Source organism: Ostrea edulis, chromosome 3 (genome assembly GCF_947568905.1).
Source record: "Ostrea edulis chromosome 3, xbOstEdul1.1, whole genome shotgun sequence".
NCBI lineage: Eukaryota > Metazoa > Mollusca > Bivalvia > Ostreida > Ostreidae > Ostrea > Ostrea edulis.
Window position 1 is genome coordinate 40,162,345 of NC_079166.1, and position 72,089 is coordinate 40,234,433.

Sequence of the window (72,089 nt, forward strand, 5' to 3'; positions counted from 1 at the left end):
TTATCTCTATGTTGTATACTACATGTAGTAGTTTAAACGATATGGTCAATGATAAGGTTGCTAACAGACAAACAAACGGACCGAAAACAGCATGCTGCTCGCTTTTTGATCAAGACGGCATTTAACACGCACTTTTTGAGACGCTGTACCAAGCATAGCTATGGCAATGTAAATTCTTGACCGTTGTACGTCATGCAGCTTCTATCTTGACCTTTCACTCCAACAATCAGAAGTATTTTGTAAAGTTAAAAAAAATTCTGAACAAGAATGGGTTGTCAAGGGGCAAACAGATAAAAGTACCACTCGGCGTGTCTTTAATCTTGGAGTCAGAAATATGATTCTAGTGGTCTATAGCGCGAACAGCATGAACCATAATGAATGCCGAAGACTTTGTCAAATCAGAGGTCTGTTTCATTTCGAATCATTTTCAAATGGACGAAATTACAATAAGCTTTAGGGTTCAATGCAGCGGAGTCGCGTATCTTATGGAACTCTGGGCCTCATATTTTGATGCAATTATTTACTCAAGTGATCGACGGAAATTTACGAGAAGTTGCAGGTCTTTTATGATAAAAGGTCATAGGTCTCATAGCATCACCCATTCATTCATTTCTATCGTTCCAATCTATGTTTCAATTAAACCTCATTGAAAGTCTCTAAGATGTACTACAAGTTAAACGTCAAATTAAGGAAATCCGATCCGATTACTGCTAATTGATTTCAGGCTTTCGATTCTACGCAACCATATTTTCTGAATATACAATTTATCAAATGAATTTTACCTCAGGTAGATCAACTGTCGAAAGCGTTATTCAGAGAAGCTTTAAATTCCGGCGGACAATGGGTCGATCCGACTTTAGGGTTTGGTCATGTGATTACCGAACTCTTTTCTTTAGTGAAATATATTTGATGTTTCTCTTCAATATCCATTTAAACTATGATTTATACTTTCATTAATATTCAGAACTAATTATGGGTATTATTAATCAGTAACCCCGGTACCATACAAGATGGTTCGTGTGACGTAGAGAATCTTGGACGTGGTTATATATAAATTTCGGATATTCAAAACAATGTTCTGGAAGAAACAACAAAGTACTTTTGAAAGGTGAAAATGAGCATACGATTTAAATGATTGATCATGTTGAGGTATGTTGTTTGATTAATCTAATCATTATTTTAATCAATGGAAACTAGGTATAGATTTTAATAAAATTCGAAATTAGAATTCCAGAAGGATATGAAACGCTAATTAACGCGCAACATCGCCTTATATAATGTTTTGCAAATGCATAAACAATATTTGAATCTTTATTTTTAATTAGTATATGTAAATATTAATTTTTTTCTTAATTATTTGAAAACGTGCCTGTTTTAGAATTTTAGAGTGAGAGAAAGAGAAACTTCTGATCTTTCCACGATTTCTGGTTATAAGTGTTCATGTTTTAATTACGTGTGCTATGTTCGAGTAAATATTTCTGAATAAATGCTGACGAGCAATCTCCCAAAGAAAATAATAAATGTTTACTCTCATTCGTATAGTTCGATTATTTCAAAAATGCGACAATAAATGTTCACACAACAGATCAGAAACCGGAGTAGTGATGCCTGACTATACAAATGACATGCATAATCCAAACTGGCTAAAGTCAAAAGTAAAACTTACTTTACGCGATCATTTCAAACACAAATGGAATTCTGACATTAACGATGTCAAAAACTACGAGCTATAGAATGTACAAGGTTGAACTAAAATTCGAAGAAAAATATTTCAGTATCCTACCTAGAAAAGATGCTAGAATGTTTAGTACTTATCAAATTACATATGAAGTATTATTTTGCCTTGGGCAAGAATCTCCCTCTTTCTTTAGATAAAACACTTCACATGATTACCTGCTATATTTCAATAGACGGTCAGTAGCAAAGATAAAGACAGCAGATTTGTAAGAAATCATAAATTGTGTGTTTTGGTATAGTCCCCTACAAAAGAAAAATGTTATTGGGTTTGTTACCGATTGTCGACAGCAAAAAAAAATATCGGGTTAATCAAACCCCATAAACGGCCAAACAAAGACGAGGCTTGATCAACCCGATATATATTGTATTTCTCTAGACGGTCGGTATCAAAATCAATGATTAAAATATCTTAATTTTAGAGCCTCACTTACAAATGCAATCTTTAACCTGAATTTATTTACATGTAAAAAATTACAGATTTGTATTTACTTTTATTTGCATATGTTTACAAATACTGACCAATTGTCATATATGTGCAAAAATATATCTCTATAAATATTGTGCATAGATTTAAGTAATTTTCATATCTTGTTACATGATTTAAAGTATCAAATAGAATTGCACCTATCTTTTCAGGTTACAAGGATTGACTTTAAACGGTGGTTCCTCAACAGAGATTGGAAAGCACTTAAGCGCCAGCGAGAGAGCTCTGTTGGAATCAAATGACGAGGCCGAGAAATTAAGGGCCAGTTTCGCTAATCTTACAACCACCTCACTGGGACCTCATACCTCGCAACAGTTTAATGATGTCCGGTTCTTCGCCGAGTTAGTGAAACCTATGCAATACAGACTCAAATTGAATAAAAGGAAAGAAAAAGTTATCTTCCCTTCGAAATACGGTTATCACCCTCGTTCGTATTCGCCGACATTCAAGCGACTGATACAAGCCACTGAAAAACTAGAAATTATTGCAAAGGAAGAGGCAGAAGAGGAACTCAGAATAAAAGGTGAACTAGAACGTCGTCATACAATTCATTCTTCACAAGGTTTTGAAAGTACTGCAAAACGTGAAGTGAGAAGGTATGGTACTTATAAACTAAGTGTGCACGAACCTTTCAGTAGGACCAACGTCAGTGAAGTATCTACTCCCAAAGTAGAACCGATGTTTCAACCAATCACAAAAGGACTACAAATTCCTCAGGAATATCCGCCAAAGGAGTCTATCATGGAGGAAGGGATAGAAGAGGACGAACAGGATGAGGAAGAGGATTATAATTCAGAGGATGAAAACACCTCCGAGGCGTACTTCAAAGTGGACTTTCGGGTGAACGATGACGCACAAGCGCAACTTCATCTGTTTTTGCCAAAAATCAACGATGTTGACAACGAATCAAGGATCGCTCGGTATGGATCAGGATCGGTGAAAAATGACGTGAAAAAGTCAGGAAAGCTACCGAACATATCAAACTCTCAAACATCCGGCTCAAACAGGAACGTCAATGTGCGCAGAAGCAGAAGACCAGATGCTACACGGAAAAAGAAACGGAAGTTGGAAAGGATCCGGTCCGCCGCGGACAATGACCATCGACGAGTCAGAGATCATTTGAACGATGTTGCTACGATGATGTCAATTGAACGAGACTTTCACAGCAAAAAGCATGATCATGATTCCTTATGTGCATTTGAGAACTGCCCCTATCATATGATACAGAACAATGATATACCAGTCAGCTGATAGTTTACATGTATGTGCATGGCAAAGATACAATATGTTTCGTAATATCCACTATATATATTTGAAATGTAATTTATTTAATAAATAACGTCAAGTATTATTACGCAAATAATATCAAATCATTGTGAGAGGCATTTGCTTTCACTTTTGCGTTCATGATAATTGTCAAGTGTTAAATTGTTAAAATTTCTTTATACTCAGTTTTACGAATGTCAAATATTAATGTATTATGCAAAACAATCTGAAAAATATTATCATATCATACCGGTCGACATGGAATGCTTACTTCTCCTAGGCACCTGATCCCACCTTTGGTATATCCAGGGACCGTGTTTGCCAAACTCTCTATTTTGTATTGCTTATAGGAGTTATGAGATTGATCATTGTTCGTTATCTTCAACTTTCATCAAAAGTAAGGGAAAAGAAATAAAAATTAAATCATTCTTGTGTTTGAAATGCAACAAATACAACAAAAATATTTCTTAGATCTATTATAAACAAGGACTAGATCTTGCTTATTACACTTAGTGCACTAGTCCCGAGTTCACACTCATTCTAGATTACATTTCTAAGAAACAACAATGATTTAGCATGATAGGGAAATCCCTGATAAATGTATGAACATGATTTCATGGAATATCCGCAAAAACGACACACCTGAGACATACGTAACTACAAAACGCAATGAACGATATCCCCACGGTCGAGGTAGCTCAGTGGTAGAGCGTCCCCTTCGTAGCCGGGAGGTCGTGAGTACGAGCCCAACTCGTGCTATTATTATTATTATTTATTTATATTAGAATTCCTAGTAAATTTGTATTGAAATATGGATTATTGTGTGATAGATGGGTTTATAAATACAGCACTTCTTTTATATTCATATGTCGATTCGATATATCTTGGTGAAGTCGAAATAAAAGACACCACAGAGTCGTCCACTTCTGTTTCATACTTAGATATTCTGTTGAAAGTAGATATTGACGGCAAATCAACAACTCAGCTTTATGGCAGACGGGATGATTTCAGCTTCTCCATCGTCAACTTCCCATATCTATGTAGCAATATTCCATTATCACCTGCGTATGGTGTTTATATCTCTCAACTGAGCTTGTTCTGCGTATGGTCAGTTTTTGAATCGAGACAGGCTACTGACAAATACGTTGATGGTGCAGGGGTTCCAACGGTCTCGTTTAAAGTCAGCATTTTGCACATTCTATGGTCGTTATAACGATCTAGTTCGTCAATACAACCTCGCATTGGGTCAAATGCTGTCTGACGTGTTTCATACCGATTTGTTAGGCCGTTCTTGGCACACTGATTTTGACTACGGATAACTCCGTTTACCTGATCTTTTGAATCCAACATACATTTGTATGAGGCTTTTGTTTTTTATCACACTCGGTATCCTAGCGAATATTGACTTCGAATTTTTCAAATGTAAGAAACAAAAACAGCTGGAAAAATAAAAACTGGCGCCGACTATGATGGTCGTTTGAAGATGGACTCCTGTTCTACGGTCGGTGTAGCAGTCAAGAAATCAATTTTGATATTGTAGTTTGAATGGAGGACTACCCGACTAGCAGTGTCATCGATGTAGGTGGCTTTGCATGACAAAAACCAGTGATTCACTGGTCTATATTTAGCCATTGTATCATAGTTTGGCGTGCTTTCTTTTGTTAAAAGTGTGGGTTATCTGTACATAACCCACACTTTTCTTCAAACCCCGCCCACAACAACAACATCACTGTTCACTGTATGAAGTTCCTCCAGATCAAAACTGCACATATCAAACACAGAAACTGACTCAGACTAAGTTCTCAAAATACTTATAGGTTATAGACTTTGTATGGGAAAATATGACGACCGAGTTTTTTGGCGCGTAGACGGACCGAGCTTGCGAGGTCCGTTCGCGACAAAAAACGAGGTCGTCATATTTCCCATACAAAGTGTATAACCTTTTTATTTACTTTCAATTTCATTTAGAAACTAACAATAATTTTATTTTTAATAATAACTTTATTGGTTTAACTGAGTAAAAGATGAAAAACACGAAAAATTTGAAAATTAACGGCGTAGAAATTTGATTGTGACATAATGTTTGCGGGCCGGAATGTTTCCGGGCATATATCGTGTGATATATGCCCGCAAACTTTTAAAGAAAAAAGAAGAGATGAAATTGAAAGTATATAATAAATTATAGATATTCGCACTGAATCTCACTTAAACCTTGATACAAGATAATATCCTCAATGGTCTCGTCCCAAAGACTTTCTATTTCCATATTCTCCTCAAGTCGAGAAACACGTGTACGTAGAAATATAAAAGACCCAGTCACGTGATAAGAACGTGTTTGAGAGATAAACTTGTTTAGCGGACAGGGTGAATCAGACTTGTTTCTTTTATGATTTCGCATCTTACAATTCTTAATTTTTTTTCTCTCTTATGTTTCACCATTTTTTTTTAATCTATTGTATATACATGTAAATGTTTTTCCAGCCAATTTAGTCAAAATATGTATTAGAATGAAGGATATCAAATAGGATTTTCAAAGGAGTAACCACCATCATCGGTTGAATATATTGATAAATTTTTAAACAGAAAAATGCACGAATATGGGTTCTTAGAATTTTATTTGAATTTTTAAATTTCAATTCTTTAAAGCCAATACCGGTACTAAAAGCCGGAGAATTCGTAAATGTTGAATAAAAATATGGTGTACAAAGTGTAATGTAAAGGCATAACAATTGGCATCATATTGTAAACAGGCGACCGCGCTTCCGAAAGCTATAATAAAATATAATGAATAATTGCATGTAAACTATGGTACAAGTCACTTACCCCATATAATATTGTTGATTATGTGCAGATACCCGATAGGCGTGGTCATAATGACACTCGGGAGCTACGCTCCCTCGTGTCATTATGACCACACCCATCGGGTATCTGCACATAACCAACAATATCATATGGGGTAACTACTACTTGTAGTCAAGTGCGCTCAGATGTTACGAAATTCAAAATGGCAAAGGGAACCAGGTCAACCAGTATTTTGGGTGGTAAGTTGGACTCAGGTCCTCCTAGTAGGTAGATAAAGTCAATTATGGGTGAACGTACGCGAATTAAAGGAGCCTTGGTTACAAAAAAAATCATGAAAGTGTTTTTTAAAACATCGTGATAAGAATACGAAGTTATGAGCTAGAAAATGGCCAATAAAGCCATAAAAAAAAAACCCACAGAAACACTATGGAGAGGACCGAATTGAACTGATCGAGTGTCTAACACAATATAAAAAAAAGTTGAACATTTCGAAACAGCATTGGAGTTAGCAAAAACGACACACCTGAGACATGCGTAACTGGAAAACGCAACGAACGGCATCTCCACGATCGAGGTAGCTCAGTGGTAGAGCGTCCCCTTCGTAGCCGGGAGGTCGTGAGTACTAGCCCAACTCGTGCCATCTTAATGATGTACTCTACATTGTCATAATGGCTGACTTCTTTTAAAACATGGATGAAAATATAAATATCAGCAATATTTGTCTATTCATTAAAAAATCATTGCCTAGCCGAGTAGCTCAGTGGGTTAGCATGTCTACTGCTGAACTGTAGATCGTGTGTTCGAGTCTAGCAGGGTTTTTAATTTTTTCCCCAGATTACTTTCTACTAAAACTGCATTTTTGACTATATAAAGTAAATTTGAAAGTTTTCAATTTCAAAATATTGTTGTACATATCCTCCACTTTTCATCCAAATGAAATTCTCTGGTGTAGCATACATCCTTAAGACGTATAAATGATATGGATATTATGCTTGCTCCTTCGCATGACGCTCGGCATTTAGAAGTGAGAATCACGGATCTTTCGGATATGACCTTACAAATGGAAGTCCCTTGTCGCGGCAGGCGTTGGCACGTTAAAGAACCCTCTTTGCTACGCCCTGAGCGCTAAACATACATGTAGGTATTAATGTGTGGTACTTCACCTGCAGCTGGTGAAGTCTCCATACAATCAAATAACCAACAAATAACAGTTTTGCAAGAAAAATGACGTTCCTCATCGTGAAAGGGAAAAGGTGGATCTTGTAGAGTTTGTGCTGTAAATAAGGAATGCGAGGTAAATATGATGGGAAATGATGAGCTATCCACAGGATTCTTAGAGGGAAGTAAACATCGCGCGAAATTTGTTAAAATGAAGAACAACACTGCCAAGACCCAGGTGATGTGGAAAAGATTCACCCTAAAACAGAAATCACAAGGGAAAGTTTGGTTATCCGACGATGTTACTAGGTTAAACATCTTACTCGTCAACCAGTAGAAGAAAAATCCCGATGTTACCAATGCATGGTACTTCAACAGATGTGTTTATGGCAGGTAAACAAAGAAAGAGTAAAACTTGATATTTAAGACAACATGGAGACTAAGATCAAGATACACAATAAAATTATAAACTTCAACCTTTTCGTACATACGCTTTAATTTTTGACAATGATTGACATGTGTTTCCGGTGTTGGTTTGTAGAAAACTCGCATTCCAATGTGGTCTGGCACTTTCCTGCCGTTTTGAACACTTTCTACATAAAACTATGCAAATATTTTCACATTGCATACACACCCTTAAGCCTTGGTATCGGGCTGTAAAAATTGCGTTTTTCAAGGGCCCAACCTTTTCCCTCTGCGAAAAGGCTTTAGCATATACCTGTCTGGAGATCGATATATAAATTGTGATTATTCATAGTTGTGATGACAGTACCAACCAGACCCAACCTGACAGAAAGCAGCCCCAGTAAACAAATCGAAAAGCAGCCCCAGCAGTCCCAGTAGGCGGGGTTAAAATAACTAGTGGAAGGAGCTAAGCCGACAGTGAGATTATCATAAACATTGTCGATAATCGCTGGAGCGCGTCAATACAGTAGTCGAATTCGAAGATAAATGACTTACAATGTAATTAAAGAGAAAAACAATACATTATACATGAAAAAAGCACATATTTAAAATACTAGTGTGACACTTTTTCATGAATTTATAACAAAATGATAGTTTATGAATACGAGTGATACATGCAGAGTGATCACCACAATTTCACAACGTAAAATCAACTGACTTCTATGTTCTGTCAGGCAAGTGTATCTTGGGTTCTGAAATTTGTGTAGCATAAATATATTTATCTCTTGACTGGGTTATTGAAATAAATGTGTTTAAAGTCGCCTAAATGATTTATTCACTTATCGTCTATATTAAACTTTTCTTGTCAATCATAACATCACGTGATTCATTCACGCTTGGCTGAACAAAGCAGTCCCGGGGACTGCTGGGACTGCCTTCTAAAGCAGTTCTAAAGCAGTCCCAGTTTTTGAGAGAGCAGTCCCCGGGACTGCTCGGGTGTCAGGTTGGGTCTGGTTGGTACTGTATTTATATCATTTCATATCGATCTGTTGTTTTAATAACTCGAGAAAATAAATCTCATTAAGTAAATATCCACATACATGTACGTGCATACGGTAGAGGAAATAAACTTTTCTCTCCGCTATATATTGCGAACATCAGAAATTTAATCCAATAACTCATCTTTTTGGTACTAGGGCACTCACTTGCAACATTCTGAAAAATAACATTTAAACCATTTTTGTATCAGAAATGAGTCGTCATTAGCCATCACTAATTTGTATATAAGAGTAGCCCAAGTGACGTATAACTTTCGTAATTTCTTTATCTGAAGAGTTTCAAATTTTTCTAGTTCCGATATCCCACATTGGCATACACATCCAACTTTGGCTAGTTATTGCTATGTAGCTAGGATTCCGAGAAGGGTGACTGCTAAGAGAAAGTTTTCCGGGGGAGAAATGACTAGAAGAAAGGCAACTACACAATACCGGCACAAAACAGATGAAGGACTAGAGTTGTCCTCCATTTTTACCATAGGGAGAATTTTTTTTTTTATGATTCATTATTTTTCATTTAAGTCTGATTAAAGTACATAGCATGTATATACTGAATAGAACTTGTATCATGATTTTTCATGAGATCGATCGATCGATCGATCGAGAGAGAGAGAGAGAGAGAGAGAGAGAGAGAGAGAGAGAGAGAGAGAGAGAGAGGATCAAGTCCAATCATTTATTCAATTAATGAGTTCCATTTACTCCAGCAGGTATGGAAAAATCTTATTCACAATTTTCATAAAAAATATACTTTTGGGTCTCATGAAAAGGTTTGAAGGGATACCTCAAATCTTACATATAGGCATTTTTAGTACACCTCATTGTATAAATGTACTTGATATTTAGTACACCTCATAGTATGAATATAATTGATATTTAGTACACTTCAATGTATAAATGTAATTAATATTCAGTACACTTCATTGTATAAATGTAATTAATATGTAGTACACCTCATTGTATAAATGTAATGAGTATCTAGTACATCTCATTGTATAAATGTAATGAATATCTAGTTCACCTCATTGTATAAATGTAATGAATATCTGGTTCACCTCATTGTATAAATGTAATGAATATCTAGTTCACCTCATTGTATAAATGTAATGCATATCTAGTTCACCTCATTGTATAAATGTAATGCATATCTAGTTCACCTCATTGTATAAATGTAATGAATATCTAGTTCACCTCATTGTATAAATGTAATGCATATCTAGTTCACCTCATTGTATAAATGTAATGAATATCTGGTTCACTTCATTGAATAACTGTAACTAATATGTAGTACACCTCATTGTATAAATGTAATGAATATATAGTACACTTCACTGTATAACTGTAATTAATATGTAGTAATCCTCATTGTATAAATGTAATTAATATTCAGTACACCTCATTGCATATAAATATTATAATTAATCCAGAGAAGAAGTATATTTGGGACTGATTTATTTTTGCCAAACAATCCAAAAATAAAATTACTTTTTGTTATAAGTATATGAAAATTTGTTTAATTTTGAATGTAATACTAAAACTCTGATAAAAATTCCTACACACAGTCACACTCCCATAAAATGTGTATTACCGTCTCTTCTTTTGTATTACAAAAGAATTCTGTTTTTGTTTTTTAATTTTGATTAAAAACAAGTTTGTTGCTACCATCCTATATCTATAATTCTTTTTTTGTGATTTTAAAATGCAACAACTTTATCTACGAAAGCCGGATAGGCTCATTCTTGAAAAGTAAAAAAAAAAAAAAAAAAAAAAAAAATCTGTTTCTCGTTATAACAAGTTAATCATCTCGTTATAACGAGTTAGTATCTCTTTATAACGAGTTAACTAACTCGTTATAACGAGATAATGAACTTGCAATAACAAGATATATTATGGAAACTTTGTAGGTCCTTCTAAAGATTGTTCCTGTAGTTTTTAAAACAAGTCATTGCAATAATACAATTACATGTACTTAAAGAAATAAAAAATAATACTAACGCGTTATAACGAGATAATTAACTCGTTATAACGAGATATTAAATCGTCATTACGAGATACTAACTCGTTATAACGAGTTAATTTTTTTTTTACTTTTTCAAATATGAGCCTATCCGGCTTTCGTATTTATCAGATTCCATTCTTCCCTACTTAAATCGAAGGTTTCATTCCATTTATCTCTACATGTTGCTCCTGTGTTTTGATTTAGAATTTCGTAAATGGGTTTGATCTTTTGCATTTTAATAGAGTATATACTTAACTGTATTAAGGGGAGGGGAAATTTAGTAAGAAGGCCAATAAATTTTTCCTTTCTGAGACAGGTTTTCACGGCTTGTATTATACCTAAGTAATCTAAAAATAAAATATTTAATTATGATTGGATAGAGTCTGACAGATTCTTCATAGGAATATAAATTACCCTCTTCATTGACAAGATCATTAACAAAATGTACATTATAGTCATACAAGTGCCTATGGAAGATAGTTTTACCACCTATGAGAAAATTGGGATGAAGAAATAATGGTATATTGTATGCATAGACTACCTGATATGGGCCTATATTTTCATTGATTTTTTCTTGAAACTCACTCCAGGCTTTTAAAATAACATCTACCTCAAATCTGTTATTAATTTTACATGTTCTAAGTGAGTCTTTCCACAGGTAAGTATTTTAATCCAAATATTAAGATGTCTTTGATATTTGGAAAGGGAGATATTTTATACCGTTTCATTTGAAACCACCTCGGTGCATAAATTCACCTTTACAATGCATGTGCTAAAAATCATAATTTATTAAGAGTTCTATTGTGACGTCATCCAATTGCGTACGCAAAATCAATGAAAAACAATAGCGTGACGTCATAATATATAGTTTGTTGAGAAGTAAGGTACATTTTGACGAGTTTGCTGTTTCTGTCAACTTTGCTAAATTCTGATTTACCATGGATATCACAGAGAAGACTGTGTGGGTACAGTTTCGGGTTCACTTTGTTACCAACAGCGAAAATCTTGTTTTGGGTATCACTGGTTCCCTTCCCGAATTAGGGCAGTGGAACGTGACACGAGCTGTAGTTGCAGGTAAATTTCCATATTAATCAAAATTACCAGTAAGGCAACTTATTACATGTATGATTATTTTTTTTTATTCTCTTCCCCGATGACAATCTGCGGTATGTTTCATTTTGTAATCTTCAGCCTTTTTATTTGCTTTTTTCGGAACTTTTGAATCTATTTGATAAATTTATTTGGAACAAGTTCACTGGTATCATTAATGATTTGTAACACACAGTTAATCACTGGTATCTTTAATGATTTGTAACACACAGCTAATCACTGAAATATTTAATGATTTGTAACACACAGCTAATCACTGATATCATTAACGATTTGTAACACATAGCTAATCATTGATATCATTAATGATTTGTAACACACAGCTAATCACTGATATCATTAACGATTTTTAACATAAATCACTGATATCATTAATAATTGTAACATACCGCTAATCACTGATATCATTAACGATTTGTAACACACAGCTAATCATGAGTGTATACTATAGATTACGAATGCTGAGCCGAATTTAATCAGTTTATGAAAACAGAATGTCCTTTTTAATAAATTTGAATTTTTCATAGTAAACAATAAGTTAATCATATTCATGCATTACTGATTGTGAAATCAAATTTACCAGATAGTTAAGATTTATAAAGCATAGCAAAATGAAAGCAAAAATTGTGTTGATTCTAATGAAACAAAGGTAAATGTGTATCCTAATTTATACTAATAGACATTTCAAATTCCACATAATAACATGTCTAGTTCACTTCCAAACATTTTTTAACTTTACAGATGAAATTCCCAAAAGTTCAGGGGAATGGATTGTATTAATCCAACTTCCAGCAAATGTCACGTTTGACTGGAAGTGGGTGGTACTTTCCCAGAAGAACGCCACGATTACCGCATTCCGGTGGGAAGAAAGAGACAATAGAAGAACTGAGCTGGAGGAACAGGGTCGTCGGTGTTACGCCGCGTGGAATTACGACGCGGCGTATGAAACCATCACTAAATTTCCAGGTATTTAAGTTTCACGTAGAAGTATATCCTGATTTGGTATATACCCATCAATGTTTCGTTTTTTGATACTGTGGATTGGATAGAGTGTGATCCGGTTTTCCGGATCAAAACACTGTGGTTTTCTAATTCCATATCAGTATCCCCTGAAACTGTTAGCGTCACAATGCATCAACGCAACGTTGTTTTTTTTTGTAGAAAGTACTGACCGAGTCACAAACAAAACTGCGTAAAAAAATTCACTGTACATATATCTGTATTTTTGATAATTTGGATTACATTTAGTATCTTATAAATGTGGATTTAAAATGCATAAGAGGGTATATAATGAATTTATCATTACTACAGTAACTTGATCCGAAGAGTTGGATCACGTCTCGTCAACAGGCGCGGATCATCAGATCAAACTCAAAATACTAATTTTTATTGTATTCTATTTTGTGACTGGTCAAATAAAACGAGGATATGCAATTTATTTCGTATAATCTGGTTTGGCAAGGGAACACCCCCTCCCGTACGACAACTAGCACTTCTTTCACTTAATGGCCTCCCGTAATAACTTTGGAAAGATGGTGTTCCATGTCCTGCCGGGAGCTCGGGCTGGACACTAATCTGGATCATCCCAACGTTTGTGTATACACATACACAGACTATCGTAACATTATGCATAAACAGTGGCGGATTTAGAGGGAGTCTCGGTGGTTGCAACCCTGTTTTTCATCAATTTATTTCGTCAATTTGGGGACTTTATCCCCCACTCATCCTCCAATTTCGGGAGCGGAAAAGATACGAACCTGGATAGCACCCCCCCCCCCTTTTGAATATTTTCTAGATTCACCACTGAGAGATTTATATATATATATTCATTTTGTAATTAGTTTCGGCTTTCCTTAAGTATTGAACATCTCTATTTCAGTTGATGAATGGAAGTGGATGGATGATGATGCTCAGGATGATGAAGAACAATCTCCTGAGAGTGAACATGTTTCCCCGAGGCGTATAAATGTAGGCTACTTTCCTAGTGTCGTGTTATCGTCCTATCAAGGTATCCGACACAAAGTGGTAGCCTTTTGTCATTTGATAAGGGGGATTTTCAGAAGAGGTTGAACAGATGGACAGCTATATGTACAGTTAGATCATTTCTGCATGGTTTTTAATTCTATTCTGCCTTATGTAATAAATTCTAATGATTTGTGTCACAGTCGTTAACTTTTTACGTCGATCTAGTTCATCAGTAGACTAACAAATTGCATTTCTATCCCGCTTTATATCTTAATTAAACAACGTTACAATCTTTGTGTTTTATTCCACACATAAACTTGACCCCACCCCCTTTATTATTAGAGAAATTGGGTACTTAATTAACACTGCAAAGACAGAGCTGAAAACTGGTTAAAACCGGTTAATCACTGATTTAAACATTTACCGATTTACAAAGAGTCAACAGTGTCACCCATGGAATCGGTAACATGTCTTCCGGTGTAACGGCTCAACATCGGAAAAAGTCAGCTCGTTATCAGTACCTCCTGTCAGATACTTCACCCTGAGTGAATGAATACTAGGGGTGATGGAAATAACACCCCCTACCCGTCATCACTACCCGGAATGGTGTTCTTTGTATGTGCATCACTTTGCTTGGGAATACCTCCCCCTTCCTTTCGCTGCTTTGTTACCTGCACTTCCTATGATACGCGATAACTTATAATAAGTTTCCTTAAGCTTGGGAAGATGTTCTTAAATTCAACACAGAGTAGATGTACTTGGATTTGGCGAGGAAGACGCTCTTCGATTTTCAGAATCATTGGAAGTTGAAATTTTCTACATTGATTTTAAATTATATTTCACATGTTATCTGGGTATCTTTCTCTAACCTCTTCTTTTCTTTTCCTCTCTATTTCCTCTCCTGTGAATTATTCCTCATTACAAGCCGAAGCTCCAGGTATCAATCATGGGGTACTTTTTTTTTTTTAGTTAAGCATGCCAGTTAAGATAATAGCAGTAAATTGTCATATTTTAGGTTGGTTGCTTGATTGTTTGTTTTACGTCCCGTCGAGAAATTTTCACTCATATTGATACATCACTAGTTGTAGCTTGAGTACCACAAATTTAGATCTATGCTTAGGCGCTTACGGCCGACGCCTGCCGCAACACGGGATCTCTGTTTTTAAGGCCCCGTGATTTTCACTTCTAAATGCCGAGCATTTCGCGAAGCAGCATTCACTACTTATGTTAACGTCTTAGGTTTGACGCGGCCATGACACGGGCGGGGCTCGAACTCACGTCCTCCCGGTTACGAAGTCCCTCCGAAACACAGCTGAAGGAATCTGATTTTGCTACACTTTTGTCTTGGTAAAATAACTTTTTAGAAGGGGAATATGATATTACAAACATTTACAAAGGATATGGGTTAAAGAAGATAAGCATACGGGAATTCATTTTGTCTTTATAACTTGTATGGATGAAACAAATTAATTATACAAGATGATGGTTTGGAATCTTCCCTTAATATAAATGACAAGAAAATCGTTCTCTGAATTAAAGAATATGTTATGAAGAAGATGGATGATATTAAGAGTAAGTTCTGGAAATATGTTGTCAAAGCTTGGATCTTGCTCAGTGATAAATCCACAGAAAATAAGATATAATTATATATATGAAAACATGAAGATAACGAACAATATAAATCTTCTAGATAATACAAAAAGTTGAAAGCAGAACAAACAGGGATCCCAGCTGGAAACACACAAAGTAGGATCGAGTGTCTAGGTGGAGTATACACCCCTGTCGAGCCTATATCTTGATAGGTAAATGGAGTAATCCGAAGTCAAAATCGGGTTTTAAAGAACACTTATTTGTATGATACACGTTAGTCAGCATTCGACCTAATGGCTGGTGTACTTGTAAATTATATCGTTATAACGAGAATAGAGTTTGCGAAATGCTGACTTTAAAGACCTTTGAAACCCCTGTACACCATCACCGTATTTGTCAGTAGCTTACTTCGATATAAAAACTGATCATAAGCAGAGCATGCTCGTGTGTATATAGTCAGGTTGGGACATAGACACCATATGCAGGTGATAATGGTACTACGTGAATTCTTCTTATCATTTCCTTACATTTCTCAACATAACATGAATGAATACGCACCGAATCACATATAAAAAGTAAAGAAACTCAAGTGTTTAGTAAGTGCAGAACAAGGGAACGTTTCACATTATGCTTTACGTTGGCCTTGGGATAAGGAAGAATTGGACAGACTCAAACGCAACGCAGGCCATGATGATGGTTTCCGTGATGTTTCCAATAACCATAACTCGAGAAGACCAAAGAAGCACATTAGAATACGTAATATTATTAACAGGTTTTGCCTGAAAAACCTTAATATTTTAGTTATCTATTGTTAATTTTGCAACTGATACAATTTTTACACACAGTCAATTCATTTATTTTCATAGGTTGCTTGATATTGCCATATTGCATGGATTCTATATTATCCATTCATTTATATTGTTTAAATTGAAACATGATGCAGGAACTATTTTCCAGGCGTTGGCAGATGTGTATGTGAAGCTTGCGTAATGGGCCCTCTGATGAGAGAATGATAGAGCTGTCCACTATCTTTGTTTGCAGCTATCTTTAAGTACAAGCAGTAACTTGTACCCGAAACGTTTTGGTGCGGATCCTGCTTTTTCATGAAAACTTGTCATCCAATAATAGACCAGGTATTGCGATCTACGTAAAGGATATAAGCCAAAAACTGTCCATTCTGTTAGAGCTAAAAGAACTGATCGAGGCCCGTAGGGGGCTCGATCAGTTCTTTCTGTCACAGAATGGACAGTTTGAGGCTTATATCCTACTTAAAACATTACATCTTTTGTTCTAAGAATGGACAGTCTCAGGTAAACCCATTGACAATGATAACTATGAATAAAGCTATTTTTGAATAGTCTGACAATATAACCAGTCTTGCGTAGAAGTCTATTTCTATTGTTCACTTATTGGACAGTGTCAGGTAAGTAGTCTTGTACTGCAGGTTTTATATTCACTCACTCTATAGTACTGAGCCAAATCAACATGTCTTCCTCTGATGGGGAGAGCAGTTTCACAGCACAATCAAAATGTAAGGATTTTAATGAAAGTACTGCAAATATGATCTTAATGAGTGTTATATTCTGGATAGGGAAGGTGAGAAAGTTTTGGAGCCAAACTTTGATTTGAAAAGCATGGTGTTTTCGAATATTTGGATGAGGAAATAATTAACGCCAGCCAAAAGAGCTCAATACGCCCAACTCGTGAAATGAAATTATTCTTGAAAGCGGAAATAATAATTCAGAATTAGGATATGCTAATAAAGAAAACATTAAAAAAGCGTTGTGTAGAAGTTTTGGAATGTGCCTCTGAATCCAGCGAAATTCAAATACAGTATGGAAATATGACTTTCAAATTTAAGGTTTGATGCGATATAATAATGACCAATGGAATTTTAAAAAATGTGAATCTTAAAGTTGAAGCAAAGAATTCTACTAAGGGGAAATATCGTTTTAAGTGTTTCAGTGATTTTTCCTATATCTGTGTTGATTTTTACTTGTACGGAATTTAAAATTAAAATTTGTATCTCTTTGACAAACGTATTGTCTTTCTCTTATTTTCAGACGTCTAATAAGTTATTGGGTTTACCTGGCACTGTCCAATAAGTTGACAATTACTGTCCATTATTTTTAAGAACGGATAGTATCTTTACATTCTTAAAAATAATGGACAGCAATTGACAACTTATTGGACACCTACAGGTAACCTTTTCACTATAAGTGGACTTTCTCCTCTAAAAAAGCCTAAAAAGACAAAGGATTGCGTAACAAAAATGTTTTAAAATTCGTTAGAATTTAGGAACATTTTATTACTATAAACCATTAATTATATAATAAATGCAATTATTCTATGGTTGACGCAAAACACATTGCCCCATTCCCACCCCGCAACGACACCAATAACCAATCAGATTTGAATAAAATTGCCTCTGAAAAATAAAAATAAACCTGATTTAACAAGTCATCGTCAGTGAATGACAATGTGATTATTAGTCGGTAATTGTTTTATTACATGTGGTACATTGGTAATGTCAGAACGCTGACTAAATCAATACCAGACGAATGCACTTGTACAAATACAATCGTGTTTACATATGAATATATCATGGAACTCTTATAAAAACAGTAATATAAAACTTGTTTTCAGTTTTGCTACACTCCAAATTTCTTATATCCATGATTTCGATCTTGCCTCAAGATATATTTTTAAAAAGTCGATATTGTTGCAAATAGACTCGATAATTCTAAAATTCTAGGAAGTAGAAATAAAAATGCTTGGTCTAGGTAGATATCGTCAAAATTCAGGTCATTTTGCAGACTCCAACTTTCGCAACATACAAGTACATGTACATGCAGCGCCTTTTTGATATTATATTAAATTTAAATTTTATTCGTTGATATCTGCTTTTGATAGACAGCATGATATATAACTTGGGAAATCTAAATCATCATTATCATAAAACAACTTGTAAAGTGACGATGTTTAATAGTCTCTATATACATGTATAATGAAAATAATATGCTTCGTATCTATTGTTTAACATGTTTACCTAGAATAAATAAATATAAACAAAGGTTATACACAAAGTGAATACAAAGCATGTTAGGTAAATGGACACAAATCATTCAATGTATAGATAGTTGATGTCTGCGAGATAGTATTATACATATTATTGTAGTTTGTGACATAATGAATACGGAACATAATAGTAAAAATGAGAATAACCTTAGCATTATGTATGCATTTTTGTTCTTATCATTGAACATTTATACAAATATTATCCTAATTTACATAATTCTGTGACAGTTTTGTCGATAACAACAATGTAGAAAGGGGCGTAAATTATTCAGCCTGCGTGTTTATATAGCAAGTGCGAGTTACTTCCCTCTTCATGTATTCTGTAGACATTAAATTATCCAACCCCATACAAATAAATTTAATTCACAACTAAAGGAAATGACAGGCTTATAAGGTCAATATTTCGCCAAAATCTGGACAATATTAGAATCATTGAATCAAACTTTCTGCCATCCTATGAAGGAATTTCTTTCTATGAAGCACAAAAATCAGGATAACCTGACTTAATCTGCCTTTCTATGTACCATCAGCGAAATTGTTACATCTTGACCTGCAAATGAAAAAACAACTTACTATCAGAAATTTCTAGAAGATACCAGTAAAACAGCAGCCTTCGTTTGTAAACAATATTTTTAAATGAAATTTGGAATTGTCAATTAAAACGAAGTAAAACTCGTTATCTCTGTTTTCCATCAGAGTTATATTGGATAAACCAAAAGAGACAATATCATTAAATACATTTCACAAAATTCATACGAAATATATTCCACGTAGTCAATGTTAATGGTTTCAAACCATTATGTAAAATTTTGGAGAGGCATCTATAAAATAAACTCAGATGTTATTCACCTTGATATTGGCCAGCTGTTCAAAGTTTTTCTTAAACTAAGTCATCTTTTGAGTTCATGTTCGCTTTTTCTGTAAAGACCGTGGCATTGTTTTTACGTTTTTGTACAACAAACTAATAATGTTTCTCAGCAGTTACTGATGATTCTGAGATGTTATTGCATTTACTACAGTCCTTTAGGCATAGTTCAACAAAACATTGTACTGTTTACACTAATGAAATGCTCATGAGTTAGTGAGCCATTATTCTGGTGTATTATTGAAGAAACAAAGGTGCATTTTGTTCACTAATGGGGAATACAAACCATAGGGGTAGGACTACATTTATAGTTATTATAATCGACATGGCCGATTATGCAAACAATAGCCCAGTCTTCAATCATCCAAATAAACAAACCAGTTCTACTAACATTGATTTTTTGTGATACAAACTTGTTTCCTAGTTTTTTTTTTTTATTAATATAGACTTTCTTATCAACTTAATAAGTCACTTGAGCGTTACAGCGCTTTTCTAGAAAAGGCCAGGAATGTATAGCTATTTATGCATATTTGTAACCTATATTTTTTAAGATATCATGCATGGACGTCATCATCTGGTTGTCTTTCACTGCCCATTAATTTCGTTTTTAGATATCCTTTCCTCAGACACACCAATGAAGTAATTTGACATCACCGGAGATGACTAAAATCATTATGATTTTGTCAATGCGAACTTGAAATAGTTGAAATAACTAACTTACATATGAGTAATTAATTTGATATCCGGTGTGTCTCTCATGAAATCAAATCAAATACAAAAATAGAAACCAACGGCGCACTCTTAATCAAAAATACAAAAACAACAGTTTCATCGTTCTATAATTGTCTTCTATTTTAAGAATGAGTTGATAAACATATGAATTTTAATCTAGACACGAATCATAAATGAAGCTGAAATGCAAGTAATTAACATAACAGCTTTGAGAAAATTATTGGGCTACACATTTCGAATCCAAAGTTTGATTTTAAGAGCAATTTTTAAATGTATCACATGTACGATTATAACATATAGGATAATAAAAGTAGTCTCAATAACCCCATTATACTTACAAGAAAAGACAAAGGCAGCACCTACACTTCTTTGCAATTATGACGACCATAGAATATGCGAAATGATGACTTTAAATGAGACTGTTGAAACCCCTGTAACATCAATTTGTTTGTCATTAGCCTGCCTCAATTATATAGTGCAGTTTACTAACAAACAGGTTAATTTTTACTGGAGTTTCAACAGTCTCCTTTATAGTCAGCATTTGCAAATTCTATGGTCGTTATAATGATCTAGTTTGCCAATACAACCTATCATTGGGTCAAATGTTGTATGACGTGTTAAATTCCGATTGTTGGGCCGTTCTTGGCACACTGATTTGACTACGGATTACACCGTTTACCAAATGAAGATATAAGGTCAACGGCGTATGTGACTGGTCGACAGGGGGGGGGGGGGGGTTACTTCTCCTAGGCACCTGATTCCACCTCTGGTACATCCAGGGGTCCGTGTTTGCCCAACTCTCTATTTTGTATTCCTTATAGGAGTTATGAGTTTGATCACTGTTCGTTATCTTCACCTTTCATAAAAAGACATGAAGAAAAGGTGATGATTTTTGGATGAAAATAACACGATCGTATGCATTTTTAGACCTATGCATACTGCTTCTAATGAGATACATGTTGATATGAATATAAACGAATATTTTCCTCAATATTAAGACTATTTCTTTCCTCATTGAAGCGAATGAAAAACGGTCATTACATTTCGTTAAATGAGGATATACATAATTTGTATCATAATACATTTTGAAAATCTGCTTTTGCATATAGCTACTGTTTATCTTTTCAATAATTGAAAACTCCGAAGATATGTTTTCTTTAATAAAACTGTAATTAAAAGAACATCGTCCGAAAAGAGGCGACTGAAATCTTATTCTATGACATGTGATGCCTTTGAGCGACATCGATTAGCTATCGCTACATCTATAAAGTGCAATCTTAATTTGATGGCAACATTTCAAAGCATGAAACAAGTGTTCAACGATGTCGAAAAACGTACTGAAATACTCGAAACAGGTGTACCTAAACTGCTAGACAGAAAATGGTAATTTTCCTCTCTCTATAAAACTGCCACACTTCCGCCTTCCTAATAACTAAGGTTAGCGCAGGCAAACTCTTGTATCCTTATACAATCCCTAGACTATTTCAGTCTGCAGGTTTTTCATCAACAATTGAATTATAAATATGTGCACTATGTTCAGAAAAAAAACTCTTCGGAAGTTAAAAAGTTTGAAAGCAGACTTGTCAGAATTCAGATTGAAAGATGCACATCGATTTGCATGCATTTTCAGTTAGGAAACATGTGGGTCATGTGGCGACTTTACGGTTATAACATTCAACCTAAATTTGAGTCGGGGGATATTGAGTGATATATTTTGGTGGAATCGACGATGTAGTTTGATATCACTTTATTCCTTTGATATTGAAAATTATAAAAGTAATAACTTCAGTTTTTAAAAAAGGAATGTTTTTAAAAAGTATTACAGTACCTGGCCATGATACAGTACGCAAAATGGCGGCCGTCTCATTAAAAAAAGTATTATCACCCAAGGTTTTGCTCTTTTATTTTTTCATATTCATAGATATGTCCTATCTCACTAGTATTTAGTAATGTGCCCCTTTGTCTTGATAACAGGCTTCGATTTTAAGGATGAATTCGTTAAAAATATGTTTATGTCTCTAAGCTTGTTCTGCGTATGCCCAGTCTTTAAATCAAGGCAGGTTACTGACAAACAAGTTGATATTACAGGGATTTCAACAGTCTCGTTTAAAGTCAACATTTGGCAAATTCTATGGTCGTGATAACGATCTAGTTTGCCAATATAACCTGTCATTGGGTCAAATGCTGTCTGACGTGTTTCAAACCAATTGTTAGGCCGTTCATTACACACTGATTGTGACAACGGATTACTCTGTTTATCTGATCAAGATGTACATGTAGGGCTCACGGCAGGTGTGGCCGGTCAACAAGGGATATTTACTCTTCCTAGACACCTGATGCTACCTCTGGTATTTACAGGGGTCCGTGTTTGCCCAACTATTAATATTGTATTTCTTATTGGCTATGATATTGATCACTCGTGATCTTCAGCTTTTCTTGGTCTAATAGTTCACGAATACCCAAATTAGTTTAACAACAATCAAATTCTGTCAATTTTTAATGTCATGTAAAACGGCGTTCTAAACGAATCTTAATAGTTCGCCAGATATTTTTTTTATTATGTTGCATTATCATATCAAGTGACTGACTGGACCAAGTAAGGGTAGACAATTTTCTTCTTTCCATGCGACGGTCTATCGAGATCGATGAACAGGAAAGTTATTCTCTTGTAATATCCATGGTCTTTTTCCAAATTTCTTTGCAACAAAGGGCCACAACTTGTCATCCAAGACAAAGATCTCAGGATTTATGTTTCCATCAACGTGTCAAAATTCTCACTCCCCTATATGACAAATAGCTCCAAACCATGGCTGATATACAGAGAGGCGGAGTGATTACAGCACATACCAAGACGAGCTGACTGAAAACGTACATGTACACCTGGTACCGCCATACAATATTTTAGATCTTCATATAAGTAACCAATATGCTAACTCTATTGATGTGTAGTGAATTAAACACAATTTATCATATAATTTGACGATTTTCTTTAGTAAATATATCATAATAATGTTAACATTTGCATGCATTTCAATGCACTAAAATTGAAATATCATGTGCAGTGTTTTTCATATGCTTACATTGTACATGTATGTTAGCACTACAAACAAATGTATAAAACTATGTACCACATGTCTACTTCATAAGAATATAAAAACAGGTTAACACAGGAGCACAATTCATGCCCATGTATGATCTGATTATTTGATGTTATCAAGTACCTTACTATGTCGGTGTTATTATATGCGAAGTCCAAAATACCTAGAAGTATGACAGAAAGAACGATCATTCACTCTACATCATACAAAGTATACTGTCTCAACACATCCAATAAAATGAGAAGAATCCATCCTTAAAACAGAGATAAATATTGATTGTTTAAAATATCATAGGATATAAAATACAATAGAGCGTCTGCCTTCTTTGCACCTTTGCACCTTTATTGTGCGCCAATCGGAACGACGTCGCAATTTTTTTTTTTACAACTATGTACGGAAATATCCGAGTTGTTACCATTGATGATGTGCGTAATATAAACATCATATTTCACTGCCGCAGTAAAATGGCTGAAATATTGCCAAAACGGCGTAAAACCACAGTCAATCAATCAATCATATATCACGGAGCCTTGGTATTTCCCTTAGTGTCGCTAATGTCTCATTTCGATATTGCATGTCCTCTAGATAACGTCTCCAAGATCAGAGAGAGCTTTATTTAAATTGGACGCGTACGAAGATTAAGCAAAGCAATATATTTCAATGATGTGTTTGCTATCCTAAGCAATACATATAAATGGATGCAAGCATTTGGGTTGAATTTTGTTAGAGCGAAGATCAAACTATTTCAGTCACTAATAATGTCAGTGCTGTTAGATAGTGGCGAAACGTGGAAGGTGACAGAGAGCAGAGAAGAAACTAGATGCACCCCAATTCAGTTGCTTGGGGAAACTGGGTATATGGTAACCGCAGTTGGTGACAAACAGGAAAGTGCCAGACAGGACGGCCACAAATGTAATGAGCGATGACCTGGGGAAATGGCGATGGACCTAGATAGGACATGTACTACGGAGGGAAGGTGATGACTGAGGTGTCGTTAGCGTGGACACCACAAAGGAAAAGAGAACGAGGGAGACCGAAAACAACCTATAGAAGGACAGAAGAAGCAGAAAGAAGAAGTACAGGATGGAGAAGCTGGGATGAGGTCAATATGATAATTATAGACAGAGTGGGTTAGGAAGAAAGAGACGAGAGAGAGAGAGAGAGAGAGAGAGAGAGAGAGAGAGTCGCAGCCCTGTGCGCCTTCTAGCGTGGAGACAACTAAACGCTAAGTAAGCATTTTAATTACTCTAGTTTGCCAATGCGGCCTATCGTTGGGGCAAATGCTGTCTGACGTGTTTCGTGCCAATTGTTGGACCGTTCTTGGTACACTGGATGTTGATTGCGGATGGCTCCGTTTGCCTGATCGGGATGTGGGGCTCGCGGCCGGTTGGTGGAGGATGCTTGCTCCTCCTGGGCGCCTTGTCCCACCTCTTGTGTGTCCAAGGGTTTGTGTTTGCCCAAATGTCTATTTTGCATTGCTTATAGGAGTTATGGGATTGATCGCTGTTCCTTGTCTTCACCTTTCTTTGATCTTTTGTATCCTTTGAATTAGACACATTTTAAAAAGAAAAACGATGGTTTCTATCATATGCAAAGAAAGTGAAAAAGTGACAGCATACCCCTATATATCAAATGGAAAGTAAAAATGCTTTTGTAAAGTTACCATTGTCTTATTTTGATCTATTGTGGAGTAACATTATGGATGAGTTGCTTGAATGTTACTGAAGTTTCTGCATTAAGATATAGAAAACTATCAGAAAATGCTGTTTGTAATAATATCTTCGGAATGTAAAGTAAGCAAATATTTTATTTTTGTTAATAAGTCATCCCCTCCCCGTAATTAACAAAAATTAATATGTTAATTACAATTAGAAATCTGGTAATTTTTATGAATTCCTAAAAATTTAGAATCGAACTTTCGTGAATCGGGAAATGTTACTAGAATTTCAGTGTTAATTTATGTGTATGACTTCATGATAAATTCTCAGACCTAAGACATTATTGAATAATAGTTCATGTCTTTATTTAAAGAGTTGAGATTTACAGTACATACATAAGGTATTTTTGAAGATATTTAACCTGTCTGCTTTATTTGAAGGGCTCTCTTAATTAAAGACAACTGTAAAGGGCATTCCACAGAGTTTTGAACAATTGTCAGTATGCTATTAACACTTGGTCAAAAACGTGAGAAAATATATATATATAAATATTGTGTATAAATATTTATGTTATGTAATAAAGAAGGAAGAGTGTTGATTAAGATTCTGATAACCTTTTTAAAATTTGACATATATGACCTGTCCATCCCTTTGCAACGGTAGATTAATTAAATGTTTGAAATATTCTGCATCGTCAAGCTCTTTTGTGTCCATTGCATTATTTTTCCTAGCTTCTGGATTTTTTCTTTTTAAAATTTTGAAAAATATTTGAGGCAATATGCTGGTTAATATAAAGTTTTACGTAAATACAGTACAACATGTTTGCAGATGTACTCGAAATTATGTATTTAATAATTTTTCGTATGACTATCTTACTTCCACCCTCAATGTATATTTAGGCATTTCAATTAATATCACAACCAAAATACATGTAATTATAATCATGTAATATCGTATGCATTTTGCATATCAAATTGTTCTACGTGCAGTTAATAAACTTCGATAAAAAAGCAGCATGACGATTTTGTCTAAATAATTTTTATTTAGAAATACAAGATTAATTTAGGATTAACCTTAGTAAAAAGAAAACTGTTTGTCTTCTGCATTAAAAATATGAAAAAGAAAGCATAACAAAATAGTTAATAATTCATTTGTAAAGCAGTATTTAGAGTTCTTATTCATATCGTAATAGCATCTTTCTTGTTTAAATGATCTCATGTTGACGAGAACTTTATACAACTGTCGACTTTTTCAGAGACATAAAGTGTATCCCATATCTGATTTTATGACTAACACTATCAAAGTGATTAAGAGTAGTACATTTTTATGCTGTTAATTATGAAAATGTTTTTCGTTATTCCAAATTTTCTAAACAACCTTTGGAATGTTTGAGAATCACATGTGATTTAAGTCACTTCTCATATGTTTTGGCACAATACGTTTGACATTTCTCCTTCATAGGAGATTTCGAAATTAATAGGGGCTTGGTAAAACATTTATTGAATCCTGCAATGTATCTCTGTTTCTAAGGGGTTTGTGAAGTTTTAAAATCCAGAATTGGTACGGTAAATCATATTCAGTTGTCCCATTGACTGGGATTTCAAATGTGTTAAAACCTGAAACGTGATTTTGAAAATTTTTATATCTTTTGAAAGGCAACTTGGAGTGTAAGTTGGATTATCACATGTGGGATTAGAACCAATTTCGTTTACAGTTGTAATAACGAGCCTTACAAACAAAGGCAATTTAGTTAAAAGCTTTGTCAGCTAGAACCAATACACATTCTTCATGTAACCCATCTAATTCTTTTATCCCTTCTTGTCTAATAAACACAGAGGGATAGATGGTGCACCTTCTTGTTTTAATGTTTAATTTGATATTTTATTTTAATATTCTTTTTATACTTTTTATCCATTCTGACAAGGTGTCAAGTTCTTCATCATATTTAGCCTATCGTATGGCACAATCGTCGACAGAATTCATAAGAGATGAATTGCTGTCGCCAATTGAAAGACCGGGGTTATCTGAATTTAGGACCTTTTAAAATAAGTGATTCTGGTCCTCATTTTCAACTATATTGACATCACCAGTAATGACATGTCCAGCTGGACTACAGTTGAAAGAAGATGAAGAAGAAGAACACGTGGATGGTCTATATCTATGCAAAATAAATTTTGTTTGCAATAAAAAAGTTTGGATGCAATAGTAGAAGTATATACTCGTATGTAGGAAATACAAGGTGTAAACTTGAACATGAATTTTTTTGGAATGCAAGACTGAACTTTTTATGACGAAGAATGCTGCTTTATTCCTTTGTTAGTAAATTTCAGTTTAAGGGACTGATGACATGATTCTGAAGGACTATTGATTATTACCCCCGATGGTTTATAGAGTCTCTGATGGGCAACATCCATAATCATGGAATTCAGTATATATTCTGGTGTTCAGCACAGGTTCTAACAGAATGGTAGGTGTTCCTCGGATTATTCTTCAGGATATCAAGATTTGTCATATGTAAAGTAGTCAAATAAACAGCTTTGTAATGTAATTGTGTTCAATCATTTCTAGCTGATTTTGAAGGTTACTTAGAACAAAGAAAAAATTGTCAACAAGTCTTTACAAAAAAAGTCTTTCATAATAGGCATCCTTGAGAAAAACAAGGATATACAAACTATTTTCATCATTTGGTTAAAGTATTATATTTATCCAGCAAGGTGTACAGAGAAAAAATTGAGTGTGCATTTTGCAATATCATTTTTAAAGTTATTCTATGAAACACAAAAATTCATTTCTTATAAATATGGTGATACTGAAAAATTTGATGTCCTTTGCAACAGATGGAACCAAATATCTTCATAGCTCTCTCTCTCTCCTTCTTTCTTTCTTTCTCTCTCTCTGAAAAAAATAAACACTTCTGAAATTCTATATTACATGTATGTTATGAAGATATACCATGAACTATTTACAGAATGTTGGTTGAAAAAATAAATAAACAGCTTTGGTACAGAAATGAAAAGTTATACATGTATACCAAAATTAAAGCTTGCCATGTTTCATTAAGAATTTGTTTTTATTATTCTTTCTCCGACATTGTGTGCCCAATCTCCAAATATTCTGTCAAAAACTGTAAAACCTGTGATATGTTGATCACTAGGAATCCATTTATCAGTAATCTCACTAAACGTAGTTTCTGTACAAAAACTTGGGGAAATTTGACCTTTAAATCTTCTAATGTTGTCTAACGCAATTGATTGTAACCTTTGTGGACTTATTTATGTCGGGATATAATTAAAAGAATATTGGGACACAGGTTTCAAATCAACCACCATGGTAATGAAATTCTCTATAAACATCATTAAAAAAGTTCAGGTTTGTATTCCATCTCCCTTTTTCAACCACACGAAATAGTAAACTACAATGATTTCAATTCAGAATTAATCAATATATTCTTACTACAAATAGTTTTATGTTTATAATTGGCAAATTAAACTCAAATTTGTGTGATTTATGTAAAAACGAAGAAAAACAATCATCACCTGTTGTGGGATTGCCCCATTATCCAACATTTACTTGGAGAGTTCATTAATTTTTGTAATTAAAAACTGTAATTTTAACTTTGATACCACTACCTTCATATTTGGAGAACTATAGAAAAGCCAATCACCCTAAACATTCAATATTTTGTTAAAGTCCATAAAACATTGAATATATAAAATGAGATGTTTAAATAACTTATCCATGCAAGGTCTGGTAAATGAAATAAAGAGTATGTTAAGAGCTTTACCTGATCGGGATGTCGGGCGCAAGTCGGGTGTGTCCGTTCGACAGGGGATGCTTACTCCTCCTAGGCACCTGATCCCACCTCTGGTGTGCAGGGGTCCATGTTTGCCCAACTATCTATTTTGTATTGATTTTAGGAGTTATGAGAGTGATCACTGCTCGTTATCTTTGCCTTTCCTTTAAACAAATTGCATATGAAACTAATAAAATTATTGATTTCAATACCAACTGGAAGAAATGGTCCGTTATTATTGATGATCTTTTATTCTCTCTCTCTCTTTCCCTCTCTTCTTCCCTTCTCTCTGTCTTTCCTTTCCTCTCTCTCTCTCTCTCTCTCTCTCTCTCTCTCTCTCTCTCTAAATATGACACAAGATATATACATAGGCCAAGATGAGTATTTAATATTGTGATATCAGATACGACATCAATGATCTAGATATGTTTGTCTTATAGCCATGATTATTATCTTGATAATTTATAATCATGTTTGGCATGATATATTCATATAAATGTATAATAGTGTATATATTAATATGGAAATAAACGTTGAAACGTTAAACAAATGTATTCCAGCATATTTCAAGTTCAAGTCTACGCACTGTATTTCTTATATATATATATATATATATATATATATATATATATATATATACTTCTACTATTGCATCCAAACTTTTTGATTACAAACAAAATTTATTGTGTTCAGGTATACATAACCCACCTGTGTGTTCTTCCTTTTTTTCAATTATATTCCATCCAAGAAACAACAGGGTGGACAATTAGCAAATTTAAAAAAAAAAACAAACCCTGTAACTCCTTATTAGCTAGCAAGATAAGATGTTCAATCATGTTCATACTTATTAAAAAAAACAAAAACAAAAATAGCATTCTATTATAAAATGTGTCTGAAGCTTGTCATTTTCCAACGCATTATGCAAGTATTAATAAAAACCTGCCAAAATTCCAATTGTTGGTTTTGTAATTTTTAATTGTTTGGTCTGTTAATCATATCTATTATGTAAATATAAGGACCCCACCGGAAATAAGCTAATTTAAGCTTTATGGGTTATCCCTGGGTTATTATATCATAATATGTCATGTTATCCATACAGTTACTTATTCTTTAACAGGTATAACGACATAGTGTCATTAGTGCCATAGATTATGCAAGGTTTCAATTTGTTGTATTAAATTTATAATCATGACAATTTGTGATAATTTATACCTGAATGAAATTATATGAAATATAGTCCAGTTGGACATGTCATTACTGATGATGTTAATATAGTTGAAAATAAGGACCTTAAATCACTTATTTTAAAAGGTCTTAAATTCAGAGAACCCCGGTGTTTCAATTGGCGAAAGAACGTCATCTCTGTCCTGAATTTTGTCGAGGATTATGCTAGCGATGGGCTATTAAGTATGAAAGGAAAACTTTATACTTTGTCCGAATGGATACAAAGCATAAGAGGAATATCAAAATCACGTACTAGACACATTAAAACAAAAATGCACACCATTTATCCTTCTGTGTTTAGTAAACCAGAAGTGATGAAAGAATTAGATAGGTAACATGAGGAATGAACGGAGAAGATAACGAACAGTGATTAATCTCATAAGTCCTATAAGCAATATAAAATAGAGAGTTAGATAAACACGGACCCCTGGACACACCAGAGGTGGGATCAGGTGACTAGGAGGAGTAAGCACCCACTGTCGACCGGTCACACCTGCCGTAAGCCCCACATCTTGATCAGGTAAACGGAGTTATCCGTAGTCAAATCAATGTGTACCAAGAACAGTCTAACAATCGGCATAAAACACGTCTGACAGCATTTGACCCAATGATAGGTTGTATTGGCAAACTAGATCGTTATAACGACCATAGAATTTGCCAAATGCTGACTTTAAACGAGACTGTTGGAACCTCTGCACCATCAACTTGTCTTTCAGTAGCCTGTTTCGATTTAAAAATTGGCCATTAGCAATACAAGCTCTTGCGCATCGAATAAGTTGAAATATACAAACACCATATGCAGGTGATAATGAAATATTGCTACATAAATATGGGAAGGTGACGATGGATAAGCTGAAATCATCCCCTTTGTCATAAAGTTGAGTTGTTAGTTCGCCGTTAATATCAACTTTCAATAAAATATCTGAGTATGAAGCAGAAGTTGACGACTCTGTGGTCTCTTTTATTTCGAGTTCATGTATCATTGCTTTCTCTCCCAATAATTTTCTATTTTAATGCCATAGATAAGTAATGAAAAACAATTTTCAATTTCATTTCAAGTATAGTTGAACTATTCCGACATAAATATTCAAGTTCAGAAGATAAGACGAAATAGTGTTAAGGAAAGGCCGTGCTTTTACGTATCCGGTTTTATGTTTTAAACACCGACTAGAAAGTTCCGGTTATAACTTCTTTGTCTGTTTGTAGTTTACGAGAACTGTATGAGTCAAATTTAGCATTCAAATGTGAATCTTCAGATATATTTTCCATGAATTATTATAGTGTCACGTCATCACTAGCTCCAATGGTACAAAGCAATGCAATATCTACACTGATCTCTAAAAGGCTCATAGCTTGCAATCTAAGCCTGAACAAGTTAAAAATCATACATAGGCGTGACCCTCACAGTGGAATTCAAACTGTTTTTAGTGAGTTAGTGTTTGGTTCAAAGAAACCCAGAATTACAAAGTCTCAGAAAATCATCAGCAAAGTTGTTGAATATTTGAATTCTTCTTCATAAGTACTTTCAAGAAACAAAATTATTTGTACATGAGCTGTAGTTACTAGAATCTACTTGTATGTTACACAACATTTAATTTTTCTATAAGTATTAGATAGCATGTATATATATTTTTATGTATGATATGATTGATAGCAACAACAACAAAAAGAAAAGAAAAGAAAAAAGAATAACACACACACACACAAAAAAAATGTGAGAAAAAGGAAGCGATGGGGGTGCTGCACCCCCCCCCCTTCTCCTTGTGTTCTAATTGTCTGGTAGGACAAAATTTTCAGTATGTTTTACATGGGGGTTTACGTATTCTAGAGTCCATTTTGCAAAATATCTCTGGTCAACTATGGTAAAATATGTTTTTTTGTTAACCTTAGATATAATTCTAAATATTTTTAATGAAAAACTGGCATGTAAACAATTTAGATTTTGAGAATTTTTCAAAATTGCGATATTCTGTGATTTTTTTCTGAAGGATGTGAGCAGATTAAACAGCAATTATGTTTGTTTTCAATTGAATATCTTTTAAAAAATTCTCAGTAAATGAATATCTATTGGTTTTTATATATTATAGCTTAATATGATGTGCTTTGGTGCATAAATTAATAAAACATCAATGTGTTAAAATTTGGCTTTTGCATTAGGGGGTATATGTGCTCTGTAGCACATAGTATGAAAATAAACCCACAAAGGTATGTCTAATATGGGTTTTTTAGTTAGTTTATGAGTTGTTAAAGTTATTTAAATGAAAAAAAAATTGATTGACAGAAATTTCCAATAGTATTTACATACCTTAAGTCCAATGACCGATGTTATAGAGCGGGCTTTCCCCCATAACTAGCTTCCCCTCAGGAAATCCCTGTTTATAGTAAGATCCTCTACGCGGATTCCGCACGTCAGAACTAATTTTCCCCTGTTTGTATCAATGAGTACTCTCCCTCTGACAACTCACAATGCTCAGATAATCTTTTAAAATCATATGAAGTGTAGTGATTGAAATTATATTTTCAAAGAACGTCCAGGAGACTGAAGGCAACATTTATCGCTATGATACTACTAATTAGGTACGAATACTGAAGAAAATATCTATTATATTGCAATATATATAACAAAATGCAGTACACATTCATCTATCTAACATTCAATGACCGAAATGTCTAAGCGAAGAAAAAAGAAAAGAAAGAACAAGAGGCCCATGGGCAGTAATGGTCACCTGAGTACAATTTAATAACTCTCCAATAAACAGCCAAATAAGATATCTTGATTATTTTTTTTAATGGAAGTAAATGGTCCCTAAGTTTGTGGATTCAGTTTTTCCAAGTAGTGTATTTTCAGTATATGATGGCTGCTCCCTAAAGCCTCAGTAACAAGTCGGAAATATTCATAACCACTGTGACCGATCAACAGGGGATGCGTACTCCTCCTGCCGCTGGTGTTTCCTGGGTTCGCGTTTGCCCTACTCTCATTCTTGTATTCAATATGGGATTTATTAGATGAAAACCGTTCGTTATCCTTACCTTTTCATACAACTATATAGGATCTGGAACAATGCGCTGAAGTAAAGAAGATAAATTTACTTTAAGTATCGCACTCTTTTACCTAAAACATAACTTTTTAACATCAAATGCATTCTAACCGATGAAAGATAAGATGATTTAAGAAGATAAGTGTTTAATGCATTTGCACTATAAATCCATTCTGCCCCGTCCTAAAGACCGAATCCCTGATGTAGGGCTAGAGAATTTCACAATCTTTCCTTTTTCAAGTCAACTTCCGACTTTTCTGACTACACCCCCCCCCCCACTTTTATTTTTTTGAAAAGCGACCCTACGTGTTTACGATAACAATCTTTTTGAAATACCAGGTACAACCTTTCCGTGTTTATCATAAATCATTATAATATACTCACTGAAAAAGCTATATAATGTTTTCTGGTTAGTACGAGGTTGACTATTTAGAATAAAGCTGAAATAAATTTTTCTGTCGACCATCACCACAATTATTGTCAACATCAAAAGGCATTTGTTTTAATCCAAACATGTATCAAAATATTAGAATCTCTATACTAAGCGAACGTTTGCCCTAATTTCTTACGAGCATGCCTGTTTTATTTAATCAGTTAAAAAAGCTATAAATCATTAGCCTTCTGTAATAATCATAGATCTATTTGGAAGAACATGAAATCATTATAAGGAGCTTATCATAATTGGTATACAATTAAGCATCGTAAATCTGTCATATATAATTACATTAACACATTATTCAAAGCATATTAAAACCAGTTAGATGTATACCACATGTCTTGATGTCACGAATGTAGAAGCTTGTACCAGTTAAAATTGAGAACAGAAACATACTGGGTGTTCCTAAGGTACAACTATTGCATTCTTCAGTCATTACAAATTGTAAAAATGAGGAAGAAAATCTACATTACGTGCTTGTTTAACGATTTTAAATAACAAATATGATTTACTGTGTGGCAAATTCTTTGAACCACACTTTTGAAAGAAAAAAATCATTAATTTCAAAATCCACATTCAATTTACTTTAACGAAATCCCTTAAAGTGTCACCCAATAGTCAGGACAAGTCACTTACTTTCTGTTTATTTCCAAATATATGTAAAGTTAGCTTTTCACAAATTTCATGGTCATTATAAAGATCTAGTTTGCAAATTACAACCTGTTCTTGGGTCAAATGCTGTTTAACATGCTTCATATCTATTGTTAGGCCGTTCATTATACCCTGATTTTGACCACGGATTACTCCGTTTACCTGATCAAGATATAGGGCTCACGGCGGGTATGACCGGTTGAAAGGGGATGCTTACTTTTCATAGGCACCTGGTCCCACCTCTGGTACATGTATATCCAGGGGTCCGTGTTTGCCCAACTCTATATTTTGTATTCCTTATAGGAGTTATGAGATTGATCACTCTGCGTTTTCTTTACCTTTTCATGTACTAATATTTATTTTACACAGTAAATAGTTTGGAAATGTATTGATTTTTAAAATTTGGTAGTATTTGAGGGGCATTCTACATCATCTTGATTCAAAAATTGTCAGACTTATTTACTATTATAGATTTTGTCTGAACGGTCAGTCATGCCTTCATTTTCGTTCATGTCGTACATGTGATATTACTGTATGATATGAATTCGATCAAGCATTGCAAAGTCAATGGAAGTTTGGGGGTGTGTGTGTGTGTGTGTGTGTGTGTGTGTGTGTGTGTGTGAGAGAGAGAGAGAGAGAGAGAGAGAGAGAGAGAGAGAGAGAGAGAGAGAGATGGTGCCCATCTCAGAGTGCCAGTTTACACACCGAGTTCACTTCTGACATTTAAGAAACACGTAAAATACTATACCAGTTCCTTATGAATAATACCAATGGTAGAGGACCATGTGCTGTTCTTAATTTTCACATTTCTGCGAAAATTGTGAGACAAGTCCATTAAATATAATATCAAACTTGCGGTTAGATGCAAATCTGCGTTTTATTTACTCGGTGTCAACATTTATTGGGTTGCAGGTCGCGTGTTCGCCCATTCCATTTGATTGTATTGTCAAACGATATCGACGCAATAAGCGATTGTGTTTAAATTCACACTCTTTATTTGGATTATACATTACATATATTACCATGTACAACGACATAATTGATAAATTCAAACATGTTGATGAGTGACAGATGAAAATACAAACAACAGATGGAGGTCAAAATAATATACACGTAGAAATTCACTGTGTGCACGGGAACTCTGCTCTATTTCTGAAACCTTGATGCACATACTTTCCTATAAATAAATAAATAAAGGTACATACGCACTAGTAATTAAGGTGTTTTTGTTTCCGAACTAACATGGTCAATATATCGATAACGACACTATGAGCATCTATTTTTCATACAAAATAGATGCATTTATTTTACGAGAAATACTCGCATTTAATTCGGGTGCGGCGATATTGGGGCCCCAATAAATAAGTACAAATGTGCATCACATCGGGATCGGCCTCCTTTCTGATGCTGACTTCAACCAGAGCAGTCGAAGAAATAATTTGAGAAGTATTTTTTGTGATAGCCATTGTATCATGGCATCTGTTGAAAAATTTTAGTGCATTCGATATTATATAACTAATTATCTATTAATCGCATTACGATTTTTAGAATATTTGGCAATCAATATGTACGGGTGGTTGTAGATTGTCTAATTACATGTCATATGTCGGTATGATTGTATCGCATGCACAGTAACGTGGTTTCATGAAATCAATATGTGACTTTTTTATTGTTCAGGTATATTCATCTGTTAAAAAAATACCTAGTTGGGCTGGAACTGGTAATTCATAGATCCGCAGCCATGCATTATTAAGACCATCATATTTCTACCTTCCAAAAAATTCATAATTTCACTTGCTTATTTCTTTTGAAATATTTGAAGATGAGTGATTTTTATTAAAATAATTGCATGTGTCGCCTGCTTTGATATAGTAGATAACTCGCATGGATCATGTTATCCTACATCCGCCTGTTGAGTCATACTTTGGTAATAAAAACAGACTCTCACAGGCAAGACATGCAGAATCTCGGCTTTTCACCATAACAGGCGCCTAGATCGCCTTTCATATTGGGGACAGAAAAGGAAGTTTAATAATCTTTATTACTAAACTTTCACCCCCTCCAAAGTTTCCATTGCTATAGGGGGGGGGGGGGGGGGGTCGTCCTCCACTACATGGATTCAAGTCTAAATTCCAAGAGTTACATATTTCTTAGTTCTTGTTCACCACTCTATATAAATAATTTTTTTTAATGGTGGGGGGAGGTATCCAATATAAAAATGTTCATTAATTGCCAATACCCCCCCCCCCCGTTCCCAATCTATTTTACGTGCCTGATGTATTGTATTTATTAAACAGAATTGAAATATGGCAGATTAACTGAATGCTGTTTTTATTTCGAGTGATTGAGATCACTCCATCTCTAAACACAGCTGGGTTTAAACATAGAGGATAAGATGAGCGTTGCATCAGAGCTGTGGCTGGACCAATTACAGGAACAGGATCAAAATATGACATCCCTGATTGTGACATTTGGTCTGATATCACTCTTGGGACAAGCAACAGTTTTCCATACCAAGGGTGCAGTCTGATGTTTCTGGATGGTCAACAGGTACAAGTTGCATATGCAAGGTGAAGATAACGAACAGTGATCAATCTCATAACTCCTACAAGCAATACAAAATAGATAGTTGGGCAAACACGGACCCCTGGACACACCAGAGGTGGGATCATGTGCCTAGGAGGAGTAACCATCCCCTGTTGACCGGTCACACCCGCTGTGAGCCCCATATCATGATCAGGTAAACGGAGTTATCCGCAGTCAAATCAGTGTGCCAAGAACGGCTTAACAATCGGTATGAAACACGTCAGACAGCATTTGACCCAATGCGAGGTTGTATTGACGAACTAGATCGTTATAACGACCATAGAATTTGCGAAATGCTGACTTCAATCGAGACTGTTGAAATCCCTGTACCATCAACTTGTTTGTCAGTAGCTTACCTCGATTTAAAAACTGACTATACACAGAACAAGCTCTTGCATATCGAATCAGTTGAGATATATAAACACCATATGCAGGTGATAATGGAATATTGCTACATAAATGTGGGAAGTTGACGATGGAGAAGCTGAAATCATCCCGTTTGTCATACAGTTGAGTTGTCAGTTTGCCGTTAATGTTTACTTTCAATAAAATATCTAAGTATGAAGCAGAAGTGGACGACTCTGTGGTGTCCTTTATACAATTGCATATTCATATAAAGGAGTTTCCATCCTGATGATACTAGTGTACTCTTAACTTTATCATTGTCTAGCAAATTCCAATGTGTCTCGAATTCAAGTACATTGTGCATTGCTCTTGTCGTTGAGATTCTTTTCAGATATTGATATAGTTGAAGTGAGAAAGGGGAGTTGAAAATTGTTTGATTTACTGTACATAGCTTTCCTTGAAATCTCATCCTGAGTTAGTTTTGGTGGTTGTTTATATACATGCATGATGTTCGAGTGGGTGCTGCTGGGGTAACATGGTGCTATGGGTTGGAAGATACATCATGAGCAGTTCAGTCTCGGATGTTTATATTGTCACATTGTCAATGAATCCCCAATATATTATTGTTTATGTACTCTTCAACAACCCACTGACACAATGTTGGTCATGGGTTTTAATTACAGTTACCATATCATGCAGGTGATCTATCTGATTTGGCATTATATAGACACAAGTGCAGTGGGGAGCTTCCACATATTTTGGTCTCCAAATTTTTTTTTTCAAAATTGACCATGTATTTGGGGCCCATCATAGCTGTCTTGCTATTTTGAACACCCAAACATCGATTCAGCTCATTTCCTTCAAGATTTGTAATGGGCGTTCTCTTGAATTTATGTTTACTGGTCCCAGTCTAGTTTATATACCGTTATCTACATTTTCCAAGTTGGAATGGTTGATATATTACCAAATTAGGACAGGGGACTCTAAGGCAAGCTGGCTGTCGAAGCGCTTTTCAATTGATTTGGGTTAATTTAGGAGTCTGGTTATTAATTTTTTCAAAATATGTTTTTGCTATGTTGATAAATGCATCCCAATGGGTGGCATAAGTAGTCCTAAATCTGGCAACTTTTTTACATCAATATTGAACAAAGTATAAGGCTAGCTTGGACACTTTTGATCATTACCTAGATGATCTAATTCTTGTCGATAGGTGGAATTCAGGTAGTGCCACTCTGATGAGTTGGATTGAATTGCAAGTTTGAGTGAATTAAGCGTAAGATCGCGGGTTTTTAATTGATGCAGTGAGATTACCATTTGCGTCCATATAACCCAAGTAATTATAGTTGATATAGTTTAATTTCAATGGGTAGGAGAAAAGTCCTATTTACGAAGTCCTTAGTTGGGACCAATTTCCCTTGCAAATCGTTTAGATCAAGCAGATTGATTGATTGTGTCTTGTTTGGCGTCCCTCTCGAGAGTTTTTCAATCGTGGGGTGGGGGTGGGGGCTTTGAATTTGGGCCTGTGCTCGGCTCTTGTGGCCATTGACCAATGGGGGTTCTTTGGCGTTCCCAGCCTGCTGTGACTCGGGACATCAGGTTTTTTGTTTAGATTGTATCCGGGACCTATGGCGTTCGCGGCTGATGCCGAACGTTCGGTGATGTAGCTGTTACTGCCTATTTTGGTGACTTGGGTCTATCGCGGCCGGGGTTCGGGCCTCTGACCTCCCGAATGTGGGACGAGCGCTCTACCTTTAGACCACCATGGCAGTCAGATCAAGCATACATTCCTTACGAGAGGGCATGACCCTATGTGCGGGGTCCGTGAACCACATTATCATAGTAGAAGTCTAGTATCAAAGGATCAGATTATGTGGTTAGTGTTTTTACAGTCTTGAATTTGTCAGGGACACTGCTGGATCAAATGTCTGATCTAGGATGTGGGGCCTTTTTTCTTGGATGTGTGTTTCTTCCATTGCCTAAATATTGGATAATCGTGATGTTATGTAAAAGTTGAACATTATCTTTTTCAAGATATTATCATAGTGGTGACAGCAGTTATGGTATCTTGTTAATATCTTTCATTGGTTAGTGTTTAGTAATAGAGCTAGAATTCTAAGAAGGTATTAGAATTAGGGACAGATTTTGTGTTGAAATTTCCATTAAATATTGTCATCTCCGGTGTTCGACACCAAATACAGAGTACGATTCTCAATTTGCAGGAGTCAATCAACTTCATTCACAGACTATGAAATAAAAATATCTCAGTTGCTAGAAATTGAATAAAACAGGTCTCAGTTCAATTTAAAAATATAGTACATAGTCTGGTTATCTCGCATCTGCTGATCTGGGCGACGAAGTAAACCATGTTGTACAGTTGGTAACTTACTTATCAAGTTAAAGTTGCTCTTATTGGGTAGCCAGAGTTCATGACTATTGGTTTCTAGTAAATGCAAAATTAGGATGATGTGCTTTTTTATCTTGACAAGATCATTAAAGGTTCATGAAGTCCATATTTTAAATGTTTAGTGTCCTAACAGGAGTGTGCTTCAATGATGATGAAACGGGGTGATGAAAGTCTAAAATCATGCCTTGTATGGAGTATATTGAAGGTCCATTAACTGTCCAAATATATATAGAAAACTAAGAAAGGATTGTATTTTGTGTGGTATTGCCTTGTGTTTAAATTGGACCCAATATTTGGGGTATTGTGGTTTATTAATCGCTACAGCATCAATTTCCATATTGTTTAGTTACTTGTTTCAATCATGCCCTAAATATTGCAGAAACAGGTAATGCTAGAGGATGGGGTATTGATTCAACCATCTTTGAGCTAGCTTTCACAGCTTTTTGGTTGAGTAAAGGGAGTTTTGCATGTGGATCTGGTGGCTGAGATACCCTGGTTTGAAATGCTTCAACTTCAAGAAAAATGTTTATATCTTGAGGAATAGGAAATTTAATTCTCATTGTGGGTATGATCTTAGAGAGTGGGGCATTCCTCTGCATACATTTTGGTTAATTATTCGAAATGCCAGCAATTGATTAAACCATCAATTCCCCACAAATATTTATGTTTCCTAATACTTCCACTTTCAAAGTGGATGTATTCCAATATGACAAGGCACTGGAGAGGTACTGTTCCCAAGTCAACAGTGTAGTAGGTAAGCCCATGCTGCAGGTAAGGAGTATGGTGGATGGCGTTTTTTATGACGTGTCTCTCAGCAATATACTGAGAACTGGGTTTTTATGTGTTGAATCCTGGAAAGTGCAGTGTATCCTTAAATTTAAGGAAATTAGGCGAGGTTGTTCGTGGGTCAGTTGATTGGTGGCTCCCCCTTTGGTGGGATGACTGCAAACAAGGATAACCGGTTTACAGCCATGTGGATTTGCGCACACCAAGTCAACTGGTTCTATATGTATTGGTGTATGGACAGTGAATTTGAAACTGTTCTGTGCAATTGAACTGTGACTGAATTTGTGAAACTGTGACTGTTGTCAAATGATTGCTATTGTCACAACTCCCAACTGATTCTAGAACTCTAAATCAACTCCCAATTGATCCATATCTATTGTGTTGCCAATGATTTTGAAACTGTTCTGTGATTTGTGACTGTGATTTGGTGAAACTTGCTGTTGAAAAAATGAGTGCTTTTATCATAATGCATTGCATAATTGAGCTAAATATTGGGTTAATTTAACATACTCTAATTAATTAAGTAACCATCCGCGGTTGACCCGGGGTGGTCTTTTCTGAAGTTGTTGATTGATGTTGTATTTTGTGTTGATGTTGCTTTTGTGTGGGTTTGCCCACATGAGTTGTTATTGAATGGCATCCCACAAATTCTTGCTTTATGCCACGGCCAATACTCGCCAAATAAAGTTTAAACTGGTTTTGCCTGTCTTTTTCTCTGTATAAATAAATGATACGTTATCCTACTTAAACTATTTGAATTCATCCCAGATAAAAGGAATAGGTCGAAATTCAAATTTACTTTTTACTTGAACTTTCGGACATCTTCGGATAGCCTTATCTATAAAATACGTGTATAGGATAAAAATTCCTAATAAGATAAATACATTATGTATTTCCATAATTTCCAGTAGGATACTTAATATCCTATTGATAATGTGTTAGGTAAAAATAGTCTATATAGTACATTGGTAGAATAAGATACTCTATGTCTGAAATATTACTTAAGAGTTTTAATCCTATAAACAGTCCGACAAAAGGATTATTTCTCCTGTCTATAATTGGTAGTTTGTCTGTTTTACTGTATTCCGTATGTATTATCAACGACATTTATTACACTAATTCAATAATGGGCGATTGTAGTGTGAAAATAATATCAAGAACTGGCATAGTACGTCTACGCCAACCTGAGTTTTCGCGTCTTGCATGGACTGCACTAGCATTTTTGCTACTATAATTGTTGCCTGAAGTCTATTAATAGTTTGACGTTACCTCTGTGTTGTTTGATATTCACCGCATCATTCTATAAATGACAACCACTTTTACATACTGCATATTCACAGTTACAGTGGTATGAAGTTATTGTTACACCTGGCATGAATCTGGATATAATGTACTAAACCAGGGGTCACAGAATTCAAAGCTGTAAAATAAGTGCTTCATCCTTCACTAAAATTATGCTAAGGTGTCAGAAAACATTTTGATATTTGACCTACAAGGAGCACCTTCAGAGACTTGTGGCACATTGGACAGCTTTATCGCCACTTGATTGAAAGACGTTTTCATTTATAGACACAATGCTCAAACCTCTATTTTAAAAATAAAAATTGAATTAACATGTAAATCGTAATTGCCTGTCAATTCATTGTCATGTATCTCATGATAGCGTAATACTGATTATGGCATGGTAGTAATACACTCCTCATGAAGTTTGATCACCTTGAGATACTAAATTAGTTTGCTTTCCAGAAACTGGTAAATGGGTTTTGTCCAAGAAGTAAACCAGTGCACGAATTCACTTCAATTGAATATTGTTTAACAATTTCTTACTAAGAAACATAGTATCATCACTGCGTTTAAATTACGTACACATACCTATCTTCGGAGTTTTAACATTTTGCATTGAGCGAAACATCGGCCTCGGTATCCTTGCGATTTGAACACTCGCTTCGCAACCTGGAGACCCGGCTTTGATTCTCGATCCCGACACCAAGTCAAGCATAGATAATGACTTTCCTTCTCCAAACACCCGACGCTACAAGTCGGGTGTCTTTCGGATACGACCTTAATACGGAGGTCTCGTTTCACAGTAGGCATTGAACGAGAAAGAACCCTCACTGATAAGACAATAAACAGCATGCATAGGTCAAAATTCTTGGCATTTCACTAAAGCTGGTGACGTCTCCGCATGTGTGAAACATTCTTGAATGCCAGGACGTAAAAAAAACAACACACCATACAAACAAAACTACTTAGTGAAATAAAATGATTAATATCATAAGATGATACAATCTTTCATTTCATTTTATTCAAGTATAAAACATCACAGAATGTCATGATAGTAAATTTAAAATAACAAATTGAAACCTGGCATAATCTATAGCACTATGCAGTTATAACAGTTAAAGAATAAGTGACTGTATGAATAACATGACAAATGATGATATCTTAACCTCAGGATAACCCATAAAAGCTTAAATTAGTTTATTTCCAATGGGGTCCTTATATTTATACAATATATATGATCAACAGACAAAAAGAATAAACATTACATGACTATCAATTGGAAATTTGGCAGGTTTTGAATAATAGTTGCATAATGCATTGAAAAATGACAAGCCTCAAACTTATTTTGTACTAGGATACTAAAGTGATAAAAAAAATACTAGTGATAAAAAAAAACCTCACTAGTAAGTATTAAACAAAATTGGACATGTTATCTGGTTATGCCCCTTGCCTTGTTGGCTAATAAGGACTTTACAGCTTTTTTAAAACTTTAAAACTCTTTTGTATTTAAAGGTAAATTATTCCAATCCTTGATAGCATTGTAAAAAAACAAACAAGAAGATTCTTTGCCTTTTATCTTAGGTATGATAAAAATTTTGTTTGTAGCACTTCTAGTATTATTATTGTTTAGAAAAAATCGATCATAGAGATTAAATGTGGGGCTTTACCATGAAATATATTAAATACATGGTTCAATCTTAGTTGAGTAGCTCTGTCATCCACTTTTAAGATGCCCAAAGAATCTAGAATGTCACTAGAAATGCTAGCTCTAGGACCTAGATTTAAAATAAATCTGACAACTTTGTTTTGGGTTGCTTGCAAATTTTGTTTAAGTTGTTTGCCAATACCACAATACCAAGAAGAACATGCAATGAAGTCTAGCATTTACATTTTGAATGATGAATCATCAATGTCACAAAGAAAAAAATGCAACACTGTAAATTAAAATCGTTGCAATATTTAACATTGGAAATATAAACTTTTGATACTTCTCCCTTACGAAAAATATCTAAAACACCATTATAAAATAACAGTATTGTATTTAATCTTGATTTGTATTCATTTATCGGTTAGAACCAGTTTCAGTTACTATCCAGATGCAATTTACTACAACGTATTCTAAAGGCATTGAAAACGGCTTACTTATATATACATGTATGCTCTCTATCATCGAAATTAACTTCATTCTATAATAAGTATGTGTAAGAACACCAGAGAGCTCAAAATCGATCGCCTGAAATCAAACTGGTGTAGCATGAGAATGCAGACGTGGTGCGCAGTGGCATCGACTAGAGAGACATGGGGAAAATTAAATCAGAACTCGACTCATAGCAGCAGCCACAACCATTGCAGATTGTTGAACAACAGAAGGAAATGATTCAATGACCAAGTTACTAGGAGGCATGCAATCGTATTGATGATGACCTTGACTTAGAGACCACGAGTCATGATAATGAGGTAAGGCTAGAAAATATATGACAACAGTAGCGTACAACTTAGGGAAGGAGCGATTTGGTGTACTGGAAAAAGTGATGGAAAATACAGTAATTTCCACAATGCCCAGCAGACGAGAAAGGAATATAAAACCACTGGAACGCAACTTAAATGCATTTACACAGAAACAGTGGAGGAAAGGGAATGGCTGGGGAGTTTGACAGAAGTAACACAATCCAAACTAATCAAACTACGCCTGTAAATATAGAGCAGAGCACGAGGAGCAAAAAGGCGAAAGTTTGATCTCCGTTTGCGAAGGATCCATTTCATTCATAAAAAAAATCTTTAGTTAGGAAAGGAAAGATTTGAAAACTCGAGAAGTCTGTATTTTGAAAATGATGTGTTTCTACACACTTCCCATTAGATTCAGAAAGAATTATCGGCTTTAGAAGCTCTCCTAAACTATCAGATATAAGGGAATCATCCACTCGTTTGATATCGAACACTGAGTGAAATGACAGACGTTGTACAGAAGGCTAGGATGGCGTCATCTAGTGGGATACCGGTATTTAAAAAGTAATTCTGTACACAAGAACTGTCCTAAAAGACGTGGACACGATTTTTTATCGTTTGAAATTAACATTATTTGTCATAGATATAAGATACCTCATACATAAGTGGATCAAAATTAATTCTACACAGGATACACTTCGTTTTTACATAAAGACTGGCACCCAAATTCATTACATGGTCTACATCTAAGATTGAGACAAATGCCCACGCATTTCATAGAACTTGTCATCAGTCAAGAAACAAAGTATGGAGGCAAGAACGCCAAATTATCCAAAGAACATCGAAAACATTCAACATCTCGACATAGGTTAATGATAAATCAATTTAAGGCGTATGTACAAAGAAAACAAACCTGAAAATTTTCGTTGTAAAAGTTTTCATCGTGGAAACTGTCGACTTTGGTTGCATGTTGATAATAGTCATGTTACATGCAAACATAAACTGGGATCCTGCCTTGTTTTGAAAATGAAAAGGTTATATATGTCAAATACATATTTGCGTCAGTTTTTGAAATCTGGCTTTGTTGCTGTTTTACACGTACAATATAAAGTACTTTTATGCCGCATTGTATGAATTAAATATATCTTGCTGTGGCCTTCAATTCGACATTAAGATATATCGACGACGTTTTGTTTATTAACAATAATAACTCTCATTCATATGTAGATTCGATATATCCCTGTGAGTTCGAAATAAAAGACACCACAGAGTCGTCCACTCCTGCTTCATACTTAGATATTTTATTGAAAGTAGACATCAACGGCACATAGTCAACTCAAACGGGATGATTTCAGCTTCTACATCGTCGACTTCCCATATTTATGTAGCAATATTTCATTATCACCTGCATATAGTGTTTTTATCTCTCAACTGATTTGATATGCAAGAGCTTGTTCTGCGTATAGTCAGATTGTAAATAGAGACAGGCTACTGATTAGTAATTTGAAAATGCAGGAGTTTCAACAGTCTCGTTTAAAGTCAGAATTTCGCAAATTCTATAGTCGTTATAACGATCTAGTTTGCTAACACAACCTATCATTGAGTCAAATGCTGTCTGACATGTTTTATACCGATTGTAAGGTTGGTCTTGGTACACTGATTTTGACTACGGATAACTCCGTTTACCTGATCAAGATATAGGGCTCACGGCGGGTGTGGCCTCTCGACAGGGGATGCTTACTCCTCCTAAGCACTTGATCCCATCTCTAGTATATCCAGGGGTACGTGTTTACCGAACTCTATATTTTGTATTGCTTATAGGAGTTATGAGATTGATCACTGTTCGTTATCTTCGCCTTTTCCTTCTTGATTATCATGTTTCCTTTGCAAAGAAGAAGAAGAAATAATGGAGGAATTCTTTTACCTCACCTTTGTACCTCATTTCTACATGAATTTTGAAACGTTGCAAAGCTTAAAGGAATTTATATGACACGGGCAATTTTGGCCATGTCATGCAGACAGCTTCCAATTTAACTTGAAAAGTGTATACATAACTTTAAGACATATGTGATGTATATGACACCATAAATAGGCTACTTACTCAGAATTTGTTCTTATCTTTTGACGAACCATTTTATATTATCATTCTTTCAACAAACATTTCCTACACATGTTTCTTTGTTTTGAACATATTTTATTGATGAAATCAAAAGGATTGGGAACAAGTTCTAACAACTTACAAGTCCCTCTCCTCTTCTTTGGAAGATATATCCATGGTATAAAAATAAATCATGTTCTCCGATTTGCATAAATTTCTTTTATCACAAAACTAGTATTACATCTGATGTTTCCCGTGACAGTAACGACAGACGGTCATATGCTTCATTTCTGAAGTCGAATGGCAAGTAACGATATCATTCAGAATTGGTCGTAAATCAAATGAAAGTTTGAAAAGGTCTTAATTTTACACTTTTTCACTATCTTAGTGGTCAAAATGGGTCCTTATCACATATAGTTAATGTACTTTTTATTCAAGAGTGGGTTTTTTTTGTTTTGTTTTTTTTTTGGTTTTTTTTTTACAATAGTCTACAGCACTCCTCTTAGTCTTAGTCAACGGTCTCTAATCAGCATAATTCCTCATCAACCAAGTAAAAAATGATCAGACGTGATGTGGATCATAAACCCCTGACTTTTGAAAATGTATGCAAACGCCTCACGCCGTCATACTTTTCATGAAGCGCTAATGCCGGCATCGAGCGTCGTTGGTGTATTTTCAAAAATTAAATTCATTTCTGAAATATCTCTCTTAACAGAAAGGAAGTTTTAGTCAATATCTTGTAATTTGTTATGTGGTAAATGAGACCCTTGACTTTGTCAAGAAGTAAAGAAATAGTGGGGTCTACTTCGCTATTTGGAGCTTGTCAGATTATGATTTTACACAAAAATCAGCTTGAAATCACTGGACTTCGTTTTACATCTACATCAATAATACCCGTAACACTTAAACTTCCCAGGATCTACATTCTAGATCATTCAACAGCAATTCAACAATTCACGAATATATTTACTTTGAACTTATAGCTTTTTTTTATTCAATGAGTGAAATAATCTGGTAAATAATCAGCAGGTACTTTTAAAATGAAATAGTATTTTACTTTCGTTTTCCGTGTTTTAAGTCCTAAAAATTATGGAGACGTCGATCAAAAGGACTAAAACAACTTTCCCTTATATATTGCTGATATTTACAAAAACAAAAACCAAACATGCTTTTAAAATCTAATATTTTCTCTGAATATTTATTGGTAATGATGAATGGTCAAGTGTGAGCAATTACAATGGCAAAAGTTTTAAAAACAAAATTTTGAACAATTTAGAATGTATGATTTCGTATAAAAATACATTTTGAATTATATGGCGTTATTAATTGTCATACATGTACATTCTCTAAGTAAACATGACGTATTTCAACGAGTTTTCGGGTGACTCTTTGAATGAAATTATTGTAAGATAAACAAGACTAAAATAGAAAAGATTATCTGTTTTGGATGATGCATTGAAATTACCAAAATAAAATGTTCCCACCAGTAATTTGAATTATTTTCAAAAGTGAAACAAATAGATATTTGATTTTTTCCTATGAAATGCCGTATCTAAAACCTGGTTTCTAAAATTCACTGGCACTAAATGTCAACGAATTGGAGACTGGTTTGTTTCATGCATGTAAACAGATCCACGAATTTCAAGTCTGAAATAAGTAGATATAAGATTTTTCCTAGGGGATAATGCATGTACATGTAGATTCACGAATAGGCTACGTCCAGAGAAGACACACAAATTTCTTGAAAACCACAAACTAAATATTTTATTTATCTACATATCGATCAATCTAAATATCGGTGACTCAGTGGTTGAAATGATCCTGTCTTGACAGGAGGTGGTTGGTTCAAACCCCGCCTGTATCCTGGCTGCGTCAACCCTAATACGTAATGAGACCCAATGGCTGTGTCAAACTCTCGGCATTTAGAGGTGAGAGCTGCGGGTCAGTCAGATGAGAACTTAATAATTGAGGCTCCGTGTCACGACAGGCATTAACACGATAAAAAAAACTTCTATACCACAGCCCTTCTATAATAGTTCTAGAATAGTGGCAATTCATCTACTGCTGGTGATGTTTGTACAGAAGTGAAAAACGAAAGTAAAACACGCAATCAACAGTGTATGTCTATATATGTTTATAGTATGTCACATTGTAAAATATCGTATTCCTATAACCTTGACCAAATTATATATTTCGTCACAGTTATAATTCTTTTTGAAGTCAACCTTTGACATTTGACCTTTGACCATATACGTAGTATATTATATAGTAAGACGTCCATATTGTAGCAATGCTACATGAACGTACAATGTGCAGCCATGGCTAATGCAGGATCTGTATAAAATTGATCTTGCATAAATGTTGTTCTATGTTAGCATAAGACTATGTTAATATTTTTGATTATCAGTATGACCTTAGATATGTCAAATAATCTTTGGTCAGGTTACAGTGTAAGAACAAGATGCAAACTGAAATTGTGCGTGAAGATTCTCATAAAACTCCCAAGGTAATTAATTAATTGATAATAATAATAATATAGATGTAAAAGTAAAGAATATGACACATAATATCCCACGTTCATAACCACGATATCGCTTCATGGAAATGTGATTTCTTGTTTATATGCATCAGCTTTCTGCGAACCATCTTTACACCTGAAGAAAAAAAGCATGCATTGCATCAAATGACACATTCCATGAAATGCACTTTTAATTTTATCACAAATAAATGATTACCATTCTGTCTACGGGGATTCATTTCCACATCATTAATCATTGTATTTCTCTCTGACAAAATCCTCATTTACTGTCCACCTCATGAGTATCCAATCAGATGTTAGTTTTGCATAACAAAATATGATTCTGAAGTGTACTTAACTAAAACAATCATTTATGAATACAAAAATGTTATATTCATTCACAAACCAAAGTCTGAATGTAGCTTGAATCACAGAGGTTCGTTCATACTAAGATTTGCATGCAAACCACAAAAACCAGCTTCTTCCTTAAAATACCTATTCATCATCCGAAACAGGTGGTTACTAATTAGAGAAATTCATTGTTCGGCCGTTAAACTGCATGGGACAAATCAACATTAGATCCCAGTGTGAATGAACATATACCGTATAGTGACAACTATGAAATAATAATTATATTCTCATGCATCATGTACATCAAATTATGATACATGAATTAACGTAGTATTTTATTCACTTGACGAAGGAAATTAAGTACATGGGGTTCGGAAGCAAGTACTTTAAGTTATGTAAATTTAAATCTATCTCTTTCATGATAATGGTGCATCATCGAATGATTTGTCATAAAGCTCAATAACTTGGTCTCGTGTTAAAATATTCCGTTTATCTTATCAAGATATAGGGCTCACGGCAGGTGTGATCAATCGACAGGGAATGCTTACTCCTTCTAGGCAGCTGATCCCACCTCTGATATGCCCAGGGGTCCGTGTTTGTCCAACTCTTAATTTTGTATTCCTTACAGGGGTTATGAAATTGTCACTGTTCATTATATTTACCCCTTCATAAAGTATATTCTTCTTTAAGAATAGAAATGATACAAGATTGTGTTTCATTTTGAAACGCCAAGCCAAGCGGTCGGAGAAAGGGGTAAAGAGAGAGAGAGAGAAAAGTGAAAACTATGATTATAATTGATGATATCTATACAATATTTCTTAGATCCAGGATTTTTGTGGATATGTTCATTTGGCGTTTTATAGGTTTTAGCCATAAAAAGGATGTACAATCTATTTAAAAGAACATGAACTGTCCATTTTCTGCGAATTTTAAGTTCAATTTTTACATTCATTAAATTAATTTATCGTTATCTTGACCGTGGAGTTCAATAATGTCTGACATTGAAAATTACTGTTGAATGCCATGAAGTGCGAGTCCGTGTTTTGTGATTGGGGTGATTGGATTTCCACGATGTCTATAAGAAATTGCGGACACTCAGGATTTAGAGCCTTTATCGAAATGTCTTATTGCACTTGTTATTTACATGTACTTATATGAAGGTTGTGTGAAAAGAACAATGGGAACGATCACGTGGTCACGATAAGCATCAATATGTCAGAAATTACATTTTGTCTCTCCATATTGTAAGCGATCACTACTGGTATTTGCATAGTGTTGACCTCATTGTGACCATTCGAATATTATAATATATGTACAGTGTATAAACTTGGCCAAAAGTACCAAAAAAAAAAAAAAAAAAAACCGACCGTGCTTTCAAATAAACATGCTCTAATTTTTTATGAATTTCCATTTCCAGACATCTAAACTACCGGTATCTAGTATTGAATTCCTGAAATTTTTTATGAAACTCAAACCGGAAGTACCATGGAACATATATTTAAAAATAGATATAAAGGAGAAAGAAGTTCCCAACCTTAATCTACGTACATTTATCATATACATGTATAAGCACACTAAAATTCTGTAAATTGGAATTGGAAACAGAGAGAGAGAGAGAGAGAGAGAGAGAGAGAGAGAGAGAGAGAGAGAGAGTTGAATTCAAACCCGCTGTTTCAATGAGGTAGACATTAAATATCCAAACAAGACTGATAATTCCGATTAAATGCAATTTAATCTCAGCCCAAAAAGAGATCACGGTACACGGCTCTTTACTTTCAATCTGCAATTTATGTATAAATCATTTTATTTCCATAGTAATTTTTATGTTGTATAAAAATAATCCAGTATCCAGAAAGGTGTTAATGCTTTCTTCAATTAATCATAATGAAAGGTGAAATCTAACTTTTTCATTTTGTGATTTTCATCGAAATCGAGTGTTATGGTTCCGTAAAGTCTACATGTGACCCTGCATAATTACTATACAAAGTACACATTAATGGAAGTTTTTCGTCAAAGACACCATTGTTTTGACAGTGACTCTTTAAGCTATGAAATATTGTTGTTTTAGCGTTATGAAATATACATGCGTAAACTCATTTGAAAAGTCTTTAGATACAATGTCAAGCAGGTGAAGCGAGAACCCATCCTTTGGAGTGCACAGGTGCATACTTCCAAATATGCTTATAATGTAACATTCTATTTATAGATAGTTCAGGTTATACAATGCTTTTAGCTTACATGCTTAAAAGAACAAAATGTGTTATGATGAGCTAATACATGTACATACTTTTAGTGCATATTTTGATTCCATATTGCATGCTCTAAATGTCTTTATTTGTACTATTCAATAAACATTTCGAGTTTATTATTGCGTCATTACACGTGTTAGAAGGCAGAAGTTATGGCATTTCCATTTAATTTAATCTTAAGATAAGTTAGCTGAAGATCATCTTAAATAGAATCATCAAACAGAGTAAACGATTACAGATTTGTTTGAAATTACCTACTTTTGCAGTGAATAAGAACCACAGAATGAAATGCAAGTTTTGGTCGAGAAATCTAAATCTTTTTATTTTCTAACCTAGAGAGAAAGACAGCCTGCGTTTAAGAAATGGCGCACTTGGTTAACCTTGTATTGTATGTAGATCAGTGTCAACAGTGTCAGTGTCAACATATCAAAGATCACGACTAAGGCAATAGTGCGTAAGCAGTTTCAAATACATTGAAATCATCATCAGTGGAGGGGAATGTAGGTCTGAATTCTCCCTAAAACTCCGATGTCTTCCATGCTAGTAAAGACACGCTCATTAAAAGTCCATGCACCAGACTACATGTATATCTGCTGTTATGGTTCAGAAAACTATAAAATAACAGTCCATGTCAAAAGAAGACCTCAGATGCTTTACAAACTACACCATCGAACGATCTCTGGCATTTCATATCATAGGAAAGTGGGTCACAAAACAGTGTCACTGAAGAGGAGAGTAAAAATTCAGTTGTACAGAGTATTTTCAGTTGGATAGGAAATGGACTATCAGATACAGTTGAGGGAATGATGTGAGCAGAATTAGGTGAGAACATCCAAATCGAGAAATGGGCATGAAAAAGACATTCGTTTTGACCAGCAGCAATGTATACAGTTTCCTTGAGGTACCCAGTATGATGATGATGGTGGTGATGACGATGATGATGGTGGTGATGACGATGATGATGGTGGTGATGACGATGATGATGTTGGTGGTGATGACGATGATAATGTTGGTGGTGATGATAATTATTACTGATTATTACTAGTTGATTGACCATCTTTTGCTCACACCCACCAAAGAGAAGTGTTGGTTATTGGAAAGTAATTCCAATAAAAAGGAAAGACGATTGTTTTAAAACTACTTTATTATGCATTGCATGATCTACTTTTTAAACATTTTCCACTTAATTACACCTTTCCTTGAATATCTAATACTGTACGTTTCTGCAACTAAATGCTTAAAGTTTTATTATGATTACACTTTTCATTTTTTAAAATCTATTTTAGCTTATGCCGCGCCTTAACATTCCGATTCCGGTTGTTTCCTTATAATAATTACATGGAAATATATTCTATTTCAGTAATTCAAATCAATGTGACACTTCCAAAGATACGATTTATTGAATCTATAAATAATTAAGAACAAAGTTAAGAATGGGTTAATTTATTATAAAATCAATGCTTTAGATACAGCGATGGAGATACTAAAGCAGATATTGCAAGTATACCATATATGAGCTGTGACCCGGCATTGCTGTCAAATTAAAGTCATTTGAATTTTAAAATACCTGTCAGATTGCGTTTTAATCTCTACTCCTTGACACAGTGACAAACCACATGGAACAATCATTAATGATGTACAAATACGATGCAATCATATAGAAGTGTTAGATTTATTCTTGACATTTCAAACAATTTTTGAATCAGATGATTTGGGGACATGTTGAGAACTGTCCTTATATTCTGGTCCTTTGTATAATGTAATACACGTCAAAAAACAATATATTTATTTGAAATAAAAATCATTATAATTCTGTATGTCATATTATTACTTGTATGAAAGGTGAAGGTAACGAACATTGATCAATGTCATAACTCCTATAAGCAAAACAAAATAGATAGTTGGGCAAACACATACCCCTGGACACACCAAAGGTGTGATCAGGTGCCTAGGAGGAGTAAGCATTCCCTGTCAACCGGTCACACCCACTGTGAGCCCTATATCCTGGTCAGGAAAACGGAGTTATCTGTAGTCAAAACCAGTGTGCCAAGAACGGTCTAACAATCTGTATGAAACAGGTTAGACAGCATTTGACCCAATGATAGATTGTGTTGACGAACTAGATCGTTATAACGATCATAGAATTTGCGAAATGCTGACTTTAAACGAGACTGTTGAAACCCCTGCACCATCAACTTGTTTGTCAGTAGCTTGTTTTGATTTAAAAATTGACCATACGCAGAACAAGCTCTTGCGTATCGAATCAGTTGAGAGATATAAACACCATATGGAGGTGATAATGGAATATTGCAACATAAATGAGAAATTGACGATGGAGAAGCTAAAATAATCCCGTTTGTCATACAGTTGAGTTGTCAATTTGCCGTTAATATATACTCTAATGAAGAAATGCTGTGATTATAATGTAAGTGCGAAATTGTTTACTCTCTATTTATGCCTAAAAATTAGGCACAATCAAATAAGAAATCATTTGAAGGAAATAAATTCGTACATGTGTTTAATGGGTAAAAATGAACATAGTTCTGTTCGCCTTTGTTTTAGGAATTCTACTCTTTTTCTTCTTCTTTTGATTAGAACGGTGCTTGTTTTGTGTTCGAAAGTCATTGGTGATTGTTCTATCGGGGGTACGGTACATTAAATCTTATCAATTAGATACCAGAAGACAAGGGGAGACGGAGAGAGATAGAAAGAGAGAGAGAGAGAGAGAGAGAGAGAGAGAGAGAGAGAGAGAGGGGGGGGGGGGAGAGAGATGATTCAGATATCATGAGTGGCCTTACAATGGTATTCTCTCTTATACACACTATATGTGGTAAGTATCTAGACTCGTGAGACCGAAATGATACCAATAATACTATGGTCGGTAAATCGAGCACGTTGGTCGTAGTCCATATAGGTAGAACATTTACCTTTCGTCAACAATTTGTATTATACGTATGTATTAACTGTTTATATAAAGTAATGTTCGAACAGAAGGAGGGGGTCACGTTGTACCTTATTTGGCTCTTTATATTTCCGAAAAATTCAGTCATTGCATATCACGTGTTGGCAACAGAATATTTAGAAAATGAAATATGGGTTTAAAAGTTCAGTGGCTTAATTATCAGAGTAATTGTACATATGTAGTCTCAAAACTAGATCCCTATAGCTATTTTGTGAAATCTTCATTAAAAAAACGAAATAATAGTAATAATACTGGTATAATATAATTATAAAAAAGATAAAAATCATGACTATTGATAGTAATAAAATGCTATAACTATACTGTCAATAAAGAATGTTGTTCGAATTGATTACGTATATTTCGTAGTCTACGATCCAATCTTTATGTAAGTGTTTTCAAATACTTCTCGTGTTGTTGATACTCATTGAATTCATTTCTGGTATGGCGTTTAGTTCCAGCTGGTTGTGCTCACAATGGAATTCTTTGTCAAAATAAGAAATTTTCCTCAAAATTAGAAATTCGCATGTCTTGTTCTTGCATTCGATGATCTGTGTTTATGAAATTCTCTATAATTAATAAAACGTATGACGTTTTACTTTAAATTCATGCTTAAAATTTGGCATAAATAGATATGTGCTTGAAATGGAAATTAGCAGGTTCATCGCATGCAGAAATAATCTCTAAGTGATTTTTTACGGAAGAGCATAGGGTTTCTTTCTCTTTTTCTTTAAGTATAATCTATCTTAACTGACTTTAAATCGTATATAGTAAAATAGATATTATTCATACTCCTTATGATTTAATTTTAGAGAGAAAAAAATCACATTCGATGGAATTTGACAAATGATGACAAAAAAACCCTGTTAAAAATGGAAATGGGAGTTAACAGTATTTTGATGCAATTTATATGGTCCGACGTAAAAACAACAAATGCGCAATATACATATCCATGTTTGTTTATTCAGTCATATATTACAATGATAATCGTTTGAGCGAATCTTAAACTATCTAACTCTTAGTCAACACGTATACTCCCTCTCTCTCTCTCATATATATATATATATATATATATATATATATATATATATATATATATAGTATTCACAGAAAGAGATCCATTCCTGCCGGTATCAACCATAACAGATTAGTTGTATTGACCCCTAACAGCAATACAAGCAAAGTGTTCATAACAAACCTCGATGACAATCAATAAGAACTGAACAAAAATTCCAATTACCTCCATCAATCTATGACTTTGTATACGTAATCAAATGCTTAAATGATACATGGCTGATAATATAGTTCTTGTGTGCTAATTTCCAACCGTCTGAGGCTCTGAAAAAATATGTTACTGTATGCTGTAGAAGCAAATTTGCAAAGTTCTTTTTAAGTGATATTGATAATGTTGTACCGAACGTAGAAACCGGAAGGCTGTATCCAATTCATAGCTTGTAAGGTCTAATGAAACGAACGGCTGATTTAATTAGCAACGACATTTAAGAAAAAAATATTGACTAAAACGTTTTTCCCCCTGCTTTTGGATACCACTTACATATTCACTTTCAGGGTGGTGAAATGACAATGTTTTAGCCATGTTTTGGATATGAAAAAAGTGCATGATGTTGTGTTCATCGGAGAGAAAAACGAAGGATTTGGATGAAAATATAGTGAAGGAAAAACATAAATGTACTGGCATTTTAGTGAATTCTTGGTTTCAACCGCTTGAAACAAAAACCGTAAAACAGCACAGAGTAAAACCATCGGTTAGAGCTACGAATATTGTAAAGAAGAAAAAAATGGAATTTTCATCATTTAAGATTGAAGAAATTGGATTAAACGAAAAGGAAGCGATTGTGGGGAAAAGTTACTTGAATTCTTTCATCAACTGTAACATCATCAAAAGAGATATGCATATAAAAACAGATACTCCATCTACTATTAAAAAACAAAAACCGAGAATGTCAGCAAGACCAAAGACTAGTTATAGAATGAAAAGAGAAAGTTTCCAGAAGAAGTCTTTTTCCGACCTTGCTTTACCTAATTTTGGTTTGTCTTTCTGCGAAAAGTGCTCGCTACAGGCAAAACCTAAAAGGATTCATTCAGCTCCTGCAAATGTTAGGTATTCATTATGTACAACAATACATAAAACTCAGCGGGGTTCAGATCTACCTAATGAGAAAAACCAACCACTCTATTGGAGGACAAGAGCGGAATATCGTACGAAGACATATGTATTTGGTAGTGGATCCAAAACTGAGAAAACAAAATCACAAAATCTATCAATGGAGTCACGTTCCCGTCCAGGAAGACCAGTGAAACAAAATGTCGGGTGTCCATTCACTTGTACGAATTGTTTCCGTGCTTGCTTAGTTTCGAACAACTATATGAATACTTTGAGGGAAAGAAAAACTCCTGTCGCAAAGGACTTCAAATATCGACCAAAGTCATATCATCAAAACATTGTACAAAAGGCTTTAGCACAGTCACAACCTATTCAGAAGTTAATTGGTGAAGTGGCTGGTATCAAAACAACTCTGTAAAAATATTACAACTCAAACAATGTATTGCTTATAGAAATATAAGCAATATTTGTAAGCAATAATATTTATAAGCAATAATATATATTCTAAGTACATCTGTGCGGAGGCTCCTAAGCAAATTGATGACCTTTTGTTTAGATTTTACTACAAACGCGTTCCCTAAAAGGATTTTGCTTTTACTTATTGGATTTTCAAAGGAAATGAAAAACGGTATCAGAATCATGACTACTTGGATTTTATAATATGTCAGTATGACTGTTCATTTCTCTTTAAAATCAAATTGATTCACAGTGTGTCAATGAAAACATTTTGATTTTTGATTTGCACTTCCCTCCCATACTGCATCACTATGCAAGGTGAAGATAACGAACAGTGATCAATCTCATAACTCCTACAAGCAATACAAAATAGATAGTTGGGCAAACACGGACCCCTGGACACACCAGAGGTGGGATCAGGTGCCTAGGAGGAGTAAGCATCCCCTGTTGCATATCGGGGATACAATGTAATATGGTATACAATGTAATATCTCTCATCACTCATGAATGTTAATATCGTATTGAAATCGACAAATTAGATATCAATGCATTTATAACATGACTGGATAAATTGCTATAGTTAAATAGACTGTTATTACAAATCATTCAAATTAATTCCAATAATCTGTGTAATGACAAGCAAGTAGTCCAACTCTATGGTTGGTATGACATTGGCTTCACTTTCTTCCATGAAGTCATCATTATAGTTATTTTCTTGAAAGTATGCCGTAGTGTGTGTCAATGACTAAATACTAGCTTTAACTCTATTTTTAACATCATATGAAAATGTGAAAGTTGTCAAATATTTTAATTAACCAATGGTTTGTCAGTTAGAAACCTTTCAAACAGATGTTTCATCGTTTATAAATCACGATATTAACTGCGACATGCAAGTGATCGTTTTCCTTACACATGTAAGATACACAATTATTACAAGTTAAAATACATAATACAAATCAAAAAATCCATGTCTTATTTGTTTATGTGAACAATGGAATCATGCAGTGCTTTATGAATTACCCAATTGTTTGATACCCAAATAATACAAGCAAACTAGGCGTTAGTTCTTAAATAATTACGTTGACAATCAGTGGTTTGTTCTTGTCAATAGTAGAATTTATCAGACCGCGAAAAGTGATACGCCCCGGTCAATACCAAATTTCTTGATGTAATAAAACTTGATAATTCAACCATACGAAGGCATTGACCATTTAATAGCGAGTAAAACCTATCAGTATGGTGTCAAAATGCCTGTGTATAGCGAGGGCGGGTCTATGACAAACGTCACATCATGCAATATGCGTTTAATACTTGTATTATTGCAGGAAAGATCATACTTCAAATATTCAAGAGTTCTGGTTTGCCGTTTATGTCTGAACAATTTCCCTGTGTAATGTACATGCGCATAATTGAACTGTTCTGATGATTACTACAATGTATCTTGTGGGAACAAGAGGCTGACAACTAATCAAACCAGTTTGATTTTCAAACTATTTTTTCCCCCGGAAAACAAACATCTATAACTATTTTATCAATAGAAAAAGATTTTGTTTTCGGTATAACATAGCTTTAAACTTGTTATGTATCATCAGGATTACCAGATGATAGCTTCAACTATAATAAATTTTACATGCATAAAGTAATCAGATAGAGTCTGGAGAAGATATGTATTTCATTGGAGAGAGATGTATGTGGTCATGTAAATTTCGGATAACGCCATGTCAAAATTCTGAAGGAATGGATTGCGTGTGCCGCCATAAATCGGTATCACGTGACCTGAAGTAACCAATGAGTTCTTAGTAAATAGATAATCCTAGTATAGCAAATCAAAATCTATTTTTATAGGCTGAACAACGTTAGCTTTGAGAAATGTATTAGAGTATTATTACAGTGAACATGCTGATTTTAATTCATCACAGATTAATAAAAGAAACAAAACACTGATATTGCAAAACATTGTTTTTTGATAGCATTTGTCGATTTTGATCAATTATAGTGGGCTGTATGTAAACTTAAGCAATGAAAACGCTTTATCTTAAGAAAGTAGAAAGGCTGAATTATAGTACCAATATGCTATATAAATAGTTTACTTTTTTCTCGTTTCACAAGCTTTTAAAGTCAAATAAAAAAAGACATTGCTGTAATCACGAAATGAAAAACATTGACAGGGCATAAGTTTTTCTAACTGAGACACCATAACTAAGTGTAAGTATTGTTATATAGAAAACCATTGCTCATTTATCTTTAAGCGACTGACAGCTTCAGGAGAATCGATGACCACTTCCGTGTGATGTTAGGTTCAACACATTCAATGGACATTCAATGGACAATGCCAAAGGTATGCGACAAACCATATTTGTCTTTTACTTGAGTGACTTATTAGTCATTAATCTGCTGTACTGAATGAACTTAACCTGAGCAATCCATAGAAGTATAGCGCACCGTCACCACTACTGCACAAAACGATGAAAGTCCAGGGTACGAGATCAACATTTGTAGTCAAACGAGTTCCTTGATATGAGTGCGCATAACTTATCCGACTTTTTAAAAATCGATAAATGGAATCATTACCTTTGTGCTTTCTTAATTCTTTCATTAGTAATTGTTAGATGATTTACTCTATATATTTTATGGAGCTGGCAAAAACTGACGACAAAACCATGACATTTCATAGACAAATGTGATTTCTGTAAATTTTAGAGATGTGGTCAATGATTTTAAGATTTTTTGCCACGAATGACGTTTTCTGCAAAGGTATATCTTTCAATGTACTAGTATATTTTCCCCCTTATTACTGTTTTTGAAATAGATAAGTATATACATAATGGCATGAAGGAAATAACATGTTGAAATTGTTGCAATTAGTAAGGGTTTTCGAGGAAAATTGCGCATTTTCTACTTAATTCGCTCCTTTATGAGTAAACCTTATAGTTATAATTAAGTAGAAAAGAACAAAAGTTAAATACGATTTGTTTCGTCGAACCGACGATGTAGATATTCATGATATAATGATTGAATATCATTTTTATCCCATTTATAGAAGAGGGGTAGCTACCGATCAATCACCGAATTCTTAGCTATCACCGCGAAAGTCCAGTGTCTCTCTGATTAAGTTTTATTAACCGAGATTTAAATTAGAATTCTCACTTCCGTATAGCATAGGTTTAGGCTTCGCATTTCAAGTGTCTCTGTGACCATCGTGTTGTATTTACATTTCCAATGTTTGCGACTTTGATATATCTTTACCAATGTGTATTGATAGCCATGTTGAAGTTGTACACAGTGAGCGTATGAATATTGATAGATGCATTATAGTACGTTTATTTTAACGCCTGTGAATTTCGACAGAGAAGTAGAATGGAACGATAAAAATAAATTTTTATTTTGGAAACGCATGAGGGTATGAACCGCAATGCTTCACGGTGGCATACTTTACACGAAGCGCTATGTCGGCGCGAAGAGTCGCAGTTCATATCCTCATGTGTTTTCAAAAATTTCATTTCTTGAATAAATATTCTACTAAGTTAAGGGAGTAAGTGTACATGTAAAAGATGAATTACCCACTTTATTTACACATTTGATGACATAAAACAAATTGCTTATATTTTGCCGACAGCCCATCGTAGTTATTAGACGCCGACTATTTATTAATATTATCAAACTCATTTTATAATGCATATCTTTCTAACAATGATGGTACCTACATTCTGCAAAATCTACTTCACAAATCTATGAAAATTCAACTAAAGCATCATGTAATATATCAAGCTCTGGGGAAAACAGAGATGAAACCCCTTGAATTTTGGGATCCAAAAAACTCTAAAACTGGCATAATATATTAATGCAAGTCATAATTCTGCATATGTTCATTCTATAAGAAAAACGTGTGTTAACAGCTCCAAAGGTGGCTAGAAAATGACCACCCGAGACACACAATCGAACACGATGTACCTCAAACAATTTCACTGGCTAAAATTATCTACATGTACCCATGACTAACATGCATCACATGACTATACTTCGAAACGCGGAAAAAATTGATTATCAGCACCTTTTAACAAATTGTTTTACATGAAATTTATAAAACAACTTTTTTTCAAAGTATTGTTTAATATCATTCAAAAACTTGCAGCATGTGCAAAAATAGATGAATATCGTACATAAATAAACAATAAACATTTTTTTAAAAATCAGGTATGACTTACCACTCACTGCATTTATGCATAATTGAAGGACCAAAACAAAAATGTAATGTACATATATATCATTTGCAATATTAGAAATATATATTGTGATGTGCGTGATTTTACAGTGCAACACATCCTCGAGCATCGATTTAATTGACAAGATTTTACTAATTCAAAATAAAAATCCATGACGTAATGACGAACTCCTTGGCATTATCAAATGATGTGAAAATGGCTAAAATTGAAACCGAAAATACATCGTATCGCTGTACATCTTTATTGGATTTATTCTAAAATTGCTAAAGTTAACACCTCGTACGTATACACTTTTCATTACGAAAATATTTAATTTGATGGCCTAATTCAAACAAATATTGTTCTTGATATGGTCAGTTTAATGTATACGAACGGCTGATATAAACAAAATTGACACTTTCATTACTTTTATCCGTATTTATATGGCTAGTCGAAAGTATATGTATACATCTTGTACCCACTCAAGCGTTCAACAGAACAATGAACGTACCTCCATCACAGAAGAGCTGATATCTCGGAAGTTGCGTATTAGCTTTCCCTTTACAGTAAAATTAATTCTAAGATATGTACGTTCCAAAACGAATTCGCTATGACGTTTGGTTCATTTAAGAAATAAAGTTTGTCTTTTTGTTGATGTTGCAGGATAACATCGGAGATCGATAAATGTTGTTTTGGAATATAATAACGAAGTGTTAGCCGCGAGGCTTTTATATTTCAAACAACATTTCGAGCCCGAGGAGGTTATATTCTGCATCGTCCTCGGAAACAAGAACTTTATTTCTATTCTACTCACGACTCAGGTATATACAGTCTATCGTTTACCTATACAGATACAAATTAGGTCACCATGACATCATGGCAGTTTTCGTCATGGACTAGGTGATCTTTACATTTTTGCTGACGAAAAAGGGTTAGATGGTAGGGTATGCTAAACCTATTTTGAAAAATATTTCAAGTATTTAGTTTGATATTAACGGATTTTATCAAATGCTTTGAATAAAACAGTCCAAGAAAACTACACATACGTGGAGAAGGATTAACTTGTCCGTGCATCGCCATGTTTGTTTACATGCATATCGATCTCGGAATGCAGACGATTGATTCATATTGAATGAAAAATATTTTTCTATCATTGATGAATTTGTTTTGCAACATATATTGATTAATTATTATAATTAAAATTTTAACTGTCAGTTATCGACTTTTTTGTTGTATTAGCAAAACACGAAGTGCTAGTGAGATGAGTATCAATTTTCTCATAATCAGTTCTTACGTATGAAGATATATCGCAGAATAATGACCGTGGCATTCCTTTGATCTCTGCAATAACCGTGGTGGAATTAACAATAACCATTTATGACACCACAATGTCACACAAAACAATAATGTAGATGTCACAATGGTATTCCGACCAATTATATTGACGAAAGCATTCGTGGCTATTCCTTAGTTGTCCCGTGGTGACTTACAAGTACAGAACGTTCTAGAAAATAGGATGTGACAATTACACTTTATGACAATTTTCTAAATCTATTGTAATTACATCTATAAGCATTCAATAATCATTTTTCTGACTTCTGTCGTGTTGTTAATGCGCAACATTGCATACAAATTAAATGACGCGCCATGGTGCATTACATCAAAAATGTGTTATCTAGAGAATAATTAAAGTGCCATATGACATAATCCGCTCGTCAGAAAGTGTTCCTTGAATCAAAACTAGCTATCAACTTTGGTACAAACTCTATTATAATTCATTTACTGTATTAGATTACAAAGGAAGGATTCATATGCTACATATACAACTGTAGCTTCAAATGATCGGGTGGGGATCCGGGTTAGATTAGGTCCTCAGTACCTCTTGCTTGTGTAAAAGACGACTAAATGGAGCGGTCCTTCGGATGAGACGGAAAAAAACGAGGCCCCGTCACAGCAGGTGTGGCACGATAAAGATCTTTTCCTGCTCAAAGGCCATAAGCCCTTCACCGGCAATAGTGACGTCTCCATATGAGTGGTAAATTCTCGAGCGAGATGTTCAACAATATACAATCAGCAACTCGTATGAAGTAGTTAAAAAGACAACAGAACATTAATGTTTGTTTGTCAACCAAAACAGATACGGATGCATGCACCTTAAACTAATGAATTTCTCCAGAGATCGATATGTGTAAAGTGTACATTGTGTCACTAAACGCTATTGTTAAAACAATTACAAATGACTTACAGAAACAGTATCCTGACATGTCAATTCTCTTGACTATAAACTGTAAATGTATCTTTCTATCATTTGGTATATACATTATCTTTTGCGTGTACATATATAAAGTATTAGTAACAAAAAGTCGTATAATTGACCCTTTATCATATTTGTAACACAGCATGATGAAGTGATAAGATCTTCTTGCAGTGAAACAATCATTTTCTCTCACACTTGACAGATATACAATCATTCCATGACTTAGATGATAGATCACAAAGGACAAATTAAACCAGCCTTCTTCTGTTTGATGTTTTAATGAAGTCCTTGCATTTCACAAACCATCATGATTAGAAATATTACATGAAGTTGATAATTTTCAATCTGTGAGGGTCAGATTGCAAGATATTTTTGGCACTATTTCCAATCATCTCGTGTGAATGATTTTTCGTCATTAACTTTTATTAAAGTTTTCAACATACAATGTATATGGAATTTTGAATTATTCAACTGCTGTGTCAAAAATGAGTTTCGGCTCCTTGACAAGTAAACCAAGGAACTTAAAAATGTTCTATTAACATTTTCTACCGACGAATTTGAACATAAAAAGAGTAAAAATAAAAAAGAAGTAAAGAGCATTCACTAAATGCAGTTGATTAAAATGAAAATAATGCAAATTCAATGTTTTTGTTTAGCAGAATGGTAATGCATTTTAGATTATTTATTAAAAGTTTACAAAAAAATTTGTACATTCTTAAAATTCATCCTGTTCTAGTACAGGATATAAAATGTAATTAATTGAATATGTATTTACCATCCTCTTATATAGGTTCGCAGTGACCTAGTTTTAGGAATGAATGACAGCCTTGCACCAAATCACAAGTTATAATGATAACCCTAAGCTTATTGTATCCAGGTTAGAGGCCTGACCGAGTTTTATCGTATTGGGAAATCTATCAGGCGATATTTTTTTTCGATTTCAAAATGCCATTGATAAAGGAGTAGTTCGGATACATTTTTCCATAATCCGGTACATCTATGAAGATATTCGGTATTATTATACTTATATTAGATCCGTTTAACTTAATCAGCTAAGAATTTTTATGTAAAGTGGGCACGTTGCCTTATTTAGCTAGAGATATAAACAGGGATAATATACGTATTCAATCCATGTGTTTCTTATACAATATATACATGTAGTTTTCCTATTAATGATGCAATGTGATGTGATGATTTTTACAGATTAAACTTTTATTGTTTTATCGTTTACTGTTTTCGGGCGGAAACTCAAGTTTCCACGAAATAATTCCCTTACAGTCTATTTCTTAATCATCTAATAAAAGTAAAAACCTTGTAAAATATTGATTCTTACGAGAAAAAAAGTTCAGCAACGTACTTCAAATTATTTGTTTACGTACATATCTGTATATATCACGTACACACGTTTATGCACCTTATAAGGAAGTGGGGGTTCAAATGAGAACTGTGATTTAAATGAGTTTTAAAAACTGAACGGTCGATTTTCATGATATTTTACACAATCATTAAATATACAAAACATGTATTTCTATTTCAGTTTTTAGGAAATCGTATGTTTTGAATACACGTTCAGTTGATGATGAAACAGATGACTGCATACATTTCCCATACAATACAATCTTACATGAATTAGGAAAAACAATATAAAAAGGGACTTATGACATAAATCTGATATTTTTGTAAATTAAATGGACAATCTTTGTCATGCCATATTCATCAAAATTCTTGAACATAATGAGAGGTGAAGATAACGAACGGTGATCAATCGCATAACTCCTTTAAGGAATACAAATTAGAGAGTTGGGCAAACACACGAACCCCTGGATATACCAGAGGTGGGATCAGGTGCCTAGGAGGAGGAGAGAGAGAGAGAGAGAGAGAGAGAGAGAGAGAGAGAGATGTGCTAAATTCACTATATACATGCAGATGGATACCCTCTTTCGCCTCAGTCCGGGGTTCAACTCGCGTCCCGTTCAGCAGCTGCGTTTGAACAGCACACTAGACCGACCGACCATCTAGACCATTTAAAAAAAATGGCTTATCTTACTACGGTGTGAGATTGCTACTCGGTCATTGAAAAAGGAGAGAAGATATGTTACATTTATTTGACGTCCATTTAAGAGGATTGTGCATATTATGATGCATATTGCACCTGGAATATCTTTATAAAGCACTAGATTGTAATTAACTCTTAACTCAACATAACTGTCTGAATGAATATTGAATATACACAGTGAATATTGAATATTGAATATATACATTGTACGTTGATTACCACATAAAGGTTAGAAAGGAGAACGTGGGTTATATTTTTTCTCCGAATGGTGCAGATGTGCTGTAATCAATGGGTGTCACTTAATGGACAATTCTATATGCTTCCGCTCTACCGCATTCAAATCTTCACAGCGTTCTCAAAATCTTTTATTTGAATAGAGATTTATCATTTCCTTATTCACATACTCAAGGGCAAATTAACCACGAATATCTAAACATTAAAAGTACATTAAATCATCATGTATCTTCCTTTCTACAAACTATCAGTTAACCCAAACCACACAAACACGGCCAGAGAGTGCAGAGCAGGTTGCGGTTGAACTAAATCCATCTCCTATACAAATTACATGTGTTAATTAGGTACAACTTTAGCTACAATTATTTACGAGCCAATTTGCACACTGAAAAAATATACTATGAAGACATTGAGAGCATTTTTTTTAAATAAATAAAAAAAACCACGAGATGCGGGACATTGTAAATAATGAATCAACGCGTCTGTATTGATATATACATGCAGTCTATGCGCGAAGAAGCCGCACAACGGGTCATTAAAATGTTTATTATAGTATTCTACATTATTTCACATGAATATGGATTAATGCAATTATTATCAAGTAATTGTGAATGTAATAAAATAAAATATGCTGGTGTTTATGTATATACGTCGTAGTGGCTTTTTAACAATTCAAAAAGACTCCCATTCAGATATTAGAGGACATGGTTCCGGGTTCAATGTGTAATTGAGTGCATGGAGGATGAGGAAAAATCAATGCAGTTTATGAATTGTACTTGTTACGAAAATAGACCACAGTTTGTTGTATCATTCAACACATCGGTAGTATTGAACAATATGTGTTTGAATTAGGAAATGTTACTGGAAAATTCCACATTTGCGTCTCTGTCGTTTCACCGATTTTGTCGTCCTCCTTTCATCTCACAAATATTCATTTTTTGCGCAGACGATATTCAGACTTCCGGGGGGTGAAGCCGTGTTCAAAACGAGTTTCATACTGTTTTATTTTTTTTATGCAGTGATAATAAGACATCTATTGTTTTTTAGAAATATTGCGGTGATGTAATCGTGCACTTTAAACAATGGATAGAGCACATGGAGTATTGAAAAATTGATTTGTTTACACATCTGCTTACAAAGTCATCTTTCTGTGTAATAGAATGTTTGACTCTTTGACGATCGGAATGAGCCTTCGCATGAATGATGCACGTCACGTAAAACAACGACTAGGTGTAAGAAGCGTTGTCATTGGACGGACGGTCACACCTCGTACACTACACACCGAAGGTTCGCAACTATAAATAGACCGTTCATTCAACATGGACATCACATTAGGTGAAGACCTCATTTCGAGAGAACGGTGTGAGGGAATTTGTGAATATTCATGATGCAGACCTTTCCCAGCTCATTACCAGCCTTTGCTATAATTTTCATATTAGTCGTTTCTGCAACTGTCAGTATAGTACACACAGCACCAATGGATTATAAAATTTCATACACGGGGGGATGCAAACAAACGAAAATCACTGATGGATTGAAGTGTGGTAAGTCTATGTGCTTTTACGTGTGTACATCTAATATTTGAAATAAAACTAAAAATGAGACTTGTTTTAAAAAATATAGTTAAATTCTCTTTCGCAGGGTAACTATATTTTTTAGAAAGCAGTGAATTTTTTTTACCTTAATTAAAACTGTAGATATATGAACTTTTAATGTTAAAAAGTACTGTTTTACTTCTTATTTTAATTGCAGCCAGGGAATTCGATAAGCTTTGGCACAGCAGGAAAACGAAGCATTGTCCTATGCAAATCATAATTTGTATGGTAAGTAAATTTCATTTGATATACATATGATGATCGTCTAACTCATTCATACAATCTGAATATAAATAAGCATATACATATCAAGTACATAGAAACCAATTTTTTATGTAGACCACAGAATGTAAAATATACATCATGATTTACTACAGTTTTATTGGGAATAAAGAAATGCGTTTTATAGAGGAGAAAAAAAATAGAATTATTTAGTATTTCTTTTTTTCTTCTTCAGTTTCATTTCCATATAGGAGACTACGATTTTTTGAAAGGACGTGTGGACACGATGAGATAATACCAGGAGGAGAATTCCATACGAGAAGTTTCATTTCATATCATCGGACATTGTATTTATTACTCTTGAAGTAGATTAACATTATTTCAATTTTACCGACTATTTGTTATGCAATGTTTTGAGTTTGTTGATGAATCCATCCAAGTGCCAAGTTGTTGCTTTTTTGATACTATGATTATTTTTATAATAAAAGTGCGAAACCCTTAACGTCCTTTTGTGTTATTTCAGTATACCGGTATGTATAAGTGTCGAGATGCGTGGTACTTGATAGGTCGTGTTTATATGGATATACTGAATGAAGCATTAGACATCCTCGGGAATATTTAGATTTTATAATACAAAGCTGTTGGAACGTTTACAACTTTGAATTTAATATATTGGTTGCCATTATGTGATAAATGCAATCGTAAGACTGAGAATCTTTGCAAAATCTATCGGTGCGATAATTTCAGGCACTACTCGTGCGATATAGAATCTCTCTCTCTCTCTCTCTCTCTCTCTCTCTCTCTGTCAATTATGGTTGTTATGAAAAATGTCGACTATATTTCACGACCCCCTATGATTCGGGTTCAAGTCATTTCCAAAGGATATTTATTATCATGAATTAACGACGATATTGTATATTAGAAATAAAAAGATTGAAATCATGACTGAAAATTCCATTACGGTAAAAAGAAGAGGGCTAAGATACGTTTGTAGGTAGATACACCCCCACCCCCCCCCCCCCTCCTCATTGTCTATACTTGCATCTTCGCAAGTCTACACATGGCGACAAGAAAGTGAAATACACAAAGAGTTGTAATCTAATTAATACCCAAATCAATATAAAAAACGTGAGCTTACCATATGTGAAAGAACTTCAGTGTTTCTCAGAAATGGTAAAATTATTTTCAAGCAAATTTTTTTGTAAAGGTAAGGATTATAATAGTGACATATGGACATAAACTAAGAAATAAATGAAAAAAAAATATTTTCTTAGAATTTCCTTAGAACCACACCTTAAGCCCGAGATTCCAATTAATGAGAGTAGACTGACATTTCAGTGCTAATGATAGATCTATCAACACTGTAAAAATGTAACAAGTCTTGGATTTTTTAAATTAATTGAATTATAAAGACTTTTCATCAGTAATATTTCTAGAATGTTATCTGGTTGTCCACTTGGACACGTGGGTTTCCTCCGGGTTCCTCTGACGTCATTAAACCTTAGTGCAAATATCCGAGTCGATAAAAGCCAGTAATATAAAAAGACAAGTTGTTGAACTTGTTTGTTTATCTTTACAAAACAGGTTAAGAGTAGTATTTGTTTAGGGATGTTATAAAGATTTCAATAGAATGAAAATTAAATTAGTTTTTTTTTTACGGTTTGTTTTTATTGCAAAATTTATAGGCCCTGTTCGTTAAATATTTCATTGGATAAATACAACATTTCAGATTTACATATCAAAAATGTATAATGTCTTAAATAAGAAATACTACCCACGTATTTTCTAGCATTATAGACATTAATAATGTCTGTGAGCACTGCCACTTTAGCAAACGGTTGTTTATTGTTTTACGTCCCATTCGAGAATTTTTCACTCGTGTAGAAACGTCACCAGTTTTGGGGAAAACAAAAAGTTATACCTGCTAGAAGGTTGCGCTAAATGAAGTCAAAACTGCATTGTCTTATTCGTTTTTGTGGCTTACTAGTATACAACATCAAAACATGTCAAACAGCGGTAATGAAGAACTGGATTTAGATTCATACATCTAACTTAATTAAACAAATTTATGAAACACTAATCTGTAAACTCATTAGGAATTTTAAGAAATATTGACAAAACATTTTGAAACATTTGATATTAGTTTTGAAAATTATATAAATTAGTTATCTCCGAAATTCAAAAATATATTTTTAAAATTTTGTGCTACATGTACATATCATCAACTACCAGTAAAGATTGGGAGATGGCATTGGAAAATCTTGTGAAAGATTTTGCACACTGTGTAATAATGCTCAAAATGCTGACGAGTTTCAATATATTCTAGAATGCAAAGCATTAATTGATATACGAAAAGATTGTCTAGGCAAAGATCCAATGTTATTAAATTTACTGAACTAATGTCAACTCAAAAAGAAAAAAAAATGTTGAAAAAAAAAACTATGTTTATTTTGAAAATTTATGATGATGTCTGTCCTCCTTGATTCCCAGATTTAGATTTAGTTTTTGTCATGTCTCTTTTTATACATGGTACCTCTGACTAGGTTTATTTATTACTGTACATATGTTACAATTGTATCTCACGTACCAATAATGGTTTGAGGGAATGAACTGAACTGAATTTGTTTAGAGTTTTGCGTCCCTTCCAGAATTTATTATTCATGCATAGACTCCACATTTTCTGACCTATGCTAGACAATTAAGGCGAATCAGCAGTGAGGGTTCTTGTATTATGTCAACACCTACCATAACACTTTTAAAGATTCAATACAAAAGACTCACGGCTTTTTCTTTGTGCTCTTGGTAAAGAAACTCGCTACCTTCAATTTTTGATTTGTAAAATATTTAAGTTTTAATTTGAGAAATAATCTTAAAAAATGAACAAATTAGATCGAATTTTTAAAAACAACTTTTATGCACCTTAACAAGAAAACACACGAACAAATGAATATGTATTTAAACATAAATTTCTAATCAAAACTTTAAACCCAAACAGAAAAAGATATGAAGAAAAGTAAACTGGAAATGATTACAGCTTCAATAAAAATATAGAATTATTCAAAAATGCAACATTTGCAATACTAATTATTGAAATACACAGATATCTTTGATAAAATTTATTCCATTTTAATAAATACATTTCCATTACCTCTATTCACTAAATAAGTAAAGTGTATGCCATTCTACAATAGAGAGGGGGGGGGGAGTTGTGAAATATAGGCATCTATGTACCACATTTTCAGTGAAATGTACAGGAATTCAAATAACCGAAAGGAAGAGTAACGTGATTGTCAGATAAAACAGAATGTTAACTCAACAAATAGAACTGCGTGTGTTGTAGCGACATGGATTCCCCGTCTAAGGGCTATAACTCTGTCAAAAGTTATCCCACTCGTGATACACCCATATTCCAAATTTCAACTCAAAATCCTTGTATGACCGAGATAATCAGCGATGACGGTAAATTGTTTAAATTTTTTCTATGTTCTTCCAAAAATTATTCGACTGGAACCAAATAGGAATTTTCAGGACGTTTCTGTATCCCACAATTCAATCCAAAATATCCAGGTTTGACTGAGATAATAAGAGCAAACTGTGAATTGTTAAAAAATTTATAAATGCAAGGGGCCAAATATTATTCTGTTGGAATGAAATACAAGGCTGACCTGTGTATCCTCGTGACTTATCTATATCCCAAATTTCAATTCAAAACGTCCATATATGGCTGAAATATAGGGAAACCGAATTGTTAGAAATGTTCTAAATCCAAGGGACACAACTCTGTCAAAATAATTCAACCATAACCTCAAAAAGAACTCCAGCTGGATATTCTCATAATGTACCTATACATCAAACTTCAGTTGAATATGTGCATCCGTAGCCGCGATAATGAGCAGAAGCGGATTGAAACGAAATGACAGAAGGACGGAAACGGAAAGCACAATATGCTCCCGCCATTTTATGACGGGGGTATACAAACAAGTTGAGAGTATATAATTTTTTTTTTATTTATTTATTTTGCATTTTAGATATCAATTATTAGATACAATGTATCGAAATACAGGAAAATTATATAATGAAAGCATTTATAAAAATTCATTTTAAAATTGATTACAAACATGAATATCTGTAATCGATGGGGATCTTTAAAAGAAAGAAAAATGATAAAAGTAAACAAATACCCTTGTATCCCCCCAATCACCTACAAAATACGTTTGAAAATATTTTCCATAACTTCAGAATTTGTTTTGTATAAGTACCTTATAATGACTATATCTTGAACCAATTTGTTACTGGAATTTCTATATATCTTGTACAAACTAATAAATTATATTATTTTATTGTAACTAAATATTTAAAAAAAAAATAGCAACATTTGTATGTTAAATATACATCTTACTTTCATCATGTAAACAGACACTATGAATTTACAAATGTTTGCAACACCCTGTCCATCGGACCCATACATAGTACGTTGCTTTCAGCTATAAATGACTATTGATTTACAAACGTGCAAGTTTTCTTATTCTAATATTAAATGCTCTGATCCTTAGACGAATTTGACTACAGTCTTTGGCATTCTGTTTTTCCTTTTAGCTCTTACAAGTTTATTGTTATTTCGAATTTCCAAAATTTCGGCTTGAGCATCACTGGAGAGATATTATTTGTCGATATGCGCATCTGGTGCATCCAAATTGGTACCGTATAAGTTTTACACTAAATGCATTATGTACAAAATTTTCGGGAAGAAAATTCATAAATAAATATTTGAATAAA

General features: G+C 34.2%; 2 protein-coding genes and 1 long non-coding RNA gene across 4 annotated transcripts in view; all 3 read left to right on the top strand.

Moving 5' to 3' along the window:
- Positions 1-4,408, top strand: part of LOC125673162 (uncharacterized) — an 11,293-nt gene extending 6,885 nt beyond the window's left edge. For both annotated transcript variants that reach the window (XM_048909567.2, XM_048909568.2), the window contains exon 2: positions 2,374-4,408. In XM_048909567.2, the coding sequence (XP_048765524.1) occupies positions 2,374-3,472 (1,099 nt within the window). In that variant the 3' untranslated portion in view covers positions 3,473-4,408. The remainder of the gene's footprint in view (positions 1-2,373) is intronic.
- Positions 4,409-11,841: 7,433 nt separating this feature from the next.
- LOC130053552 (aspartic acid-rich protein-like) lies at positions 11,842-52,242 on the top strand. The gene is made up of 4 exons (XM_056160893.1): positions 11,842-11,977; positions 12,755-12,979; positions 13,893-14,021; positions 52,109-52,242. Exons 1-4 carry the CDS (start codon positions 11,842-11,844, stop codon positions 52,240-52,242), a joined length of 624 nt encoding a protein of 207 aa, XP_056016868.1.
- Positions 52,243-65,071: 12,829 nt separating this feature from the next.
- Positions 65,072-67,815, top strand: LOC125673180 (uncharacterized). The gene is made up of 3 exons (XR_007369293.2): positions 65,072-67,040; positions 67,249-67,319; positions 67,549-67,815. It is a non-coding gene; the product is annotated as an uncharacterized LOC125673180 (long non-coding RNA).
- The last annotated feature ends 4,274 nt before the right edge of the window (positions 67,816-72,089 follow it).

Excerpts from the sequence above, each read along its gene's own strand:
- LOC130053552 (XM_056160893.1), top strand. The coding sequence starts at position 11,842 with ATGGATATCACAGAGAAGACTGTGTGGGTACAGTTTCGGGTTCACTTT. Across the intron at positions 11,978-12,754 it reads GACACGAGCTGTAGTTGCAG|ATGAAATTCCCAAAAGTTCA; the intron begins GTAAATTTCCAT and ends TTAACTTTACAG. Across the intron at positions 12,980-13,892 it reads AACCATCACTAAATTTCCAG|TTGATGAATGGAAGTGGATG; the intron begins GTATTTAAGTTT and ends TCTCTATTTCAG.